General features: G+C 41.1%; 7 protein-coding genes across 10 annotated transcripts; 4 read left to right on the forward strand and 3 right to left on the reverse strand.

The window, feature by feature from the left end:
- Positions 1–2,217: 2,217 nt before the first annotated feature.
- Positions 2,218–16,965, forward strand: ap1g2 (adaptor related protein complex 1 subunit gamma 2). 2 transcript variants are annotated; one of them, XM_084912525.1, is made up of 22 exons: positions 2,218–2,359; positions 2,994–3,196; positions 3,662–3,786; positions 4,000–4,141; positions 4,524–4,620; positions 4,718–4,794; positions 4,888–4,983; positions 5,204–5,284; positions 6,082–6,180; positions 6,280–6,335; positions 7,081–7,194; positions 7,953–8,093; positions 9,470–9,524; positions 9,796–9,918; positions 10,491–10,580; positions 11,788–11,915; positions 12,008–12,112; positions 12,269–12,395; positions 12,997–13,159; positions 13,407–13,558; positions 13,925–14,023; positions 15,698–16,965. In XM_084912525.1, exons 2-22 carry the CDS (start codon positions 2,996–2,998, stop codon positions 15,794–15,796), a joined length of 2,370 nt encoding a protein of 789 aa, XP_084768651.1. In that variant the 5' UTR covers positions 2,218–2,359; positions 2,994–2,995; the 3' UTR covers positions 15,797–16,965. The 2 variants fall into 2 exon arrangements, with proteins under 2 accessions (XP_084768651.1, XP_084768652.1); XM_084912526.1 differs by lacking the exon at positions 2,218–2,359 and having other exon boundaries at positions 3,099–3,578.
- A 67-nt stretch (positions 16,966–17,032) lies between these two features.
- nedd8l (NEDD8 ubiquitin like modifier, like) lies at positions 17,033–18,682 on the reverse strand. Its single transcript, XM_084912527.1, has 4 exons — positions 18,527–18,682; positions 17,701–17,748; positions 17,536–17,618; positions 17,033–17,452 (listed from the first exon to the last, which is right to left on the reverse strand). Exons 1-4 carry the CDS (start codon positions 18,542–18,544, stop codon positions 17,329–17,331), a joined length of 273 nt encoding a protein of 90 aa, XP_084768653.1. The 5' UTR covers positions 18,545–18,682; the 3' UTR covers positions 17,033–17,328.
- A 1,710-nt stretch (positions 18,683–20,392) lies between these two features.
- Positions 20,393–22,822, forward strand: LOC146367126 (zona pellucida sperm-binding protein 3-like). Its single transcript, XM_084913634.1, has 9 exons — positions 20,393–20,543; positions 20,662–20,846; positions 20,935–21,038; positions 21,128–21,219; positions 21,291–21,471; positions 21,556–21,658; positions 21,730–21,818; positions 22,129–22,220; positions 22,347–22,822. The coding sequence occupies exons 1-9, from the start codon at positions 20,408–20,410 to the stop codon at positions 22,466–22,468; spliced, it is 1,104 nt and encodes a 367-aa protein (XP_084769760.1). The 5' UTR covers positions 20,393–20,407; the 3' UTR covers positions 22,469–22,822.
- A 1,093-nt stretch (positions 22,823–23,915) lies between these two features.
- zp3f.1 (zona pellucida glycoprotein 3f, tandem duplicate 1) lies at positions 23,916–25,836 on the forward strand. 2 transcript variants are annotated; one of them, XM_084912560.1, is made up of 9 exons: positions 23,916–24,045; positions 24,157–24,323; positions 24,400–24,503; positions 24,593–24,681; positions 24,759–24,939; positions 25,020–25,125; positions 25,208–25,293; positions 25,421–25,512; positions 25,583–25,836. In XM_084912560.1, the coding sequence occupies exons 1-9, from the start codon at positions 23,982–23,984 to the stop codon at positions 25,666–25,668; spliced, it is 975 nt and encodes a 324-aa protein (XP_084768686.1). In that variant the 5' UTR covers positions 23,916–23,981; the 3' UTR covers positions 25,669–25,836. The 2 variants fall into 2 exon arrangements, with proteins under 2 accessions (XP_084768686.1, XP_084768687.1); XM_084912561.1 differs by having other exon boundaries at positions 25,035–25,125.
- A 1,684-nt stretch (positions 25,837–27,520) lies between these two features.
- Positions 27,521–34,982, forward strand: LOC146367128 (E3 ubiquitin-protein ligase RNF212B-like). 2 transcript variants are annotated; one of them, XM_084912690.1, is made up of 13 exons: positions 27,521–27,599; positions 28,591–28,703; positions 28,824–28,873; positions 28,967–29,041; positions 29,691–29,797; positions 29,888–29,990; positions 30,075–30,103; positions 30,184–30,224; positions 30,339–30,363; positions 30,444–30,507; positions 34,400–34,451; positions 34,587–34,617; positions 34,737–34,982. In XM_084912690.1, the coding sequence occupies exons 2-13, from the start codon at positions 28,604–28,606 to the stop codon at positions 34,798–34,800; spliced, it is 741 nt and encodes a 246-aa protein (XP_084768816.1). In that variant the 5' UTR covers positions 27,521–27,599; positions 28,591–28,603; the 3' UTR covers positions 34,801–34,982. The 2 variants fall into 2 exon arrangements, with proteins under 2 accessions (XP_084768816.1, XP_084768817.1); XM_084912691.1 differs by lacking the exon at positions 28,967–29,041.
- Positions 34,983–35,128: 146 nt separating this feature from the next.
- homeza (homeobox and leucine zipper encoding a) lies at positions 35,129–40,086 on the reverse strand. Its single transcript, XM_084912688.1, has 2 exons — positions 39,627–40,086; positions 35,129–38,431 (listed from the first exon to the last, which is right to left on the reverse strand). Exon 2 carries the CDS (start codon positions 38,402–38,404, stop codon positions 36,452–36,454), a length of 1,953 nt encoding a protein of 650 aa, XP_084768814.1. The 5' UTR covers positions 38,405–38,431; positions 39,627–40,086; the 3' UTR covers positions 35,129–36,451.
- Positions 40,087–41,326: 1,240 nt separating this feature from the next.
- Positions 41,327–45,750, reverse strand: dhrs1 (dehydrogenase/reductase (SDR family) member 1). Its single transcript, XM_084912689.1, has 9 exons — positions 45,596–45,750; positions 44,880–45,032; positions 44,534–44,677; positions 44,328–44,407; positions 43,180–43,312; positions 42,944–43,087; positions 42,784–42,853; positions 42,493–42,573; positions 41,327–41,931 (listed from the first exon to the last, which is right to left on the reverse strand). Exons 2-9 carry the CDS (start codon positions 45,021–45,023, stop codon positions 41,795–41,797), a joined length of 933 nt encoding a protein of 310 aa, XP_084768815.1. The 5' UTR covers positions 45,024–45,032; positions 45,596–45,750; the 3' UTR covers positions 41,327–41,794.
- Positions 45,751–56,947: the final 11,197 nt, after the last annotated feature.

Here is a 56,947-nt window from a genome sequence, read left to right on the forward strand (position 1 = left end):
ATGGGAAAGACCTGAAATCTCTGATTATATTTGTTTACAAGAACGTCTTACTCTGGTAGGATGACCTCACTTCAGCCTGTGGTGCTCTGTGATTACTTTCTTTACTTGGTCTTGTTGTACTCCATTTTCTGAACTGTTCCTCCAGTGGTAAGTCCACATGTTAAGCAAACACCATCTGCTCCTGTTCCCAGGATGTTATGTCTTTGGTTCTGCTTTCAGGCTGTGTTTTGCCGGTGCAACAGAAGCCCGTCTACCACGCCTGCTGCCTTTATTTATTGCTTTTGGCCTGCGCTCACCACAACCTTTTCCCATCACCACACACTCAGGTGGTTGCATTTCCTCTAATGTGGCGTATCAGTGACATTTACACCCTCTGTATAAACTGATTCTTACAGTGAATCTTTTCATTTTTGGCATTTCACCTCTGAGATGCCTGAAAGCACAATCAACATGTAAGGCTTGTGTGGTAGAGTATTAAATACAGGGGTCAAGAGGTGAAAACAAATGTTATTATATTAACACTGGTCTGGTTTTTCCTCACAATTTGTTCCAGGAAAATGACTAATCTGTTGTAAAAACTTGGTGGCATACCCACTAATGAAGGAGAACCTGGGGCTACAAAAGAATTAACACCTGATGAAACGTGTTTTTAATCAACTTTGTTCCCCTAAGTTTTTCTTTATTTGCAACGTTTATTTAGCAATGAAATCCTTGTGGTTATTCATCACTAGACTGTAGAAACACGTAAAAAGAGTCACAAACACACATTGTGTCCTAACTTTTTGACACGACTGTAAACACATTGGTGTAAAGAAATCATTCCTCGAAGAAAATTCCTAGAAAGAGGAAACACCTCATAGTGTTCTGCACTGCTGGCGTCAAAAGGCTTAGTCCGGAGCTCTTTTGCTACACTGAATGGCGTGCTAACAGCAGTTTGGAAATTAATATCATCTTTATGCATATTTTTTTTTACCTTAGCATTTTTAAACTTCTCCCTTGTGTCCCTGTGAGGATGTGTGAAACAATGTATTGTTTATATGTGCTCGTACTATTACCTCACTATAGTAACAAAAACGTGTCTTTGCACCTTATAATTATTTTATTACATATATATATATATGTGCCACCTTACAGACCATCGTCCAATTTTTTTCATCTTGTAAATTTGAGGTATGTTAATAAAACTTGAATAATGATCACATTTTGATGGTGCTTGAAAATGGGATGTGCTGATGTCTTCATAAAGTCTCTGTTAAGTCTTTATAGCACACGCTGCACGCCATTTGTATTGCTCTGCCTGCTGCACATTCTCATCAATGTTTCATCCACCTGTTGAAACGCCTGAAGTAGACTAGGTGGAGTCCACCCACAATGACTGATCAAATTGCGGAAGTAGTGGACAGGTACGGTAAGCTGAGGTGGGTCAAATGTCACATCATCGAAGCTAAAGAGGAAAAGTACTTCTGCCTTCACAATAAAAGCTTGATCCCATGCCCCATTCAAATACTGCATGCCTTTTGTTTGTTTGTTTGTTTTTGGTTGATTTTTTTTTTTTTGATGAGCCAGAAGCTGGCGTATGTTATTATTCGCGTGTAATTTTCAGCTTGGCTGTCTTTTATCCAGACCCGTCTACAGCTTTTTGGTGACCTGTGCCTGTATGTAAGTCAGTGGCGTACTTGGTGTATTTGGCAGTCTCACATTTGTGTTATAAACTGGCTGTTTGCTAAAGTTTGCATGTTGTAACCGGATCCTGTGTGTAGTTTGTAACATTGCGAATTCTGGGACTTTCATTAAAAATACAAAAAAAAAAAAAAAAACCCAAAAAAACAACAACCCCAAAAAACAAAACGGTGACTGACCTTTTAAATAGAATTGATGGGTGATGATGAGACTGCATATGTTCTCGAGGTGATTTATACTTTTATGGAGATTTATATAGAGATATACAGAGATATATAGAGGTAAAAATCTCTATTGTATGTCACGTATGCGTGTGAGTTTGTGCTAGAAAATAGTTTTATATATTTTTTTAATTGATTAAAAGTTCAAATATACAATAGCTTTAAGAAATCCTTCTCACTTCATTACTGATAGGATTATTAAATATGTATTTATTTAACTGTGTTTCAAGTGCTATTTAATTTTGTTTCACTGTTTTTGTTAAAAATAAAACGACTATCAAATTGACCTTTAATTTGAAAGTTCTGACAGGAAATACAGTGTTAACTTCTGCTATTTTCACGCTAACTGTATGGATGCAGTAATTGGGTTTCCAACCAACTGACTGCCGACGTGTATTGGAGGGGCGTCGGTTGAAAGCTTTACTTTTCAAAACCTGGCAACTCTGTAAACTGTAGAGGTATGTTGTTATTTTGGAGCTTTAAAACACACACACACACAAGCAGACTGTTATGCTAACGTGGCTAGCTCAGTAGCTCGACTCTTTCCTCCATGCCAGGCTTGACAGCATCTGCAAGGTTAGCTCGGATCGGTCAGTGCGCTAGCCTCTGGCTCGTTTCTCTGACATGCATTACCGACCACGGAAGAGTCATGCTAATTTTGTTAGTTAGCCTGTTCATTTAAGTATATTTCCCCAAGTCTAATTCATAAAAGTATTGGTAGATGACAGTAACTTTCTGTTTATTTGTGCTCCATCAGCCTGTCACCAAAGAAAAAAAGAAAAGAAAACACTGCCTGTTGTTTAAGTTGTTTTTGAATTAGCCCACCTGAAATTCTGAGTGTTTCTAGAAACAGGAGAGTGTTTTTTACTACGTCCTGCGGTGTAGTGACAGCTTTAATAAACGCCTGGAGATGTTGTTACAGGAAATGAAAACCTATGTAGTGTTGTGACACTCTTGTTTTCTGTTAATAACATGTCATGCTGTTTCCTTCAAAAAACAACGCATACTAACACATCTCACCATTCACCCCACCAACCCACCCACCTACCCACACACACACACACACACACACACACACACACACGCACACAGCCATGTCTCCATCAGTGCCCCTGCAGGAGATGATCCGGGCCATCAGGTCAGCCAGGACGCAGTGTGAGGAGCGGGGGGTCATTCAGAGGGAGTGCGCAGCCATCCGGGCACAGTTCAGACAAGCCGACAACGGAGGGCGATCGCACAACCTGGCCAAGCTGCTCTACGTGCACATGCTGGGCTACCCAGCTCACTTTGGTCAGGTGAGGGGATTTGGCTAATGCCTGTCATGGGGTTTCTTCGGGTTAAATGAGCCAGGGGAGGTGAGAAGCCGTCACAGTAGCTGGAGGGTCTGGGCTCACTTCGTCACACCATATCAGCGGTGAAGTCGTAATGTCCAGCACGTGCATCTTACAAGGAATGAGCACACAGTGAAGTTAGGCATGGAAATGCTCCCTTGTATTGCTAGCGATGTTGCTGGTATGTGCTTTGTTAAGCTTGTACTTTTACCGTTACTAGAGCACTGTGAATTGTTGTTAATGCCCTCAAGCAAAGTCTGCGAAAGCCCGCGTGTCTACGAGGGTGGACACTGGAACTGGGCCACTGAGGCCCTCCCTGCTGCTCTGGAGCTGAGACTGACCTCCAGTTGAGTGGTTAAATGGTAGGGAACTTTCCCGGGGGCATTACTTCACTTTCACTTTTAAAAGAGCTTTTGCTGTTCATACTAGATGGAGTGCGTTCGGATGATTGCTAGCCCGCGCTACAGTGAAAAACGCGTAGGATACCTGGGAGCCATGATGCTGCTGGATGAGAAGCAGGACGCCAGCCTGCTCATCACCAACTCTATTAAGAAGTAAGAATAACCCAAACTCGATGCTGTTGTCATTCATATAAGGTGGTGCAGTTAATGACAGATTCCTTAATGTGTAATTGTACATCTTGGAAAGTTTACTGAAATAATGATGATTTAAATAAAACACTGAATATTTTTATCTTTTTTTTTAGTTAATGCAAATGATGCCTTGTCCTCTATGTGCCTTTCTTTCTATCTATGTGTGTTTTTCAGTGATCTGTCAAACAGTAACCAGTACATACAGTCTCTAGCTCTCTGCACACTAGCCTGCATGGGGTCAGCTGAGATGTGCAGGGATCTGGCACCAGAGATTGACAGGCTGCTCCGAGCTTCCAACTCCTACATTAAAAAGAAGGTGAGGACTTCTGCGAGGAATCAATTATTTATCCAGCAGCTTTTACCAATATTAATATTACTGCCAGTGAGGTGGCAGTTTAAAAGCAAATCTGTATTGTGTTGTGTGTGATTTGGCAAGCTTTATGTTATACTCAAAACACTGACCTAAGCATGTTAATGTCAGGGATAATGTATTATGTATGTAGGATCCATTTGTGCAGTTTGATTGTTAAATATTCATCATAATCTAGTGTGACGTAGTACAACTTTTTAGGATGCGTACTGTTCCCTATAGGACTTCAAATCCTTCATGAGCTGTAAAACTTGTAACATCCCACCGTCATGTGCTTAGTGGACGTGTGATGTAACGCTGCTGATGACTTGTTCTGCTGTTCTTTCAGGCTGCTTTGTGCGCTGTTCACATCGTGAGAAAAGTCCACGATCTGGGAGAGCTCTTTACCAAAGCCGCTCGCTCGCTGCTCACTGAGAAGAACCACGGTTAATATACTTTTATGATGTACACAGTGAACTCGTCATGCTGTGAATACTGTTTTCAATTTATTTCTTATTGTTTTTGGTTTTCATTTGTCTTCAGGCGTCGTACACGGCGCTGTGGTGCTCATTACTGAGCTGTGTGAGCGGAACTCAGAAACACTTGAGCGCTTCAGGAAGGTATGAGACACACACACGCAGATTACTCTTGATCAGATGTTGTCTGTATTCCTACATGTGTGTCGTAATGTGGTTGTGCTGTGTGTATTCCAGACGGTACCAGATCTGGTTCAGATCATGAAAGGTCTCGTCATTTCGGGTTATTCTCCAGACCACGATGTGGCAGGAATCAGCGATCCCTTCCTACAGGTCGGATTTCATTCCACTAACCCCTTTGCTACAGCTACACTTTGTGTAAAGTCAGAGTCGGCTAGCGGGACTTATTTTTACTACTGTGTGCTGCTTCATGGCTCGAAATCTTAAATTAATGTAGTTTAATTCTGTGTCACTAATACAAACACTAGATTATCGTCACCTCCCAAAATCACCTCCCATCCACGTGTTCCTTCTGTCGCGTCTCCAAACACAGGTACGCATCTTAAGGTTGCTGAGAATCCTTGGTCGCAACAATGAAGCAGCGAGCGATGCCATGAACGACCTCCTAGCTCAGGTATAGTGTTCACGTTCACCAAAAAAAGATTTTCTTTGGCTCAGTTCACATCAGTCAGATCTGAAAAAAAGTTTCCACATGTCAGCCATTTCAGAATGAGCAAACATTTCATTTGACCAGTCCCCTGTCTCCTGTTGTTTACATGACCCTGAAAGTTTACCTGAAATGCATTTTTATGATACATGAGAGCCAGCCAGAAAGTTCTTCTCAAAACTGAAACTGTTTCTCATAGAGATAGAGTTGAAGCATGTGTAACTATCTTATTTATTAATATCTATGGTTTCCTGTGGCAAATGGCATTAGTCACTCACTCATGTTGCATGTGTGACTAATTCTTGAGAAAACCTGCAACCCAAAATCTGGCCTTTCTGCAGAGCAATTTTTTTGAAACTCTTTCCTCCATAAAGACAGCGCCAGTTGACGCCTCCCCTCTACCTTTATTAATGAATTTGGTACCCCCGTATATATCAGTAAAGACGTGGTTTGACAAGCATTAGAGTAATTTCTAGTGTTTTTTCAAAGGTAGCTGCGTAGGCACTGACCACCCTCACTAACGTCTGATGCAAACTCAGTCATTTTGTTCTATAAGTCGGTCGGAAACTTGACAGAAACTGCTCAGTTCAGCTTCACAGGGTGAAGAGTTAAAGAGCTACCAGTGCAGACACGTATTCAGATATGTAGCTGTCGTCTTTGTTTATCTGATAATTGTAGTTAAAAATACCCTAGTTTTTAACTATACTCTTCTCTAATTGGCACTGTACTAGCTGTGTGTATGCCTGTTTGTGTTTACCATACAGGTGGCGACCAACACAGACAGTACAAAGACTGTGGGCAATGCTGTGTTGTATGAGACTGTTCTCACTGTGCTGGACATCAAGTCAGAGAGTGGCCTCAGAGTAAGAGACTGTGTTTAGTGATGTGAATACATTGAAAATATTGCTGACTGATCAAATTATTAATTCATAGACATACACTTCCCTTTACTCATGCTGCAGGTTCTGGCCGTGAACATTCTGGGCAGATTTCTTCTGAACAATGACAGAAACATTCGGTTAGTTCTATTTTCCTCACATCTTTCTTCCTCTTCCCTGTCTAATCCTCCCCTGTATGCATTCCTCCTCCCTTTCTTATCTCTCAGGGTCATTTCACCTTTTCAGGCTAACGGAAAACTCACTACAGCCAAAGAGCGAAATCTCCCAACAGGCTCTTATCGTCTGAGCTGACTAATTACTTTCTCTAGAGCCATTACTCTACAGCCATACCAGAAGGTCACGCTGCTCACTGCTCATGCTGAGCTCTCAATTTCAGACCATGTTATTTTCCAGCAGGCGCTGCTGCGGTTTCCTGAGGGTTTTATTGTGTTACAATCTTTTTCTGGGTTCGTCCCCATAAGGGCCCTGTGGGCAGACAGGTCTGTCTAGTTTCTACCCTCAGGTCCTCTGAATCTCTCTGTTGCGGAGTGACAGGTTTATTCCTGCAAGACCTGCCTGACTAGGTAGCGTCTCTCCTGCGTCCACATAAATACTTGATCAGTCCATGAGTTATTTGAAGTGGAGTGATGAATTATTCATGCTTGCAAGCTGAGAAAATTAAGATTTTCATTTGTTGTTGATCTTTATTGTCAGGTTGAACAGTTTTTCAAATCAGATTTTAATAATTTATCCACTGGATGTGTTTCCACACACAGTCACTTTAGATGACCTTGGTGTAGCGAATTCTGCTTCATTATAATAGAGAATGATACTTAAAACTTTCAAAACATTCATTATTTTTGGCTTTCGTGTATGTCTGTTTAGCTATATCGCCATGACCTCTCTTCAGAAGATTGTTGGGACAGACCACAATGCAGTGCAGCGCCACCGAGGGACTATAGTAGACTGCCTGAAAGACCAGGATGCTTCTGTTAAGCGGTGATTTTCTTTTTATCTTTTTTTTTTTTGCCTAGCACAGCTGTTCAACATCTGTAGATGTTCTGTTAAAATGATTCTAGAAGTATTTGATTTCCTGTTATGTTTTTGATACTTTTTAATTGGCTCACATTAAGTAGTGATTGATTTTTATAGATGAAATAACAATAAAACGACGTAACAGTGTCACTGACCTGGCAACATTAACATTCTGTATTTTTGGCAGGTGTAGCTTCCCACTGTGCTACTCACTAACAGTCTGAACCTCACACTAAAGCTTGATGCTAACTACCATCTCTAGTTTCATCATGTAGCCAAACAGATTTTATTGTGCTGTAAGAAAAACAAAATGATTAATATATATGTTAATATACAATTAATATTAATATATTGCAAGCTAGTATATAGTAGTTAAAAAAAAAAAGCATATTTTGCTGACTAATATCAGAAAAGTTTACACATCCAGTCTGTATACTCAAAACTGTAATGCTGCTCTGGGACTATTCCTCCTTGGTGATATGTTTTCTAGTTGAAGAGTTCCTCCATGTATTTTGATCCAACCAGTGAGTTGTGTTACAGACAGATCAGAGTGTTGCTAAAGGGATTTTCAGCAAACTTGTAAATGTTGATGGACACGGAGAGTTTGAGCAAGCAAACATCTTATCAGCTCAGAACGTTTTGACCTGAGCTGTAACAGCACAGAAGGATCAGCTTGCATATCCAGCATTATCAGCATTGTTTCTCTTTTCCGATCCATCCAGCCGTGCTTTGGAGCTTTCTTTGGCTCTGGTGTCAGCCTCCAACATCCGCTCTATGATGAAGGAACTGCTCAGCTTCCTCTCCTCCTGCCCCCCCGAGCTCAGGTCTCAAACTGCCAGCGGTATATTCAATGCTGCTGAAAGGTAGGTGAAATGCTGCAGAGAAGACAGTGTAATATACTTCATACACAAAGTGTATCTGCAGCGCTGCTTCAAGGTTTGTGAACCCTTTAGAAGTTTCTATGTTTCAAATGAGACAACAATATAATATCTGGTCACTCTGGGGTCTGAAAAATTGTTATTAAAAGTCCGTGAGTGACAAAAGTAAGCAAACATCTCCTTTCAGTATCTGGTGTAACCTCCGTTTATAGCAGTGGTTCCAACTATACATCAGTTGATCAGTCCTGCACACATAATTCCTCCAGCTTGGATGAATTTTAGCTGCTTCCTTTATACAAAACAGCTTCAACTCTGGATTGTTGATGGTTTACTTATGAACTGGTCACTTCAGCTCCAGCTTTTCTTTTAGATTGTGTTCAGGACTTTGACTTGGCTGTTTAAAAAACATTAACAATATTATTTAACCATTCTATGGTTGAACTACTTGTGTGCTGAGGGTTATTGTGCTGCTGCATGACCTAATAGCATTTTACAAACAAAAGTTCTGACAGTTTTTCTTTGCAAACCACCCACAATTAAAGGTTAGTCCTACCAAGACAAGCCCAAACCATGATGCTACCACCACCATAGCATACCTGCAGCCTTCTCATTTGTCTGTGTGATCTGTAGTACACTGCAGATGTGCAGCAGGGACTTTTTTTTTTGTCCTTGCTGCCTTGCGTCCTGACTATTACAGGCCTTATTTTGATTTTGATTTTTAATTTCCTCTGTTTGTCTGTCTGTTGATTGGTGGAGTTAGAAGTCATCCCAGAGTCCTTTGTTTGTGCTTTGAGTGTGAACATCAGAGTGTGAGGGATCTCCAATCTTTAAATATAAACAGAACGCCCACTCACAAGTCACTGTACTCCCACTAAATGAAAGCTTCTTATTCACCTTCATTTCATCTCAATAAGTTCATAACCAGATATGATAATTTCTTACCCGTGTCATGCGTTTTCTTCATCCTTTTAAAAACCTGATGATTTTTTAGCCAGAGTTATATAAAAAAATCTGATGGATTCACAGGCTTTTGATCACCACTGCATGCATGTGAGCACATACACTGTATATTCATGCATATGACAAAATGCGGTGATGCAGCTGTGTAAGCCTTGAAGCTGTAACAAGAAAAGTGCCTGTGTCTACGCTGTATGCACCCATCTCTCTCTCAGTGTCCGTCTCCACACACACACTGATATTCTTGTCTAAGTGGCACCGCGACTGTGAATAGCCTGCAGCGTTTCTACTGTGTATCATTCAACAACTTGAGGCACTTCTCTTTTTCAATGTGTGCTAGATGCAGTAGCGTGTGTGTGTGTGTGTACCACTGAGTTAGCTGTGTGTGTCTCTGTCTCTGTCAGGTATGCTCCCTCCCAGCGCTGGCACATTGACACCATCCTGCATGTCCTCACCACGGTAAATGCTGCCTCTTTTACAGGGTCCTCTTTCATAACTCTTTGTGAATGCATTATGATTGTGTTAAAATATGTTTTTAATACATTAGACTTCTAGATTGTGTGTACCTCATCTCTTAAGCTTTTAGATAACAAAGCTTTAAATGTTACACCTATCTAAGAAAATAGTTAAGTGTAAACTAGTCCTGTGCAGACAATGTAGGTTACCCCCAAATTAGCTGTTTTGTTTATTTTCTAGTATGGTGTTTTGTGTTTGATACCCATTCTGCCAGGCAGGGGGCGACGTGAGAGACGAAACGGTGCCCAACCTGATTCAGCTCATTACCAACACTTCAGAGCTACACTGTTACACCGTTCACAAGCTCTACCGGGCTCTGCTCAGTGACATCTCGCAGGTCTGTGAGTCTGGATGGTTTCTGTTCTCAGAAGATCATTTCAGAATTCTGAGAATTCAAACACGGAAATTGGTCTCCTGTTTGATATATAATATAAAATCGTTACGGTCTGAGCGTATCAAACAATAAACTCGTGTAAAAAAAGCATCTCTGACTGCAGATGTGGTGTCGTTAAACATGAGGATAATGATCAGACTTGAGTCAGTGAAAGTGGGTCCACAGCCTCACTGATGAGAGATAGTCATAATTTTGTGTGTTCATAGAGTTTAAAGTTAATTAGAATTTTTTGATAAATTTCCCTCCTAAGAGAAAGGGCTGTAATAGTCCTGAGTCAGACAGAGCTGCTTTGGTTTTACTGCTTTGCTTTCAGTGTGAAATTGGCTGATGCAGACGGCTTTATTTTCAGATCCAAGCTGGATGAGTATTTACGTATCTGCAGCCCAGCACTGTTTCCTATTTTTCCAGCATCTGGGGAAAATGGCTTTGATATTTCAAACCGCAATGCAGGCCAGTCTGGCAACATCACATATTTTATGTGCTCTGTAATATTTATGTAATATTTGTATGTGCAGCAACCTCTGGTCCAGGTGGCGTGCTGGTGTATCGGAGAGTATGGAGACCTGCTGCTGAGAGGAGAATGTCAGGAGACCGAACCTGTGCAGGTACACAGAGCACAGCAAACACTGGTTTAGGTTTTTATTTAATTCATGCTTGTTGCTCTCTACTGCTCACTGCTGCAATAAATTAGCAATCCAAATTTTTTGTCAGATGATGTAATTTTAAATACACGTTATCTTTTAGGTTTTTTCATGTAAAACTTCTCCGGCACAAAGATAACAGTGTCATTTGCAGTCACAGCTACAGCTGTGAGCTGGGAATAAATAGGTAGTCGGCACGAGCAGGGAAGAAGGAAGGAACAGCATTAGCAGAAATTCAAATTTGAAATTCTTCTGAAAATTAGCGATGGTGATAATGACAGGAGCCAGTTTTTTGTTCAAATCTCGTTAAATATTCATCCCCTGAATATTTTAGTAGTTCATGTCATTGGATTGTCTTCAAAATAGATCTCCTTGATTATTATTATTATTATTATTGATTATTGCTTCATAAACCTATAATTACACACATTCCTACATGCAGAAAAAAAGCTGATAAAGTCCATTGATTTTTTAATGAAGCACTTTTCACTGTAAAACTGCATTGTTGTGCATTGTTGCTTGGACGTAGCCACAGTGACATCAAGTGGCTTGTGAATTTTCAATTTAAAGCCTGAATATCGGCATTTTCAGTGCTTTAAAACCAGACGTGACGAGTTAAGGATGGATCTGACTGAAAAGTCTCACGCTCACTGGACAACTTGTCAATTGCACATTATTAGCCAATGAGCACAACCTTTTTTTACTCAAAGGATACTTTGAATGAACAAAATTTACAAAATGGGCGTCATATTTCATTCATTTTGTCCCAAAATAAGTGATTTCCCTCATAAACTCATCAGTAAAGTGGTTACAGAGGTCAACCTATCAGGTGACATTTGACTCTGGCTAATGCTTGAGTCAGTCAGCCAGTACGGGGACACACATGCCGACATGTGTCTCTCTGATGATCTGTTTTGTAACACGTCTCTATTGTATAGCAATAAAACAAGTGACCACAACTTTTTCAGTAGCAAGTGTAACATCGCTGATCTAAAAAGACTGAAAAAAGTGTTAGTACAACATTACGTAGTTACTGTCTGTGTCTTCTGATAATCTTCTCTGTTTGCTAAATAAATAAATTCAGCTGAAATTACAAGCACTGCGTTTCTTTTTTAGATTAAAAAATGTGCTGCCAGCTGTCAAACCTTGCACTTACATGTCTGTTGTTCAGGTCACAGAGGACGACGTCCTGGACGTCTTGGAAACAGTGCTACAGTCCCACATGTCGTCCCCGTCAACAAGGGGCTTTGCTCTGACCGCTACAATGAAACTCAGCACGCGCATCACTGAGAATGTGGAGTAAGAAACTCTTGTGTAGCAGCAAACAGTGACTGTGACCCTGTGAATCCCCTAACTGCGCCTCTTTCTCTTCATAACTCTACTCCCGACAGTCGAATCAGAAGCATCGTCAGCATCTACGGCAGCTGTATAGACGTGGAGCTCCAGCAGAGGGCAGTTGAATACAACGCTCTTTTCAAAAAATATGACCACATGAGGTACTGAAGGGAGTGGTTAGGTCAACATTTTCTAGAAAATGAGATGTGGAGCTGTTTTAGGCCTTTTATATATTGTCATTATAACCACTGAGGAATTTACTGAATAAAAATGTTTTTTTCTGACCAAAAGTGCTGAAATAGTCCTTCTTTTCACAGGGCAGCAGTGCTTGAGAGGATGCCCGTGATTGAAAAGAATTCACAGGGTCACACCAACGGGGAGACCATCAAGGAGAGTCAAACAGTCAAAGTCAAGCCAGGAGAGCCACAGCAGCCTGCTAACCAGGTACAAGGTGATGGGAAAAATTCAGTTAGGGTCACACTTTAGCCTGTTGAATAGATCAATCCCAGTGTCTGGGTCTGACCTCCTTTTTAAAGAGATCGCCCCTCTGGAGAATTTATTGTTTTAGTTTAGATTTCAAACTTAAGTTAATACTTGACCAAAGCAATAAGCTAACATAAAATTGCACATGTGATAGGGTAGGCTTTACTTCATTTTAGCTTGTCATTCTGTAATGGGCTGTGCATTAAAAATATTGGTTTCACATTAACTCCGCGACGCTTTATGAACATTAGTGGTTGTGTTCTCAGATCCTTTGTTATAGTGGTATGTTTGCGGGCTTTTCTCTTGTCTGTTTTATTATGCAAATCAAATTCCAGTAAAGCTAAGTTTATCAGCTGTGGTCGGGTGTTAAGAATAAGGATTGAAACAAAATGGGTGGGTCTTATTCATTCAGCCAGTTTCATGTTTATCGTAGAATTTTGGACATTTTTCCAGAGCTGTTTTTAGATAAAGTTTATTCTGTTAAGCTGCCATTTGCATATGGATGCATCTGAATAATGTGCAGTCAGCTGGATTATCTCCTCCCCTCTGTGGTGTCTCTCAGGTGTGTGATCTGTTGGACCTGCTGGGTGGCTCTGAGCAGCCTCTGCAGCCCAGCCCGGCATTAGGCAGCGCAGCTCCTCCCATTCCTGTCAGCACACCCAACACTGTTGGAGGAGACCTCCTGGATCTGCTTGGAGGGCTAGAGCCCACTCCCATCACGCCAGGTCTGACCTTCACATATACACACAACGAACTACAGAAACAGGAAACAGGGCGTGATTTTTAGACACACAGCTAGAGAATTGGTTGAATCGGGTCACTGGATAATCTCTGGAATGTCACGATAATTAGAAGAAACCAGGTGGATAGGGTTGAATTGAAGTTTGCTCTTTAAGGGACTGATGCACTCTCCGTGGCTCAATACTGATTTTAAGCTAATGCAGCCTTCTACACTGTCTGTATTTTCCATAGTTGCCACAGTGACTGTGTATGAGAAGGACGGTGTGTCTGTAACACTGAGTTGTGAGAAACAGTCCGATTCAGGCCTGACCGTCACACTCACCGCCTCCAACTCCACTGAGTCAGACATCAGAGGCTTCACCCTGCAGGCTGCAGTGCCCAAGGTTTGTATCAGTACCAGCAATAAAATCCTGCTAATCATTCACTGATAGATGATTAAACTGCTGTTCAAGAGCCACCGTCTGCCACACATTTAACCAGTATGTGCGGATTATAGCAGGAGCGCAGTAACTGCTGTGAGATTACTGTTTCTGAGGCTCTGAGATTTTTTATGTGCAGCTTGTTTAGTAAAACCTTTAGAAGCAGGACCTCTGCATTTCTAATATCCTGCCCTACAGCCCTACTGATAGGTGTCACTTTTAGCTCCTGTCACGTCTCATTGGTAAACACCAGTGCAGCAAATGGATTTGAACAACTTGTGTGGGTTTGGGTGCTTTCAACTTCAAAGCTTCATTTGATCCTCCTTCCAGAGTGTCCAGTTACACATGAAGGCCCCCAGCGGGGACTCTCTTCCTGCAAGAGGCACAGCTAAAGTGACCCAGATGGTGGTCCTCAACAACCCCAATAAGGTGGCGTAAACACACACACAAATAAAGCTGGTATTCACACACGCTTTTGAAATCACATGAAAAAGTAAGTACAAAGAAATTGTTGGCTTTTTTTTGGATAAATGTATTCCTCTTTGAAGCCTGTTTACATGGTCGAAGGTTTCTGATCAGTTATTCAGCAGAATGTCAAGATATAATATTCATTTGTGTAAAAAGTAAATACACCATTGGCATCAGAAGTTAGTACTGCACTTTTTAGCAGAAATAAAGTAAGCAATTGGCATATTTGCAACTAGTCTCTGAAGTTTTTGATCTCTCTCTCTCCTTCAGCTCCCAAAATATCTGAGGGTTTGTACTGCTTGCTTCAAATCACCTGTAACATTTCAACATGATTCAAATGTGGAATTTCTATCTTGCCTAAGCTGCTACAATTCTTCTTCCTGAGGCAGTCCTTAGTGACTTTGCCAGTGTGCTTGGGCTCATCATGTTAAAAACGTTCACGGCTTTTAGACAGAGGCTCAGATTTGCTTTAATCAAACATCAAAGTACTAAACAGGCCCGGCCTTGCTTAGCTTCCAATCAGTTTAGATCAAGTGTGCTTGGTGCGAACCTTTTTGATTCTCATTGGACAGCACCTGTAATGTCACGTGACAACACAGCCATCTTGGGTTTGAATCCACTGGCCAGCTAGGATGTGTGGGGTTTGCATGTTCTCCCTGTGTTTGTGTGGATTTTATCCGGGTTCCTCCCACAGGCCAAAGACATGCAGTTGGTGAGTGTAAATTGGCCGGTATGAGTGTGAATGCTAGTGTGATTGGTTGTTTGTTCCTTTGTATTAACCCTGAAACAGACTGGCAACCAGTCCAGGGTGCACCTTACTTCTCAGTCTTTGACAGCAGGTATAGTTCCAACCCCCTCTGACCTTGAATTGGATAATCTGAAGAGAATGGATGGATGGTGTGTGCAAGAAGACAGGAACCAGAAGCAAAAACTCCAAACCATAACATTTCCAGCACCCGGTTTCAACTTCCTCTCCAGAGCAAGTTGTTGCAAAAGGCCTGATTTTTGTCCTTATATTCATTGGACTTCAAATTGGGGTTTACTCGCATCTATGCCATTTGTACATGAGTTTCCTTATAGTCATGTGATTTATTTCAAAGAATCTCCTATACTCTTATACTCATGCTCACTTTCAAGGACAAAGAGAAAACCAGAGCCGACATGTCAGAGGTTTACAAAACAAAGGTTTCACCTCTGACTTCCTAAAGAGAAACCAATTACTGGCAACTCATCTGAAAATACTGGGTCATATTCTTTTTTTCACGTTTTAGGTGTGATTAATGCAGAGGTGTATTTACTGAAGGTGTTTTTCATTTAAATCATGAGCATAACAACAAAATCGTGTTTTTATATTAGGCACTTTTTAAAGAGATCCAAATTTTTTCTTCCTAAATTCTGTCAAAAAGCCAACAGGTTCAGTGGTTGCACTTACTTTTTGCATGACTGTATCTGCAATCTGCAATTTTTCTGTGTGTTAATGCTAAAATACGAGGTGTTTTCTCATCTTGAACAAATATCTTGTATTTGACATGATCATTGCAATATGTGCCCCATGTCAGGCTTATTGTATTCTAATCACAGGAGACGTAGTGCTCAGTGTAGTAGTGTGTATCTAAGTCCTGCTTCTCCTTTCAGGTCAATCTAAAAATGAGGCTCCGCATCTCTTACACCAGCCAAGGATCAGTTGTTCAGGATACGGTCCAGATCGACTCCTTCCCTGGACTCGGTCAGTGATCTCAGCCAATCAATGCAACAGGACTGAGACACCAGTCTGTGGGTGAATCAGCGGGCGTCGTTTCTCTCTGACGCAGCCTTTCTACTGACGCACCCTACACACTGCTGGTCCTCGGTTACCCTGATCTCTTGTTTCTATGTGTAAGAAACAGGGTTCTCTCAGAAGCCTCGTGTATGGAGTTGCATCTGTCCATTCCTCAGGAATAGATCAAGGAGATTATTGGAGTGGACACTGGAATATGCAGGTACAAAATGGAAAAACATAAAATACTTTTTTTTAAAAGAGTGTTGCATCGACAACTGTCTATTAGATATCATTCAGGGTTTTTGTTTACAAGCTGCTACAGCTGATTGTATTCAGTGTTTCACTCCACAGTAATATAAACTTTGAGGGGCTTCTGTCTATCATCCACCAGATCAACACACACACACACACACACAGCAGTTTATGCATGCTTTTAATAAATTTGTCTTTACACTGATTGAGAGGAGGCAAACACTAATTAATGAGCTACTACAACTAATTTATTATATCAGATACACATCATTTTATTAGGAAACACAAATATATGAAATTTGGATGAAAGGAAGCTTTTAAACACAACCTTGAGTCCTTCATCTTTTTTCCCCCCTTTATTCACCTGATCAGCAATATCCATGTCCTGAACCATTCCTGTGCCTTTCATCCTCTCTTAAAATGTAATATTTAGCTTTTGAGGCCAAGATTATTTAACTCTGAGTTGTGTTTTGTTTTTTTTAATCACTCCCATACAAGGATTTTCCTTAATGCTATTCTTTGTCTGTTGTTTACCAAAATGAGTTATTTTCTGATGTAAGTGTATGGTGACGCAAGAGGAAAAACACGCATGATGCTGTCTGGAAAATGTATATTTTAGATATTCAAAGTATAAGCACAAGAGTTTTATGACTGTAAACAAAGCCAGCATATGACTTTATTTGATAACTCATCTTAACCCATTTTAAAACCACTCCGCGTACTGGATGTCAGCAACGGTGCTCTACATGGATTTCACTGGAGTCTTTACCAGACTGTTTGTTTCACTATCTTAACTAAATTATAGACACAGAAGGAATCATTTGACAGCAGTTTGGATTGTCTTTCAATCTTCAATTTCATGTCATTTTCTAATTAAAAACTGTTTCCAGAATCCTCAGCTGTGACTTGATTTCAGTGTGTGTGTATATGTGTATATATATCAGAGGACAACACTTGGATCAACTTCATCATTTATTCACAAGCAAAAAGACCACAGTGTTGTCAAACTGTCTCTTCATGGGTGCCTGCATTAACTGGTCAAACTCAGAAAGCCAGTGTGGGATTTCAAAAACAAGTACAAAGGAATTAGAACGTCCTTTTTTCTTTTTAATGTTTCCGGTTGATTTTTGTTTTGTTTTCTCGTTTCCGTCGGCCTGGAAACGGAGGATTTCAGATTTCTGTGTTGTAACATGGTTAGACGATGACAGACACCTAAAGCGTTGGCACTCGGCCGGCTTCCCATGATGACAGCGACTCATGACGTGGAGGACAGGGGTAAGCAGCAACTGTGGTTTGTTGATCCTCCTCTTAGCGCCAACACAAGATGGAGCACTGAGCCTCCCTGGATCTTGTAGTCTGCTGCCGTCTTCTCATCATTCCTGAGGTTCACAAGACAACACAGGAGATGATTAGAGAACACCTGGAGATCATATGCAGATAGCTGCAGAGCAAAATGCCTCACATCTGTTTTCCACTGTAGATGAGTCTCTGTTGCTGCGGTGGGATCCCTTCCTTCTCTTCCACTCTTTCTTTAATCCGCTCCACCTTGATTTGAGCAAAAACAAGAGATTAAGCAACAAAATCTCGCAGCTGCATTTAACAAGGACTATTTATCACAAGATGTTACCTTATCTGTGGGCTCTATGTCAATCTCTATTTCTTTTCCAGTGAGAGTCTGAAACATAACAAAACGATTATAGAAACACTGAACTTTAACAATCCTAAATGGTTAAGAAGGAGGAATTCACCAAGGATTTTCTCTGGGCTCGAGCCAAGCTGCCAGGGAATTTCAGCTACTATACTATTGTACATAAACACTGTCACACAGCTAATTACGGTTAAAATAAATGTCTTGGGACCTTTTTGGAAATTTTTGATCCAAAATTTGATGTAATTTTGCCAGATGATTTGAACTCTGGATTTGCATACAGCTGTTTCGAAAAGGATGCCCGTGTTGGTTAATGGAAAAACTGATTATTTTCACTACTAGCCAAGTCGCCATGTCTCTGTTTATAGACTCTGTTAAACTTTAGAAACACGTCAACATTTCGGTCGCAAGTACACAATGAAGTCTCGTGTCATCGGTAGTGTAAACCCTAAACATTTTTTGCCCTTTTTGCTTTGTCACAACTATAAACTATTCACTGGTTGTAGTACAGCACGGGCTAACCTGTTTTCAGTCACCAAAACTAGATGTTAGCAACGACGAGTGTTAGCAAACGTCAAACAATAGCAACTCAGTGAAGAAAGAGCAGTTTCGCTTGAATGATCGGGTGCTTAACACTGATCTGTTTCACAGCATGTCGGGTGTAAGTTGGGTTTTCTGTTGCCCCAGGCCCTGAAATAAATGAGCGAACCGGCTCTGTGATATTAGCGGGATATCGAGAAACAGTGACCGGACTGAACACCACCCATGGAGCCCGAGCTAGAATCAAAGAAAGTAATGTTCTTACCTTGACTTTGATCAACATGCTGAATGAAGAAAATAATACTAACAAATTTTATGAACAGCTTGGTTAACTAAACAGCAAATTGCCGAATAACAATCTACTTCTTCTGCTAACCGGACTTTACTTCCTGTGTCACGGGCTAAAATTCCGGACATGACGCCGTCACAACACACCAGCATTTTTGTTCCTCTCTGACATATTAACTTCTAAATACAAGATCATCTCCGGCAATCCGGCAAGTTATTTCAATATATCTGTTATTTCAATACATCTATTTCTAAAGTCGCAGGCAGATTTCATGTGAACAAAAGAATGTACTTTTGTACGGCTTTGAATTATACCCCATATGTACAAAAGTTTTGGTAAGTAAAATCATGGCAGCTAAATAAAAGCAAACTTCCAAAAAGCTATACCATTATAGATTTATGTAATCGATTTTCAGTAGTGATACAACATCATATAAAAATATTGCCTCCGACAGCTGAATTGTACTCATCTATACTTTATTTTGAACCTCAAAAAGAACAAATATAAACAGTAGTCCTTATGTGCAAAAGTCTTGAATCACCCGTCATTTCCGCATAATTTCCCAGGAAAATGTGATTTATTGAAGCACACAAAATACACATAAATGCAGAATATAAGGCAAAACAGTTTGTACAATTCTAATGAGCTTGAAAGTTAATATTTGGTATGACCATCTTTATTCTTTATCACAGTCTGAACTCTCTTAGGCGGCTTTCTTGTCATTTCTTCAGGTAGCCTTTAAGTTGAAGAACAGTCAAAGCTCTTCTCTGGATGTCCCCTGCCTTTTGTTCCATTCTCTGTCATGGTGATCCCACACTGCTTCAATTTTGTTGAGGTCCAGGCTCTGGCTCCACTGATGATAGTGTTTTTCTCTCCACGTATGGTCTTACTGCAATGTCAGCGTGTGTGTTGAAAAATAAAACTGTTGCCATTCAGATGTTTTCCCATGGTGGATTAAAGTCTGATGGCACTTTTCTGCATTAATGTTTTTGTCAGGATCCCCAACAGCAGTGGCTGAAATACAGACCCAAACAATGACAGAGCCTCCACCATATAGACACTCACTATTTCACCTCTCTCCTAACCTCCTCCATACATACAGACCATAATTCCAGTCACAAGGACTCATCACTCCAAGACCTGTTTCATTGATTTTCAGTCCAGTTGTTGAGCAATTTGGTATACCTCACCCCTTTCTTCCTTCCTTAAGAATGGCTTCTTGACGGCCACCCTTCCTAAGGAAATGACTTTCAGATACTGAATACCAGCTGTAGATAATCTTTTAGTCCTCCCTCTTCTTCTCTTGTGCTCTAGCTGTTCATTTTAAGGACACACTGCCCACTGTGCTAAAACTTTTCAGCTTTCTTTGGGAATTATGTTGTTGGTGCAAAAATACAATTTTAGACAACTGCCAACTAAACGTGCACATGTAAGTTTACCTGATTTATGCTTTCTAGGATACTTCTTCCAAGTCTTGCATGCATGTCAACAAAAGTAAACTCAAATGAGCTTGTCAAGTTACTGATCCACATAGAGTTTGTAAGCTTTATGGAAAGTAATACTCTAAGTTTCAGTGGCCTATGATATGACACGTTTCGCTTTCTTCTGTAAGACTGGGCATTTCCAAAGATAACTAGAAAAAACAAGTCTAACATTAATCTTTTCTGATGATGAAGAAAGATGCTGATAAGAGGAAGGAAATGCATTAAACTTAAATTCTGTCAAGCAAATGTAGTAAGAAAAAGAAATGTGAAAATAAAGATACCACTCATTCAAGGTCCACCCAATCACACAGTGATGAGCTCATAGAGCACTCTGAGTCTGTGATTCGTGGGCTCTGCTTTCACACAGGTGTTGATGGTTGAGGTCATTAAGCAAGAAGTTCATAAAGCATGTTGGTCCCAATGTGTACAGGACTGTTTAGTCATGGGAACTCATCTCTACCTAGATTTGCTTGTCCTGGCTGTTTTTGCAACAACTGTTGCCAATGCAGGTATATATATATATATATTCTTTTGGGGGGGCATTTCAGGCATATATGCACAAATACATATTTTTAAGTGTTTCTGTCCACATAAAAGATGACCGTGAGTTTTGTTTTATTTTTCCAGACATCAACGTGGTCTGTGCAAACAACTCTGTGAGGGTGACATGGAGGGTGAATGCGGAGCTGGTGCCGTATGCAGCTCGACTCTTTCTTGGAAACTGCATGGCATCTCAGTGGAAGGTTCTGCCCTCTGGAGAGGGGGAAGCACAGTTCAACTATACGTTTTCCGAGTGCAAGTTTACTAAAATGGTACTGTACCCTGAGAGATGCAACTTCAGTAGCTTCCACTCACTTGTGAGCTCTAATTTAATCACTTGTTTGCTTTCCCCTCTTGCAGGTAAAGGGAAAACGCATATTCTATCAGAATGAAATGAGCTACAGGCCACAGGCAAAGCCAAATCCTCCAGATTTTGTGCATCCCATTGAATGTGTTTACAGAAGGTTTGTGACACTTGTGTTTTTTTTTCTCAAACTGAAATTGTATGAAATGTAGAATCTTGCCATTCTAAAAAAATAAATTTTTATTTCAGACCCAAGGATTGGATTCCCCGATTCGTGAACCCTGGATATGGGGTTTCCGAGGGTCACAGCAGGCTGGTCTTCCACATGGCGCTTCTCAATGGTAACTTCTCACCATGCCAAATTACAAGCACATGTTAAAACGCACACTACCTAGCATATACTTTTCCTCAGAGGAGCTATCAAGCATAGCAAAGACGAACATCATTCCTCTGGGCTCCCCCATGCCAATATGGGCAGCTGTGGAGCAGAAGTCTCATCAGCCACTGCTGTTGCTCATGGAGGAATGTGTCGCATCCCCCACAGCTGAGCTGCGGCCCGGCAGCCAGGTTTACCCAATCATTGGCAACAAGGGGTAGGGTTCCAGTACTGTTCAGACTTTGTACTCAGTGTAGTGGAAGCGATGCGTATTGGTAATCTGACTTACCAATTTCTCCAGGTGTCTTTTAGAAAGCAAAAAAGGAAACTCAATGTTCCTGCCTCGGTACCACTCATCTTCCATCATCCTCTACCTCCAGTCCTTCAACTTTGGTTTTGGAGAGGTGAGAACAGGTTAAATTATTTCAAGAATAAATATTTAAAGGAACTTTAATTCGAGCCCTGTGTTCATCAGGTGTACATCCACTGTAAACTGGCTGTGTGGGATCCTCAAAATTTTGCCGAAAGCAAGAAGGCCTGTCATTATATAAAGGGAACTAACAGGTGATTATGAGTTCAACAACTTGTACTTCACAAGTTTTGACCTTTTTCCTCGGTCTCTGGATAAATGGAAATGACATTACTGTTAGACTCATTTAATAAGCTTTTTAGCATCTGAACTCTTAAAAAAGAGATTTACTTAAAGTGTTCAAGTGTTCTTCTTGAGCAAAATTGTACTTCACTAAGCTGTATTTCATACTGCTGAACTACAGAGTTTTGTGTTTTAATTCCTCATTTAACAGGCTGAACACTGCTTGCTGAATATGGAAGTTATGCGCCACATGACTGCTTTTCTTTTTGTCCCCATCTCCAGATGGGAGCTGCTTGATGACCCATCCCGAAGCTCCCTCTGTAACTGCTGTGACTTGAGCTGCAAGTCTCGGTCCAGGAGGGGTGTTGAATGGGGTAACCTCATGTGTCTTTAATGTGACTGCATGCTATCAGACCTGTACTTTCAAAGGGATTCAAATGACATCTGATTTAAAGAAGCAGGCTGTGCTTCTCCACTCATGAATTCAACTCTCCTTGCAGCATCAGACGGCCCGAGTCACAATTCTGTGTTGGGACCCCTAATCATTGTGGACCAGTCTGACTTGAGGGACAGTGACACAATGATGGAGTCTGCCACTACAGCTGACCCACAGCTCAAATAAGCTGTGCGATGAAGCTTGGTCAAAACGGATATCGACTGCAGTATGACTGAAGGATCTGATGGCAGATAACCTCTGAGGACGTCACGATTATGTGATTTTTGGTTTGCGTATTCATTATTCTGGGGTTTTTGTTTGTTTTAAAATTATACTTGTTCTTGATATAACTAAAACATTGTAAACGCTTACTTGTGACTTTGTTCTGTCAAACACCAGCCATTGGTATGTGATACTGCTGCTTTTCAGAGATGCTGTGCATCAGTAGGAAGGTGGGCACTACTCAAATGCCTTCTAAATGTAAAAGTCACATTTCTGGAATTGCATTTGAATCCAATAAATGACTGTTCTGTATAAACTGACAGTGTGTGCTCTTCAGATACTTGTATTTTCAAAACCTCATTTGGTGTACCACAATTGCCTCAGAGCAAGAAGGTCCTTGGGTCAAAACAATAAGCTGGGGCTTTACTGAAGTTGACTTGCATGTGTTCAATTTCCTTGTGGATATTCTTGCTTCGTCCCACACTTCAAATGTGTGAGTTAACAGGTGTGAATAGTTGTCTTTCTCTATTAGCTCTGACTGGCTCAGCCCCTCTAGAACCATGAATTAAACTGGATGGATGGTTTTTTTTTTTTTTTTGGTTTTTTTTTTCTGAGCTTGGTGATCAGTCTTGGTATAATATTTGACTTTGGTTTTATATATACTCACACTCACTCACTCACTTCCATCTCTGCTCCATATTGGAAAATTAAGGCTTTTCCATCTGAGAGGCATCCCTCTTGTTTGGATTACACTGGAATTCACTTTACTGTCTCTTGCTTGTGCAGCTTTTCCTCGGGTCCTCACAGCCACCCAAAAAGGTCACATTCCACCTGTTTTAGCTTCTCTGAGATTCAGAATTGATTTCAAAATGCTCCTGTTTGTTTAGTCATTCATGGTTTAACTCCTTCCTACATCTCTGACCTCTTAGAGCCCTGTGATGCTTCAGGTCCCTCCAATCAGCCAGTCAGATGTTTAAGACTGTCCCTCAATCTAGAGTTAAACTCAGACATTTTTTTGCCCCCAAACTGTGGAACAGCATTCCAACATTAAAACTAGACTTAAAACTTATTTTTATTCCCTGGCATTTGACTCTGTCTGTTTGAGTTTAATACTAAAGCTCTCTGTGAGATGATGTGAAACAAGCCGGCTGTAAATTTTCCGGTTTTGTTTTCTGAATTTGACTGTCTAGATCTGAAATTGCCACATACTGATATAACATCTCGTTACCTTCTCAGACTACAGTACTACTGCTTTCATGATCGTAATGTGATGTAAAACTGACTAAACTGGACAAATATTAAGATTTGCATCATGTGACTCACATCAAAATCAACTGAACTCTTTATTGCAAACACCTTGTTGCTGCTGCACCTGTAGCTGCTAACACACAGCAGGTGAACCTGGTTTTGTTGAGTAGCCTGTCCCCAGTAAGAGAATAAAAACACCAGTGGCGCCAGCACCAAGTGTTCAGTCATCATGGCCTCCCTTTGGTATTGTGTCGCTGTTTTGGGCCTGGTGGCAGGAGTTTCAGTAAATGCAGGTAATGTCTAAATGAGAAATGGCTTCTTTTTTAAAAAAAAAATTTAAGGGTAAGAAATTATTATTATTATTATTTTTAATTATCCCCTTCACTCTCTCCCTCTCTACTTAGACATGAAACTGGATTGTAAAGGTGGTTTTGTGACACTGGTGTGGACAGACGGTAGATCTCAGATGGACACTTCACTGCTCCGTCTGGGCAGCTGCTTTCCCACAAGCCTCACAGACAGGGAAGCTGTTTTCACTGTGGACTTCAATGACTGTAACTTCAGGAGGCTTGTGAGTAGCCCAGAACTACGTGCATGAACGAACCGTCTATCCCTACAGGTTGGTGACTCATCGTTCCTCCCCACAGGTTACTGGCAAACGACTAATCTACTCCAATGACCTGACGTACATTACCCCACCTAATTCTGTCATCCCTTCGTACATTGACTTGATTGTCTGTGAATATGAGAGGCAAGTGGACATGTTGTAACATGGAATGCTGAACAAAAAGCAAATGGATATTTAAAAAAAATGCAACCTTTTTAACCTGTTTCATGCAGGCCCAGAGACTGGTACCCCCTGGTTTATGAGCCAGTGTTTAGTACCTATGGTTTAGAAGAACTAGTATTTCATATTGGACTCATGAATGGTGGGTATCCGAAAGTGCCTGAAAATAGAAGCAGTCCTAAACATTCCTGCGACTCACCTTGTTCTATGTAAATCTAGCTGACTTCTCAGGCCCTGCTGAATCTACAAGATTCCCTCTGGGCTCAATCATCGCCATCATGGCTAGCGTGGAGCAGCAGACCCATCAGCCATTGCTGCTACTCATTGATGAATGTGTAGCTGCCACCACACCTGAGCTGCAGCCTAAAAGTGCTCTATACCCATTAATCACCAACAAGGGGTAAACTTGTGCTATCAAGAAGCACTGACTTGGGTGTTTTTGTTGACTAGACCTTGAAATCTGTTTCTCTTGAACCTCAGATGTCTTGTCGACAGTAAGAAATCGCGCTCGAAATTTGAACCCAGGCGAAAGACTTCAGAGATCCGGCTATCCCTTCAAGCCTTCAAGTTTGCTGTGGGAGGAGAGGTAAATATCTTTAACTGCAAGAATTGAATGTAGGAAACGAAGCAGATTGTTGGTTAATCGTGGAATACGATACATCCTGCAGGTGTTTATTCATTGCAGCCTTGTGGCTTGGGATCCCAACGGTCTTGGCAATACTAAGAAGGCCTGCCACTACATCAAAGATTATGGGTAAAACGCATACTTGACTCTGTAGTTTGTAGTACTGGATATGTTGTAGTTCAGCTTGAATGCTGAGCTATGACTAAATTGTCCTGGAATTGGCAGAAGCTCAGTGATTTCTTTCTGCCTACTTCAGTTGGGAGTTGCTTGATGACCCTACACACAGCAGTCTATGTGACTGCTGTGAGTCCAGCTGCAAGGCCAGAAAGACGAGGGATCTAGTGACAGGTATACATTTCTACACTTTTATAACTGTGGTCTTGCTGTACAGGACTCAAAGCTGTTTTTTTTTCCACAGGGAAGCATGGTGCAGTACAAAACGTAGTCCTTGGTCCACTCACGATCACAGATTGGAATGAGTCACTAAGGCAAGCCTCTCCTTGAAATGGTGGTACAGACATCCTGTTCTCGGACGGCTCAAGAATGGCTCCATCCTCGGGACTTCAGGCTCAACTGAGGTTTTTAACTTCCAGGCTGTCGGTGCTTTTCTTTGCATTTTGGATCTGTGCAACTGTATCAGAGCTGCATAAATAAATGACTTGCCATTAAGTATTCATGGGTGTCTTAATTCAGTTATTCAAAAATGTACTGAGCGATCAATGTTCAAATACATACTAGCAAAATCCAAAGGCGTGCAATTCTAAGAAAGCTGTAGGTGTGAGTTGACTAAACTCCAGTACATGGAATAAAAGTCACTATAAACGAGGCTTGTCAAATTTTTATTTTTTTTCTTTTTCTTAAATATGCTATATGAATTCTAGGCAATGCCACCAGCATACTTGAACTGCTGTCCACTTAAGAAGCAACACTGACAGTCAAGTTCACATGCTGTTGTGCAAATGGAGTAGACAACAGGTGGGAAATTAGAGGCAATTAGCAAGACCTCAAAGGAGTGGTTCTGCAGGTGGTGACAACAGACCACTTCTCAGTACCTATGCTTTTTGGCTGATGTTTTGGTCACTTTTGAATGCTGGAGGTGATTTCACTCTAGTGGTAGCATGAGATGGCGTCTACAACCCACACAAGTGGCTCAGGTAGTGCAGCTCATCCAGGATGGCACATCGGTGTGAGCTGTGGCAAGGAGGTTTGCTGTGTCTGTCAGTGTAGTATCCAGAGCATGGAGGCGCTACCAGGAGATGTGCAGGAGGGCAACAACCCAGCAGCAGGACCGCTACCGCCACCTTTGTGCAAGGAGGGACAGGAGGAGCCCTGCAAAATAACTTCCAGCAGGCCACAAATGTACATGAATCTGCTCAAACAATCAGAAACAGACTCCATGAGGGCCGCACAGCCCTCTATGTGCTCGCCAGAGGTAGCCTGACTGCCATTAGGTACAGAGATGAGATCCTCAGACCCCTTGGGAGACCATATGCTGGTGCAGTTGGCCCTGGGTTCCTCCTAATGTGAGACAATGCTAGACCTCATGTGGCTGGAGTGTGTCAGCAGTTCCTGCAAGAAAAAGGCATTGGTGCTATGGACTGGCCTGCCCGTTCCCAGACCTGAATCCAATTGAGCACTCTTGGACATGTCTTGCTCTATCCACCAATGCAACGTTGCACCACAGACTGTCCATGAGTTGGCGGGAACTTTAGCCCAGGTTTGGGGAATTCCTCAGGAGACCATCTGCCAGCTCATCAGGAGCATGCCTAGGCGATGTAGGGAGGTCATACACACTATTGAGCCTCATTTTGACTTGTTTTAAGGACATTACATTAAAGTTGCATCAGCCTGTAGTGTGTTTTTCCACTTTCATACTGAGTGTGACTCCAAATCCAGACCTCCATGGGTTGCTAAATATGATTTCCATTGAAAATTTTTGTGTGATTTTGTTGTCAGCATATTCAACTGTGTAAAGAACAAAGTATTTAATAAGAATATTTATTCATTCAGATCTAGGATGTCTTATTTTTGTGTCCCCGTTATTTTTTTTGAGCAGTGTATTTTTTAGAGAGATTCCTGGGAACAGAGGGCACTTACAAGCTTCACAACGTCCCCGTTTTCCTCACGTCTTATGTTAATCGGACAGGAAATTCTTCCGAATATTTATAGCCAAACACTGATTAAACTGGAGATGGTAGGCATGATATCCTTGACTGCTGTTTGAGACGCAGAACTTGTGTATAGTAAATCCTAGCACGGTCTTATTCTAAACGTTTCCACTTTAATATCGGATCTTGGTTTTAAGAGAAAGTGTACATAATACAGACTTCACGTACGTCATCATTCATTAGCCAATCACAACACAGACCGGGTTCCCGAGGCGGGGACTGCTGAGCTAACTGCTCCTGTGTCAAAGCAGCGGCTCCGTGTAGCAGGTAAGGTTAGAAAGACACCTAAAAAAGGAAGCCAATATGAGGGTCCTTTCTTTTAGTGTTTTGCCAGTGTCCAGTGTTTCCAGTTGTTTGGGTGATTGAGCGCCGTTTTCTACAACTTAAGCTAATTAGCTAGCAAGCTAATACTTTGTGACAGTTTGAGTTTAACTTTTCAGTGAGTAAAGCGATTTTTTTTAGCTTAATGTCAGAGTCACCTTTGTAGTGAGTAATTGAGGAAACTGGGAGGGACTCATTGAGAATATATTTTTAAATTACTTCTGTTCTCTAGTTTTTTTTTTTAATGAAGGGATACATATCGATAAGTTAATATAAAGACTGAAATATGCATTGTTAAGCTCGAATAAAATCCTGACGTCTCTTGTGAAATCATCTGCAGACTGAGTATTTTGAGTTAATAAATTAAAAAGAAAAATTCCACTGTACACGCAGGAATGACGTTAAAGCTGACACAGAAGGAAATAAAAAATCCCCTCAAAATGTTTTGTTAACCAACCACTCCCAGAAGAAAAACATGCTCTACCACAGTTGGACATGTTTCATCTGAAATTACTATTCTTGGGCTTCCTCTTCTCATGCTACTCCTTTTCCATCACCTTTTATCCTTCCTACCTTTGAACTCTGGTTTGGCTTTTATGTAATTATTTCATGTGAGTAATTTTGAGTTGTGTGCAAGACAACACATAAGTTCTGTTTCTAAGTTGGACTACCTGCAGCTACCAGTGTGTAATATGAGAAAAAAAAAATCTGTACAAAAAGAGTGTGGTATAAAATTTTGCACTGACGGGGGTCTTGCAGATAATAAGATCACAGCTGTTTTTTAAGAGTCCCATGAAACTATTAAAGACAGGTGCGTGTGCAACAGTTTATTCTGGCTCAAAAAGAAGGGGAGGTAAATAAGGGGCAGTTCTTCTGCAGTAAACTGGGCAATAACCTTGTGTCTGTTTGATTGTTTTGTGTGTGTGTGTGTGTGTAGGAAACACACAAAAATGGTCTGGTTCCACTGTAACCAGTGCTTCAAAAGAAGAGGATCCACGTTTGCCGCGTCCAGCTGTGGCCACATTTTCTGTGAAGCATGCGTTAAATCAAGTGAGAGAGTTCATTTGCTTCTGAGCTGTAACTAGAATTCCTCATGTATGTCTCCACTGTGATGCAGTGCAACTCAAAGTTTGAGGCTGCTAAAAACCCCCCCCTCCCCATCTGCTTTAGATCCGTGCACTGTATGTGGGGCCAGCTGCAGCTATCTGGCTATCACTGAGGTTGGTGAGTCTGATGTAATCAGAGCAGCTTACTGTTTGACTTTAATTCAGACATCCAACATTCTTTGTCATGTGGATGTATTTCTGCTTCAGATGAAGCCGCAGGAAAAAATGTTTTTCAACGACCCAGTGAAGCTCATCCAATCACGGCTAGAGCACATGTGTCAGGTCTGTCCCTGCCAGGCAGCATGCACTTCAAGGGATGATCTGATATTGTCGTGTTGGTGTTGTTCCCACATCATCATAATAAATGTTGTTTCAGGTTCAACATTGCAAGTGACCAATCACATTGTTGTGACGTAATACTTTTGCAAGCCAAGCCATTCATTCATTTATGAAATTCCAATGTTGCAAGGACAATATGTATAATGCTTACCGTTCATTAAAGAATAGTATCCTGAAATGCAAAGAATTCAAATTGCTGGATCGGCAGACAGAGGCGGTTTCTCGCAAGTTACGTAGATTTTTATTTACAGTGTTTTTTTCCAAACTCGCAAAAGTATTACGTCACAACAATGTGATTGGAACAACATTTATTATGATGATGTGGGAACAACACCAACACGACGATATCAGATAGTGCCACTTCAAGCCCCATTGCCTCTGTGCCTTTTAATTGTTATAGCGGCTTGTTAAATGCCAGTGTATGCAGTCAGTTACTATTATTTTGGTATGTCATTAGCTACAGATTGAAAAATGAAATGCATCTCTCTGCTATGATTATTTGGGAATCTCTGAGCTATTACCCACTAGTCAAACTTGATTTGTTCATTTTTCACAGAATTATCATTTAGTAACAATGTCTTCATGTTCCCAGATTGTCATCTTTCAGCAGATGCAGATGGAGAGAGTCATGGCACAATTCAAGCACAAGTCTGCTGAATTGGAAAGACGCCTTAAAGAAGTCACCGAGCAGAGTTACAGGTGATTCTAATGTCTGCTATTATTTCCTCTGTGGCAGTGTAAATAAAACCATCCAACGCAGTGCTTTTCTTCTTCTTCTGTTATTCCAAGGCAACTCTCAGACCTGCAAAGAGAGAATGCTGACTTAAAAAAGCAGCTTTTAGAGGTGAAGAAAGAAACTATGGAATTGAAAAAGCCACTTTCACAATGGAGGGTAAGTCTTCAAAAGCCTAATTTTTAAAACAAGAGTACCAAAAAGATTCATCTGAATGAATTAGTGTCTTCTTCTGCTCTGCAGCTCTCTCCAGGACAATTTCAAACTGAAGGGTAAAAGTTCTTTTTCATTTTAACATGTTCACTTCATTTGTAGTTTTTAAATGAAGCAGTAATAACCCATTCATTTACAGAACTCAGAGGATGTCCCTCCCTGTGGCTGTCACCTCCCCAGGTAACCCCAGTGATTTGTGTTGATTGAAATGTTACAGTTTGACTGCTGATGCTTAGTTTAATCGTTTCTGGTTCACGTTGATGTTGAGCTTGTGTTTTTCTTTTTTTTTTCTAGTTACGCCTCGTTCAAGAACCATGAGGTAAGCATTTGATTGTCATGTTGTAGTTGATTTCTTTCTTGGTATCATGTGACTGTTCAAATATGATATATGTGTGTCAGTCATATAGGCACAGCAGAGTCCCAGAGGTGGAACATGCACAGAGGTCCTAGTCTCTCCCTCAATGTAAGTCTCCAGTTTTACCCAGTGTATTATTTTATTGAACCTAAATTTAATGACCAAATATATCCGACTAAAATTTCATATAAATGTGTGCTTGCAGTGCACTTATGAAGGAAATACAGATCAAAAGTGAAAATATATCAAGACATGTTTTTCTTAAAAAATAACTGTAAGGTAAAAAGTATTAGATTGAGTTTGACAACTATGATTATATTATAATAATAATAAACCTATATAATACAACTATTATTATATTATATTTATTATTTTATAATTATTTGCTCTCCTATGAAAATTTACAATTGTTTAAAAAGAATTTCCCAAGTGCTGTTAAACAAAGAAATGCATTTCTATCACAGCTTATTCAAACTTTCTAATTTTATTTAGGATCCCTACATTATTTTACTTTGCACACAGAAACACAATTACATCACAGAAACCAAAAACTACCAGATCAGCATTATTACCTCTCCTTATAATAGCTAATAGTCAGTTACTCAGATAAATAGAATTTTATTTATATGGTACCAAATCACAAAAGTCACCTTGAGGCACTTTATATTGTAATGCAAGACCCTAGAATAATACACAGCAAACCCCAACAGTCAAACAACCTCTATGCAAACAACCTCTAAGGACTTGTGATAGTGGGAAGGAAAAGCTCCCCTTTAACAGGGAGAAACTCAGGGACAGGCAGGTACCTGCCGCGACTGATTGGAAATAAGGGGAGAAGGATGGGACAAAAATTGCGCTGTGGAAGAGAGCCAGAGAGGAATAATGACTAATAATTAAATGCAGAGTGGTGTGCAAACACATAGTGAGGGGGAAAGTTGAGTGACGAAGAAACACTCAGCCCATCATGGGAAGCCCACCAGTGCAGCATAACAAAGGGAGGATTCTGGTCACCTAGTCCAGCCCTTACTATAAACTATCAAAAAGGAAAGTTTCAAGCCTTTAAAAAGGATTCTCAGAAAAAGTTACTGTAAGCTCCTAAGACCCAAACTCTTTCATGGCATGCATTTTTAATTTCTCTTTGCGATTTGGGCTGATTGGGACCTGATGAATGTAAAAATAAAGAATTATCTTTTAACCTGATGTAGTTTCTGAGAAAAATGATATGAGGACGTTTGTTTTAAATTTCAATAGAACAGTGGCAGTATAATGTCCTTGTAAGTGGATATCAGGCCCTTGTAGAGCAAAATTTAGTATTGTGGTCTAGACCAGTGGTTCTCAAACTGTGGTACGCGTACCACTAGTGGCACTTGGGCTCTCTCTGGTGGTATGTGGGAAATCTCCCAGTTTTTTAAAGATTAAATAATATACCATTGTAGAGGTATGCAAAGACGACACGAAAGTTCCCGAGGCTCTTCTGGGAGCCGGAGTCAACCAGAAAATGTCTCCCAGAGCGTGAGTCCTCTATGAAGAGCAGCCATTCCTTATCGCCAGCGGTTGCGGCCACTACAGAGCGCTGGCGGGCTTGTTTCCCTGAGACTTAAAACTGCAAAGGTAGCACGGCACCGTCATGCTGATAGTAAAAACACAGCCCTTTTCCGCCATGCCACAATCCCAGCCACCATCGATGAGTCGGCGGCCCCCGGGAAAATCTGTGGGGGTGTAGGAGATGCTGTTGGAACTATCGCCTGGATGCCGAAGCTCCTAGTATCCAGGAGAATGCGATCTGCTTCTTCTGCGAGTGAGCGGTAATCCTTCGCGGCAAGCAGCAGGGGGGTTGGTGAGGCCAGCTCGCACCTGCAACTGTCGGAGGAAGACATGAGTTAATCCGCCGTCATCCGTTCCTAGCAAGGACAGCGTGCTCTCCATGAGCTCGAGAGTGGTACCATCACCCAGGCCCGAGAGAGAGAGGAGTTTGTCAGTCACTCTGCATCGGAGAGGGAGTAGCGCCGTAGCAACAGCGCCTTGAGAGCGGTGTATTTCCCTTGGGTGGGGGGATCCTGGAGGAGGGTCATCACACAGCGGGTGGACAGCGAGGCCACCACATGATGGTATTTCGTGTCGTCGGCTGAAACGCAACGAAGAGCAAAGTGAGCTTCGACGTGCACGAACCACGAAGGAGGGTTGTGAAGCCAAAAATTCAGCAGCTTAACCGCCACAGCAAAAATTAAGACATACAGCTCTGCTATCACTTCCGACATAAATGAAGACAGAAAACTAAACAGCAGTGGTGTTTGTAGGGTTACTGAAGTTGGGCTAGCTGGTATATAATGATGTGCTGCGTGGTGGCGGGCTACACAGCTATGGTTAGCATAATATAAACACAGTAAAACTGGAGGATGAACTCCAGTAAATGGACTAAACTTCAGACAGGAGAACAACTGAGATATAAGGTTAGTCATTAATATACTGCTGCATGGGCTGGGCTGTAGTTACATCGTAAGGTTTTAAAAACTGAGCTTTAAAATGAATAGTGATGATAAAAACTGAGAGAGGCCAACAGTGATAACTTTTTTTATGGGCTTGTTCAGATTAAATAGAACAAGATACAAAGCATTAAAACATGTTAAAAACACAGCAGACATAATAAATGCAGAGTAGTTTGGACCCGGAAGCAGGGTTCATCAGGTCTTCACTTAAAGATTGGATGTCCCACCTGCTGTGAATGTTTTAATACAGTACAGTTGTTATTATTATCACTCGTCACATCCTGTTTATGACAGTTAAAATAAATAACATTCATATAAGAAATAAAATTGTCCTGTGTAAACAGTATACTACTGTACTTCAATTTCGGCCGTAAGGGTGGTACTTCAAGAGCCATATATTTTATGAAGTGGTACTCACTGTGAAAAGTTTGAGAACCACTGGTCTAGACAACCCAAAATGTGATGTCTATATATGTGGATGCTAGGTCCTAGTAGGTTAAATTTCATAGGAGAGCTAATAATTTGTTCTCATCTGTTTCGTAAATAATGTTGAATGCAGTCAGCTTTGTGAGCATTTTCAGGCACCAGCTTTAACTGCCAAGCAGCAGTTTCTGTTCTCAAGGTATAAACTTACCATCTTCATCAACGTCATCTTTAGGGTTTACACAAGTGTATTTCAAGCCCAGCTGGGCTTAAATTAACCCCCTTCCTTGGTTTAAACATCACGAATTTGAGCTACAACTGTTAATAAACCTAATGTGTCATCTCATCTACTGTCACCACACAAATAAGAGCTGCCTGGAAGGGTTAGTTGAACTATGAAGCTAAAAGGCACAGCTTAAAAGCGGGTTTTCTACTTTCTGTGTCGCTGAGTCCAGGGACGCTTAGGTGTCTGTGACATACAGTAAGCACGAGGGTCCACATGCCTGTCTGTTTTTTGAGGGGGGTTTCTGCGTCTGTGGAGACTCATCTGTGGAGAATTTACATTACAATGCACCAGGCACACATGTGCCCAGATGTAAAGCAGGAATGTCTAATCAGCTGTCGTTTCTCCAGCTGTCTTGTGCCCACAGCCGAGTATAAATCAGGCAGTCACACTTAATGATCTACATGTTTTTGCTTGTTTGTTGTTGAATTGTTTTGGGGTTTGTTTGTTTTGTTTTGTTTGTTTGTTTTTTGGGGGGGGGGGGGATTATGTGTTTGAAATTACTAAAAATTTGACTAAACCTGTAAACATATAAGTCTGTCTATGGACCTGTACGCAATTGTTGAAGTGGCTGAGTTGCTGATAAAATAAGGGAATGGTGTTTTCCTTCATGGTACCTCCATGATAAAAAGGAGCTTCCTTGAGATATAAAACCTGAAAGTTTTTTTTCATTCGTTACCAAAAATCAGCTTTAACAAGTACATCAAGTATTTTGCTATTAAAACTACTGAAGGTTCCATTTAGAATGTTGAAGTTACAAAATTAAAAACCGAAGGAAGGAAACTTTCTTGTGCTTGTGTTTTGTCAGACTCCTGGATCAGCTGCTTCAGTTTCCAGCCATAGTTCTCTTCATGAATACAGTAAGTGTGGCTGCAAACACACTCTTTTAGCTCTGCCATGGATGCTGTGATCAAACTGGAAAATGTGCTGTATCAAATTGGATACTGTGTGCCTCCAATCCCCAATCAAAATCTTTCTCTCTTTGTTTTAAAAAGGAACACCTACATCGTTAAGCACACCTACCAGGTGAGAGAAGTTACCTGGCAGCTACTTACAAATTCTAACTTCTATCAAACATTGTAGCAGATTTATAAAAGCTCTTGATATTTTCACATGTAACTGAGTCAGTTCATTTTCATCCCCAGAACCCAGACTCCTGGTCTTTTACAGTTCATAAGTGGATTATCAGTTCAGTCACCTAGGCACTGATTATATGTCTATTTACACCCCTGGACGCGTTCATTAGTTGAGATTTGTGCATTAGGACTATGAAATTGTTGTGCGGTTTTGCCCTGATAACAAAAAAGGCGTGTATACATTGTTTTACTTTTAATGGAAGTTGATATTACCATGTTGTTCTGTTAAGGAATTAAACTGACAACTTAGTTGGAGTCATCGTAATCTTTCTGCAAGTACACTGCTGATGCATTAATTTCACGTGGTTCACACTCACACAACAAAACTTAACATGGATTAAAAATAAATAGTCAGATATATTCATAGCGTACATTGAACAACAACAACAAAAAACTTTGCACACAGTTATAAAGGTCAATGCTTTACTGGTTTCCAGTGACACAAATGTGCAAATAAGAAGTTTTCCAACAAGGGGGAAAAAAAAAAAAGAGAACATCAACCAAGGAGGACACTACATGTTATGAACATTTCCCCAAAGTATGACACATTAGCTTTTTCCTGACTAACAGGATGACAAAACAAAGTGATGCACACTGCTTCGTAACATTTCCAGCCTTTGTCCAGGCATTTCTAAGAAACTAAACGGACTCTGTTTAAAGCCCACTTCATTCTTGGTATGTCAACTAAAACATTTTTCATCTCTCAAACACAGCCATGAAGGAAATAACTAATAAATACATAAACTGATAAGACAAATTGATAATGCTTGGGTTATGAATCATAATGTTATCTGAAAAACAAAACTTCTTTGGATTACACAGTACTGTTTTTGTCTATATTATAAACCTGAAAGTTAACTACTAAGACAGAATAGGGGGGGTGGAACCAAAGAAAAAACCCCAAAACTGAGTCAATGAGTGGGTTGGTGTTTGTATGCCATTGATGTGTCTGCTGCTTCTTAGTACTGTTGACTGTTACTGTCACAAAGGTGCACTTGTATGCAAGCTATTTATTTACTAAGAATGACAGCAGAGACACTAAAAGGATATTGAGGAATGTGTTTCAAAAAATACGCTGTAGCCATTAAATTTAGCTGTATTTTCTGTAACTTAAAAAGAAAAGTGAGGAGTTTAAAAGTATCAAGAACAACACTGTACAATTAGGAATTTATGTTCTGTGAAATAATTGGATTTAATTAACATAACGGCAGCAGGATCATAAACCAAAGTGCAAGACGTCAATTTAAAGTGTGCATGTCCAGTGTGCTTTTCATGATGAGGACTTGTTGGCTGTAAAGGAATGGTTACACACAGTGATCAGTCAACAAATTTGTCAATGTAGACATTTTATGGAGCAGTAGGTTGTCTGCTACAGTCAGGTACCAAATGTACAACCAATTTAAATTATAAAACTACATAATATACTAGAAATTCTGTAGTGATATCTAAACAAAAATAATAAGCTCAAAAAAAATAAAGCAAACCAGTGTACAAGTTGCTGCGCTATTTACAGTAATGTAGGCAGCACAATGGTATTTCAAGTCCAAATATATTAGGGAAAGCAGGGAATGCAGCACATATATAAAACACAAACCTCACTTTGGGCTTGTAGTGGGAAGACTGAATGTTACAAACCTGCTCAGTTAAAGCAATATTAACCAAAGTAATATTTATGCTTCATGGTGCAAATTATTTGAAGAGCACCTCAACTTGTAGAAATGTTATTAAGTAACAACAATAGATTCCTGCTCAGTTTCCCCAACGTCCTGAGCTGCAAACCAGTCCCGCACCTGCTGGTAGCTCATTCTCGATTTCTTGCATAGAGAATCAAGGTCTTTTTCATGTAGTGTGCCATTTGAAAGGTAATAGTTAACCAACGGCTGGATATCTGGGGAATCTGCACTCCTTCCATTTGCTTGAGATTTTCGTTTACGGCTACCCCCGGGCCGAGAGGATGTTCCACTTCCGTTTGTTAAACCGCAGCTGCTTTGCTGGGAAGCCAGCTCTGCCAAGAACTGATCACGGACCCCCTTCACCCAGCGCAGCTGGCCATTTTTGACAGCATAGCGTGTGTCCCCAAACCACTGAATAACATCTGCCCGCGGCAAACCAGTAAGCTTAACAAGTTCAGTGTAGTCTTCACTCTTAGGCCATTGGCAACGCAAGAAATGCTGCTTTAACACATCCAACTGCTCCTTGGTCTTTCTTGGTCGCCCAGCAGGAGTGAGGGCAGGGGATGTAGATGTGGAGGGACTGGTTTTGGCTGACTGGCCTAGCTTCTTTGATGTGGTGATTTTGTTTGAAAATGGTTTGTTAGGTGAGACAGACAATGGTGGGCTGTCTGAGGGGGAAGAATAAGGAGAGTATTTAGATATACTTAATGGTTCCAGGGGAACATCTGGCTCAATCTTGCAAGTCTTTGTCAACTGTAAGGGTCGTTCATCACACTGTTCCTCATCTTTGAAAGTGTCTCCTTCCCCTGAAAGATCCTCAATAACATCGTGCCCTTGTGCCTCAAGAACCCGTTCCCCAAATGCCTCCAGGCTATTTGACAAAAAGGTCTGGAAGAAGTGTGAATTTCTAATCCCATTGCTACGTGCTGACTCATGGCTTTTCGCCCCATTCAGCTGACGAGACTTTTGAGTAATAAGTGGAAGAGGCTGAGACTGTTGATCATGTTTACTTCCCACAGCAGCTTGCTGAGAAAAGTTCTGGGCTGCTGCCAGGCTTCCTCGACCGACGCGCAGCTGGTAACGACTGTCACTGAACCATTTACGAATGTCGTTACGGCTCAGCCCCGTTTCTTCCTGCAAGCGTCTAAGCTCTGCCTCTGCAGGCCAGTTCTCTCTTAGAAAACTTTTGCGAAGGGCAGCAAGCTGAGCTTTAGACTTTTTGTAGCGTCCATGGCGGTGCTGTCGTGGAGAAGAGTCTGAAAGGTCAAAGGAAACATCAGCTGCTGGCGTGTCTGCTGGTGGGTGGTAGAAGTACGAATCCTGAGGCGGTGGGAGGGTTGAGCTGAAACACGGTGTGCTGGATTTGGCTGGCTTGTATGAATCTAGTAACTCACACTTTGGGCCGTTTGTCTGAGGTGGGTAGCTAGAAAGAGCACTCTCCTCTTCTTCACTATCCTTGTCTTCAATTACCAATTCCTCATAACTTGTGTTGTTTTTTATTTTGTCTTCCTCATTTGTTTCAATTGAGTCATCACAAAGCTCAGGCACTGCCAGCTTTCGCCGTGTCTCCTCAATTTCTTCCGAGGACCAGCTAATTCCATATTTAATTCTCTGCACCATAAACCACACTTTAACTTTGTCCAGTGGCAAGGCACAGACCCGGGCTAGAGCACTAACCTCCCGAGACGACGGGTAGGGAAATAAGTTGAAGGCTTTGACCAGCTCTGGGATGGTGTCGAGTTCACGGGTCTGATCAGACTGTGTCCATACCAGTTTCAGTCCCTCTGACACTAGAGGCAGGCACACAACTGAGTTGTGGTTGGTGGTGAAACTAGCCACCCCACTTGTGTTGCTTTCAGCTGAGCAGGGAGAGTCACGCAAATCCTTGGATGAGCATTTGGATTCAAGGTTTTCTTCACATTCTGTCTTTACTTTTTCTTCTAGCATCTCCTTCATGTCCAAAGGTAGTCCATGTCTGCCGTTATGTTCAGTGTAGGTAGCCATCTGGGCTATCAAAATGTGTGCTTTCACCTAGAAAAGAATCAGAAACCATAATTTAGTATTGCGCTTTTCCCAGCTGCCAAACTGTTTAAACTAAAGATAAGATCATCGCAAAAGGAAGGCCTACGTCCTCTCAAGAGTACAGACTCAGATGTTTTAAGATCGCCATGTTCTCATTCATTCTCAAAGTCAATTATGGGACAGCTGCCACCCCCACCCTGCTCTCCTTATTCTGAACTCTCAATGAAACTAGTGGTACACTCTATCCAGACTGGGTCTCCCCTCCCCCAGAGTGTGATGGCTGACTTTTGTTTTGTATGAGTGGGGGGACTGGCCGCAAAGGGTGGGGGCAGAATGAGCAATCCATCACAGTCTGCTTTCTCGCCCCTTCCCACTCAGGCTTTGTTCCACTTCCAAGTTCTCAGTTCGAAGAGATAAGTGTAGCCTCTTCACAAAGGCAGCCACCAAAACATTTGCATTGTCGTACTCGAGTCTAAGTCCAGGCACACTATTAACAATCAAATATTCCTAGTTAAAGTAGTTCTAAGGTGATTAATACCATTATTAGCAAATTGCTTTTAAGCAACAGGTGTTGCTTCCAACTATCCACAAAAGCTTCTATTACATACATGAAACTGATTCAGTATAAGTGCTAGACCACTGTTTGACAATTTGTCCCACTGCAGTCTTTATTCAATTATATCAATCAGGGGTAGAGACACCTCACAACGTACAGTTTCATAATATGAAGGCTACTCTTAATTTGGAAGGCTCTAATCTTCATTTGGAAGAGCAATAGTTGCGCATTTAGTTGCGAGGTTACGCCACTGCCGGCGATTAGGTCGCCTGGACCACAAAAGAAATGCTAAAGTGTAACACAAACATTAGCTAACAATTATGAAATCACTGGATTACTCATTGGTGGTAGACTAAACCCACAGGGATGAGATCATGTGGCGACCCCCACAATCTTTTTTTTTTACATATATATATATTTTATGTCTTACTCGTCCCCCCACCCGCTAAACCGTTGGGAGTTTATACACCATGTTTTTGTTTTCGCGGAACAAAAAGCTCCAAAAGTTCAAAAATGTTGACCGTGTCAGCTACAATAGCAGTCCAGCGTCTCCCCCCCTCTTTATGGCGTACTAACTAAAACGCTTCACACTGCACAGGCGCACTTCGTCGTCAGACACGCTTCAGTGAAACATAAAAATAAACTTACCAAAAAATGCCAAACAAGCCTTTTTTTTATTCCCGAGGTCCGTTTGAGCGAAAGGAAAAGCGAAGAAAATCAGGTTTCCCCCTGGCACCTCGCTTTATATGGCCGAAGTTTAAAGGCAGAGCTGGGAAACGATACCGTCCGTCCGTTTGTTTGACCCTTGTCTTATTTATCAAGCACCTCGACGGATTACGGTCAGGATACAAAGATCCGAGGCGACCAAGTTTGTCGCGTTTTCTAGGAGTTCAGTCGTCGGCTAATTCCTGCCGAAGACGGCACAAAGCTCCAATCCGCGAGACTCTCAATCCGAGCCGCCGTTATTTCGTGCCACTCGGTCCTCCCGTTGTTGCTTTTGTTCTTTAACTGTGAAGTGGTTCCCCTGTCCGGCCAGATCGAGGCGAGGCGGAGCTGAGGACCAGGAAGACCAGAAGGCCCAACTGACTCTCCAACAGTGACGGCGGGGTGTGGGTGTGCCAGTCCATGAAAAGCAGGCCTTGGATTGGAGGGAGGAAGCGCCTGTATAATATATCACTAACAGTAGGCTAAACAGTTTCACGTCAACCACCCATCAGAGCTCCCCTCCGCCCTCCCGCTGTCCTAAGCGGCCGACAAAAATTTGATGTGATTTCCGACTACAGTCATCTTGGTAAATTTGATCATTTGGTCATCCATCAACTCTCCCCGCCTGACTTGGACTACTTCTCGTCAGCATCTTTTTTTGTTTGTTTTCTCTTCCAGGAACTCCCGTTAGAAACCGGCTCTTTGATCCTGGTTTTACAAACTATTTAGGATCCTTACCTTTGGCCATCTGTGAGTTTACAAGTTAACGAAACACAGAGAAATGAAGTAGAACAGTTCACTGAATATTTAATATTTAGTAAACACAACAACTCGCATTGCACAGACTTGATTTCGGGTTTTTTTTTTAAGTGGCTCTGTGTGAACTCCCAAACTAACAACAGAAGTAAGGGTTTATCTTACTGATGTACACGTGTTTGAAGTTCTTGAGTTCATGGTCTACACTTATCTCTGAACATCTGTCACGTTTCACACCTCTCATGTTTTGTGACTTCACCTTGTAACACTGTTGTGTTAACAAAGTCTGTCCACAGATGAAATTCACAGAAACACTGTTCAACATTCTCAAAACCATCTTTGTGATACTTGCAACTGCAGACAAGTTGGAAGTACATAGCTCTGTGGTATCAGTCCTTGCTTAGGGAAGTCCTGCTGTGAAATCTCAAGCTGTGCATTTCTAGGTATCATGAGCACAGGATGGATCTGACTGTGAAATTTAGGGAGATTGTTTGTTCTTTGGCTAATGACGAGTCAATCACATTTTAAAAACTAGCTTGTCCTGCTCTGTGATTCTACTGGGGACCATGAGAGTGTTGACATAGGCACAGAGCAAGGGAAATAATGGCTGTATTACCATAGAATATCACAGGAGGTCTTGTTTTTCTACATGTAACAGTTGCCCCCTCTTGGTTATTAGAAAGAAAGGCATTTCCACATTGGCTTCACTTGTCAGACCTGGAAGCATGAATATTATAAAAGATGGGCATAACTTCTAGATCTGACAAGTAAAGCCAAGATAACTTAAGCCTTCATTCTTTTAAATGTCTGCAAAGTAAAAAATCTTCAATTTAGATTTTTTTCAATTTTGATATTTTGAAAAAACAAAACAAAACAAATAAACAGCAACAGGTTAACACTCATTTATTTAACTGGTTGTTATTTAGCCAGCCAGGTGCAGTATTAGCAGTACTGTGTGTCCAGAATACGTAATACAGTTTTTATAAAATGCAAAAATAAGTGCAAAATACACTTTTGTGTTTCTGAAATATCATTCGTAGCTTCGTAATATATAAGAAAACCATAATATGTAGTTATAATAATACATTCAGGTTTTCACATTGTGTCTTCATCTGAGGAAAATTATACAGGGACATCCTTTGTATTTACTTCATTTACCTCCACCACCACAGAATCACAGTCATTAAGTACTTACACAGGGGTGTGTGTTTGTGTGTGCGCACATATGTAAAATGATAAACATTCCTTTAAAAAAAAAAGTGCTCATCTTAAGTCTTTCGTCACCCTTCAACTGTTAGTAAACAAAACGGCGACTGTAGACAACACTGCCATTAGAGAGTTTATGTAGGAAATCTTTAGAACCGGCTGAATGCCAGGGTCATCACAAAGCGTGGCACACGTACGAATGAGGGCACGACAACCGACAGCCAGGACAGGTACGGGACCTGGGACAGGAGGTATTTAATCGAAGTGTAATCAGCTACACTTCGACCTGTGGGTAAGCAGACAATAAGTTCAGAGTACGGTTCTTAATAAACGTTATTAGACCACCAATATTTAAAAGTCTGTCTAAAACTTGCTTAAAACAAATAAATTATAGTATCTATTAAGAAAATAACAAAATAATTCACGTGTTTATTCCCAAATTTGAGCCGCTACACTGGGTTTCTCTGAGAAGTCGGAAATGAATCAAGCATAACATTCAACCACTAAAACTAATTTTCCCGTTTAAGGATGTTAGTAAATAACTGTAATTTGGCCTGTTAATCAAAAAATAATAATGTGCTTTACATTTTTTTCTGATTTTTGTAAAACAGTACACTTGAAAGTTAATGGACAACAACAATAATTATATTTTAGCATTACAAATATAATTTCGATTAAAGAGCTTGTGCACACTGGTGGATTAACCATACATTCAAAATTATTTTGCTTATTACCAGTACAGATATGTTAGAGCAACTGGGACATAAAGCTTGCGTAATAGATTTGTTAAGCGCCAAGTAGTGAAGTTTAAGATATTCAAATCTTAAAAAAGAAATCACAAATTTACCATCGACATCTTTTATTCCATAGCGTCTTGCCAGATCAGAAGTCATGAGTATTTTCCCAGTCAGTGACATCAGATTTTTATCTGTCGGGCAAAAAGGAAATCAAAATATGGTTTCTTTGCATGCACTTAAAAAAGCATTTTCAAAATACTCTTGAGAATTCCTCAGCATTTAAGGTATCTGTTTCTTAGAAACAATAACTCCCAGAAAGACATTTTAATGTCCATCAGGGGGGTGTTGGTGTCTATTTAACAGTCTCACTGTGAGGTGAGCACCAATTTCGGAAGTTGTACCTTTTGCCATGTTAACAATGCACTTCCCGCTCAGTTCTGTGGTTTCTCCATCAGCAAAAACGTTTTTAAACTGTTGGGGAGAAAAAAAGCAAAAAACACAAGTTTAGCTTACAATTGAAGCAGCAACCAGAAAAAGGAGTTTTCATTACAGGGAATCTACCTTAGACTGGTCACCTGACGGTGACTCTTTCGCCAGTATCAACTGAGACACCAGTTCTGTTTTTACCGCTCCTGGCCACAGGCTGACAGAAGCTACACCTCTGCGGCGTAGCTCGATAGCCATGTCTGATGCCAGTCTGTCGCACTGGAAACAAACCACAAAAAATAAAGGCCTTTAAAACAATCAGAAAGTAATATCAGTAACACATGTTATACTTGATCAAGAAGACAACTTACAGCAGCTTTACCAACACCATATGGCACATTGAAGAGGTACCGCATCCCTCCAAAAGAAGAAATGGTCACTATCAAACCCCGACCTTGAGCCACCATCAACCGGGCTGCGTAAACTGAGAAAAAATAGTGCCCCCTGCCAGATGTAGAAAAACTTAAGTAAGTCATATAATATTTCTACCATTTACTTTATTTCAAAACATTTTCTAGGTTGGATTGTGTGCATCATGTGATCTCCTGCTGAATTTGTAAGTTTGCTCACTTCCAAAGAGTTGAACAGTATGGTAGTTTTGTTTTAATGGAAAGTGACAGAATGTTAAAAATCCAGAAAAAAAACACAAAAGACACCAAGAACACCAATGGTAACACACTATGCTGTAATGAATTGAAATCTTCCCTTCTCAAGAATGCACATGTACAGGCCCTTAATGAGTCGGATAAAGCTTGGAGGAAGTACTGTGGTCAGATGAAACCAAAACTTAAGGTCTCGTTGTGTTTGGAGGAAGAAATATAATGAATATGACCCAAAGAGATGGTGACCAATGGTCAAAAACACAGAGGAGAAAACATTATGTTTTGAGGCTGTTTTTCTGCTAAACATGCAACACAATTTCACTGCAATGAGGGGCCAATGGACAAGACCGTGGACTGTAAAATCCTGAATGAGAACCTCCTTCCCTCAGACAGAACACTGGAGATGGGTCGTGAAGGGTCTTCCAGCATGACAATGATCCAAATACCACCAAGCCAACAAAGGAGTGGCTAAATAAGAAGCTCATTAAGGTCATGTAGTGGCTTAGCTAGTCGCCAGATCGCTGAGCTGAAGCTCTGAGTTGCCAAACAGAAGTCATTTGTGTAAAGAGAAGTGGGCCACAATCCCTCCTGAGATGCATGTATACCTGGTGATTGCCTACAAGAAACATCCTACTGCTGTGCTTGCCAACGAGGATATCTCCACCAAGTACTCAAGTTTTGTTTGACGATCAAATACTTATTTCACTTAATGACCTGCAAATATTATTAATAATATTAATATATAACTTTTTTTCTAGCATCTGTGTATTGGCCAGTTGTTACTAGACACATGATAGGATGCCGTTTGCTCACAATGAGTGAGTTATCTCATGATTAAACACCCAAGCATACAGTACCTGAGGCCTGCGTTGTTGATGGAATCCCAAATAGAAGGCTCAGTTTCCCAGAACTTCTTACCCATGTTCTCAAAGATATCCTGAAACAATACCACATGTTTTGTTAAAGTAAAGCACACATTTCATTTCATACACGCAGATTTACTCCATATTAGGTGCTTCTGAAATGATTCTACCAGGAAATGATAAAGCATTAGTGATCCAACCTGTACTCCAGAATAGGCATTATTAACCAGTATATCCAGTCTGCCATTCTGTTCCTGTTTAATTCGCTCAAACAGTTCTTGAATGTCGGTCTCCTTTGAGGAATCGCAGATAACTGGTACACAGTTCCCACCCCTTTCTGTCACCTGTGTCAACAGTGAAGAAATAATAACATAGCAGAACGAGCCAACACTTTAGCTGCAACACTGATATGGGACATGAGGGGAGGATCTGCTTTACTTCGGAACTTACTCCACTAATCACAAATGAAAGCCACGATGCAATAAGCTGCATTTAAAAATGCCTCCCTGTCTAATTATTAGAAGACTCCAAGTGTTAAAAGCCCACCTGTGCAGCAGTTTGCTTCAGAGTCTTCTCCTGGCGTCCTGTGATGTAGACTGTGGCTCCTGCTTCAGACAGCTGGAGAGCTATTCCTCTGCCAATGCCCCGGGAGGCACCAGTTACTACGCATACCCAGCCAGACAGGGACATCTTCAGTGTCTGGAGGAGCAGTAATAACACCATATACAATCAGCAGTGAGATCCATTACACCATGTGAGCAAAATACCCAACATGAAGGGTTACATGCGATCAAAAGTCAGCTGGAACTTTAAAAGGCGTTGCAACATGATTGCATAATAGAACCATTGTCCAGAGTTTATCTGGAAGTAAGAGCAGTGACATCATTCCTTACATGAGTGTTTTAGGTCCAGTCACTGTTACACAGCATTTTGCATAAGAAGTTTACAACCAACACTGATGATCATAATAGATAATCACTCTGATATATATCTATTTACACAAGGATTACATGAACTTTACCCTGATAACACAATAAAAATCTAACAACGAAGCTGATGTTGATTTTACCAGAGGAAAGTTCAACACGATGTCACGCAATAAGCGCTTCTAACTGAACGTGCATTAACATTATATGTAACGCGCTCGCTGTCACGCTATATCTCAAATCATAATGAGTGTCAGTCCTGTGCAGTTATTTAACAGGGCACATAGTTAAAAACAAAAAAACAAAAATAATAATAAATAAACCGAAGCCGCTCACCTGTACAAAATGATACCGTCCAACACAGCACGCGCAGGATCTGGTTTGTCAGGTCTCAATAGGACAAGAAAATGCATGAGCGATAGTACCGCGGCTCGTCGGCACTGCTTTTTTATGTTACCGTAGAGACTCAACTCTGCAATAGCCAGAGTCAGTCTACTGTAATATCGCGAGAAGACGACAGACGAAAAAACGAATGCAAGAGGATTCACTGGTACTAACTTCCGCCTTCGTTCGAATACCATCGTCGAGGCTCACCGCGCACTACTTTAGTATATTTAGTACATATGACGGGACAGTACGTCTAATATAAAATATTTGTCATATTAGTGTTTTGATATGCCAAGGAGAGTACAATATTAGGTCTGCAATTTTTAAAAACTCCATGAGCCTATCTGATTATTGTGATGAGCAACAACACTCACAAAACACGACTTTTGACGATATACATACAACAAAACACATAATTAGAGTCAAACTCACAGAAACTCATACCCACATAGGAGATGGACTGGCGCTCTCCTGGCTACGATTAATCTCTCTAACATGAAGCACACGGCACAGCACAGGCATAGATGTGTAATCCCTACAGGTTTGCCAAATCTTCATGTTTAAAATACTTCATGTTTGTTTGGTTGTTTCAGACTTCCAAATGAAGGTCTTAATGGAGCTTGATACGATCACTGAAACCATAAGAAAATCATAAAATATAAAAGATGGCTGCCTTCTCCAAAACCCTCCCCGAGGAAAATATAAATCAACAAACACTGATATAGCTTCAAGCTTTTGAGAGGAAGTTGGAGGATGTGTAAAAGAGAGGGGAAATGGATGCATACATTATTGAAATCAAATAACCAAATGTGTATTTTCTCATATATTTTCATCTGATTCATCTGATGATACTTCATTACACTCCTATTTGAACATAGAGCAACAATGGAAAGGATTCCCATGTAATTAAATTGCTTTGTTTTAGCATTATGCAATTCTGTTATTCTGACTTAATGTACTTGAGTTGAACCAACTTAATTAATAATGAATCAACTTATTTACCTCAGTTGAGTCCAACTCTGTTTAACTCTGTTGATCCAGCCCATGCAAATTATGTTAGCGCAACAAAAATGCTTAATGCTAATGGAAAGGCATTTATTAATGTGAAAATCCTTTCTATGATTATTTTAAGTTAATTAATTTTTTGCAGTGTTCAACAAAGTCTAGAGTCTTGGTAACATAAAACTTTAATGGATTTAGTTATCATAGATGGAGTGACTTCACTCCATCCATCCTCTTATCTTTATAGTAAGGAGACAGACAACCATTTACACTTACGGGTAATTTAGAATCATCACCAATTAACCCAACTGCATTAAACCAAATTAAATAGCAATAGCATACACGTGGCGTGTGGATGCTTTTCTGCCTCTTATAACCCCACTTATTTTCCTGTAGTTTAAAATCTCATGTGATCTATAGAATTTCCAGTCCAGGCAACTAACCATTCTTGCTAGATGGCATCATGTCATCTCAAAAAGAATAAATTAAGTTGTTGAATTTTATGCAGATCCCTCACGATTGAATTCTGTTCATGATAGAAACATGAAATTCTTTTGTTCAAATTACAAGTTAGACTCTTGTAAATGTAACAGTCACCCATTTTGGCCTCTGGTCGCTTCTCAGTGAACCACATCAATGGAAGCAATAACCTCAAACAATGTTTGTCTCTTTCACAGATGCAGTTTTGCACATTTCTTATACTTTGGTGTGAATGTTCATATCCGTTTATCTCTGCCGTGCTGTACTGCAGCAAATTCCATTCCATTCATTTTCAGATACTTACAATAATCCTGTAAGTAATCAAAATAATCCGTACTTTGATCCATACTTTGATTTATTTTGTTAGTTTTGAACGTGTTGACTAAGACACAGATTATGTTATCTTCCACCTCACACAGAGACAGTTCACTAGTGGTTTTTTTGGTTTAGCTGGTTTACCACTCTAGATCAGTGTGCAGGAGAAGTCCCTCAGTGGTTAGACCCACAAGAGCTAGAATGATTCATACTAATGTTTCATTTTGTTTTCTCTTGATAATTCAGTTTGCATGTTTGCTGTTAAGTCATCGACAATGAAAGTTTGCCTTTACCTTCCATGCTATGATGGAAGTTCACAAAAGTTAGCTTCAAGACACGTTGCAAGGAAAGGAGTTTTCTGCAGGAAATGCTGCTGGTAGCTGTAAATAACTAAGGTAAAACTTAAAACTGCACATCTGAAACATAAAAAGGCCACGCTGCGGCTCACTCTAGCGCCATCTTGGTCAAATAATAGATTTGTAGATTTCTGGTTTAGCTGGTGACAGTTTACTCGATGATAAACTGTCCTCCAGGACACTGGGGCGTGCAGCTCGGATCTCAGCTGACCCTTCTCACCCTGGACACAGTCTGTTTGACCTGCTCCCCTCAGGCAGGAGGCTCCGGTCCATTCGCACCAGAACCTCTCGCCATAAGAACAGTTTCTTCCCCTCTGCTGTTGGACTCATGAACAATAACCGTATGACTGTTCCCACCACTAACACATGACCCTACGCTGTGTTCACTGCATCATTCCATGTTTGGCACTGATCACCACCTGCACTCATGTATATATCTATCTACTTAGCACTTTTAATTCTTATTTTTATTTTTATGTCTATTTAAGCGTTATATGACAGTATGTTTGCACTAACTACCGCAGCAATTTCCTAATGTTGTAAACCTGCTCAACATTTGGCAATAAAACCCTTTCTGATTCTGATTCTGATTCTGATAGATCAGACAGGGTGAATGTTCTTACTGCACAACACCACACCATGGCGCCCTAGTCTCCTAAAACTTACACCATCCAATTTCTGAGTTAACAAAGCCTATAGATATTCTGAACAGCGGTATTGTTAGCACATATATATTCAAATAGAAACAAGTCCTCATAAATCAAAACTGTGTCATTAAAGGACTTTTGCTATCGAAATTGTTTGTGTCCTTTTAAAAGGAGAAATATTGGTGTCTGTGTACAATTGCTTGTCAGCCTCATTGAGATGATATTCATTTGTTATCAAATCATGGTAATCATCTCTGTAGTTGCTGCTCTTTTCATGAGCCAGCATTTTTCAGCCTTCTTTATGTCTTTTACTTAAACTTTCCTTGGTGTTGATCCCAGTGTACGTATAAACTCACAAGCTTTCAGAGTTCATATACGTTCTCATTTCTGCATCACCAAATAAATTTACAGTAGCTAAACTGTAAAAAGATCTCTCTGGATTGGTTTTTAATTTCAAACTTGTTTTTTGGACTAGATGACACTGTTTGCACTTAGTTTCTGAATGTTTGCTAAGTGTTGTCACTTCACTTAAAATGACCTTGGTTAAAACAGATCTAGTAAATCATTGTCAGAACCTGTCAGTTCCCAGCATATCTTCACCAAGAACCAGTTATTTTCAGTTAATAGTTTGTAGTAAAAAGAGCAACATCGTCACAAACACTATCAATAACACTTTACACTTTGTAGTATTATGGAATATTTTCTCATGTTGAACTGGGTTACTTTTATCAAACTGTTTGCAGCGTTGCCAAAATTCTAATTTGCACACACAGCAGGTAAGTACTTATTGAACATGTCAGCAATTTTTTAAGTAAATATATTTCTAAAAGTCCTCTTGACATAAGATAAGATAAGATAAGATAAGATAAGATAAGATAAGATAAGATAAGATAAAACTGTATTAATCCCTCGGGTGGGTTCCTCTGGGAAATTCTGTTTCCAAAAGCACAGCACCGACAGAAGTTACAGTTACAGAATATTATATATATATACATATACATATACACACACACACACACACACACACACACACACACACACACACATATATATAAATACAGAGACATATATAAATAAAATATACGAAGGGGATAAATAGAATAAATAGGAATAAAAATAAAAATACAAGTGAATTGCACATTTCAAGTATTGAGGTCTATTGCACCATTGACTATTAACAAAAGTATTGCACAAAAGGTATTGCACAGTGAGGTGAAGAGGCACTACAGCTTAGTTGTTCCCCCCTCCTTTGTCCTCCTGTTTCCCCTCCCTCTCCCCTCCAGAGAGGAGTTAAACAGTTTGATGGCGTGTGGGACAAAGGAGTTTTTAAGTCTGTTAGTTCTTGTCTTGGGGAGAAGCAACCTGTCACTGAACAGACTCTTCTGGTTGTTAATGGCCGTGTGCAGAGGATGCCCAGCATTGTTCATAATGTCCAGCAGTTTTTTTACTGTCCTTTTCTCTGCCACTGTCACCAGAGTGTCCAGCTTCATGCCGACCACAGAGCCAGCCTTCCTGATCAGTTTCTCCAGCCTGGATGAGTCCTTCTTTGCTGTGCTGCTCCCCCAGCACACCACAGCATAGAAAAGTACTCCAGCAACCACTGACTGGTAAAACATCCTCAGGAGCTTCCTGCAGATGTTAAAAGACCTCAGCCTCCTGAGGAAGTACAGTCGGCTTTGGGCTTTTTTATACAGGTGCTCTGTGTTGCATGACCAGTCCAGTTTGTTGTCCACCCACAGCCCGAGGTACTTGTACTTGTTGACCACCTCCACCTCCTCCCCCTCTATCTGAACCGGCAGTGGACCTTCTCTGGACCTCCCGAAGTCCACAACCAGTTCCTTAGTCTTTGAGGTGTTGAGTTGCAGGTGGTTTGTGTGACTCCATGCGACAAAGTTCCTCACCAGACTTCTGTACTCCTCTTCCTGATCATCCCAGATACACCCCATGATGGCTGTGTCATCTGCAAACTTCTGAATGTGGCATAATTCAGAGTTGTAGCAGAAGTCAGAGGTGTACAGGGTGAAGAGAAGAGGGGACAGCACAGTTCCCTGTGGTGCTCCTGTGCTGCTGACCACAGTGTCAGACGTGATGTCCTTCAGCCTGACGTACTGTGGTCTGTCGGTGAGGTAGTCGGAGATCCAAGCCACCAGGCAGGGGTCCACCTCCATCCTGTTCAGTTTTTCCTGAAGCATACAGGGCCGGATGGTATTAAAGGCACTGGAAAAGTCAAGAAACAGGATCCTGACCGTGCCTTTTCCCCCATCCAGGTGTGAGTGGGCTCTATGCAGGAGGTACAGGATGGCATCCTCCACTCCGACATCCGCCTTGTATGCAAACTGTAGTGGGTCCTGGGCATGTTGTACCTGTGGTCGGAGGAGGTTGAGGAAGAGCCGCTCTAGAGTCTTCATAAGATGTGACGTCAGTGCCACCGGTCGGAAGTCATTCAGCTCATTGGGCCGGTTCCTTTTGGGGACCGGGACGATGCAGGATGTCTTCCATAGGGCGGGCACTCTCCCCAGTCGCAGACTGAGATTGAAGACTCGTTGTAGCGGCTCCCCAAGTTCAGCGGCACACGCCTTTAGCATCCTAGGACACACCTTGTCTGGGCCTGCTGCCTTTCTGGGGCGAAGCTTCCTCAGTTGTCTCCTGACCTGATCCACTGTGACACTGGGAGATGTTTGGGAGGAGGGGGGGAAGAAGATGTCTTGCTGCTGAGAGAGGGATTGGAGGAGGGGGGTGTCATAGTGTCAGGAAGGGGGGGAAGCGAGGGAGGTAGGAGAGTGGGGAGAGGACTCTGTAGTAAAGGTGAGGGTGAGGGTGGGGGGGTTGTGGGCTGGTCAAACCTGTTGAAGAAGTTGTTGAGTTCGTTTGCCTTTTCCACAGTCCCCCCCACTGTGCTTTTCTTGGTGTTGTGGCCTGTGATGGTTTTCACACCATTCCAGACCTCCCTCATATTGTTCCTCTCCAACTTCTGCTCCACCTTCCTCCTGTAGGTGTCCTTTGCTTCCCTCAGGCAGCGTTTCACCTCCTGCTGTGCTGCTTTCATCTCCTCCTTCACTTTGCTCCTGAAAGCCTTCTTCTTCATGTTGAGGACAGCTTTGACTTCCTGTGCTACCCACGGTTTGTTACAGGGAGTGCAGAATTATTAGGCAAGTTGTATTTTTGAGGAATAATTTTATTATTGAACAACAACCATGTTCTCAATGAACCCAAAAAACTCATTAATATCAAAGCTGAACGTTTTTGGAAGTAGTTTTTAGTTTTAGCTATTTTAGGGGGATATCTGTGTGTGCAGGTGACTATTACTGTGCATAATTATTAGGCAACTTAACAAAAAACAAATATATACCCATTTCAATTATTTATTTTTACCAGTGAAACCAATATAACATCTCCACATTCACAAATATACATTTCTGACATTCAAAAACAAAACAAAAACAAATCAGCGACCAATATAGCCACCTTTCTTTGCAAGGACACTCAAAAGCCTGCCATCCATGGATTCTGTCAGTGTTTTGATCTGTTCATCATCAACATTGCGTGCAGCAGCAACCACAGCCTCCCAGACACTGTTCAGAGAGGTGTACTGTTTTCCCTCCTTGTAAATCTCACATTTGATGATGGACCACAGGTTCTCAATGGGGTTCAGATCAGGTGAACAAGGAGGCCATGTCATTAGTTTTCCTTCTTTTATACCCTTTCTTGCCAGCCACGCTGTGGAGTACTTGGACGCGTGTGATGGAGCATTGTCCTGCATGAAAATCATGTTTTTCTTGAAGGATGCAGACTTCTTCCTGTACCACTGCTTGAAGAAGGTGTCTTCCAGAAACTGGCAGTAGGACTGGGAGTTGAGCTTGACTCCATCCTCAACCCGAAAAGGCCCCACAAGCTCATCTTTGATGATACCAGCCCAAACCAGTGCTCCACCTCCACCTTGCTGGCGTCTGAGTCGGACTGGAGCTCTCTGCCCTTTACCAATCCAGCCACGGGCCCATCCATCTGGCCCATCAAGACTCACTCTCATTTCATCAGTCCATAAAACCTTAGAAAAATCAGTCTTGAGATATTTCTTGGCCCAGTCTTGACGTTTCAGCTTGTGTGTCTTGTTCAGTGGTGGTCGTCTTTCAGCCTTTCTTACCTTGGCCATGTCTCTGAGTATTGCACACCTTGTGCTTTTGGGCACTCCAGTGATGTTGCAGCTCTGAAATATGGCCAAACTGGTGGCAAGTGGCATCTTGGCAGCTGCACGCTTGACTTTTCTCAGTTCATGGGCAGTTATTTTGCGCCTTGGTTTTTCCACACGCTTCTTGCGACCCTGTTGACTATTTTGAATGAAACGCTTGATTGTTCGATGATCACGCTTCAGAAGCTTTGCAATTTTGAGACTGCTGCATCCCTCTGCAAGATATCTCACTATTTTTTGACTTTTCTGAGCCTGTCAAGTCCTTCTTTTGACCCATTTTGCCAAAGGAAAGGACGTTGCCTAATAATTATGCACACCTGATATAGGGTGTTGATGTCATTAGACCACACCCCTTCTCATTACAGAGATGCACATCACCTAATATGCTTAATTGGTAGTAGGCTTTCGAGCCTATACAGCTTGGAGTAAGACAACATGCATGAAGAGGATGAAGTGGACAAAATACTCATTTACCTAATAATTCTGCACTCCCTGTATTAGGATAACACCGTACTGTCTTAGCAGGGGCAACTGTGTCCACACAAAAGTTGAGGTAGTATGTATGAAATTCTCACCAGATGTTGGTAACAGCCCATCCAATCCACACATGCAAATTAATCAAAGAATAGATGTTCATGAATTAAGTTTTGTGTAATAGTGAGAAATGACACAGGAACACAAGTATTGAACGCACTTATTGAAATTAACTTTGTACAAGGTTGTCTTTGTTGGTGACAGCTTGTAGACGCCTCCCACATATAGACTAGTGGCATGTGTTGCTCAGGTGTGATTTTTGTCCATTCTTCCTCACAGTCGTGAAATCCTGAAGGTTGTGTGGGTCCCTCCTACAAACTCTGAGCTTTACTTCTTTTCAAAGATTTTCAGTTGGATTCAGGTCAGGTGATTTGCTGAAGCCAGTTGAGAGTTTCTTTAGCTGTGTGTTTGGGATCATTGTCTTGCTGAAACGTCCACTCTTGTTTCATTTTCATCATCCTGCTGCTGTACATAGCAGCCGTTTTTCTTTTTTCTTTTTTTTTTTTTTTATCAAGAATGTCTTGTACATTTTTCTATAAATCCTTCTTTCAGTTACATGAAACATACCAGTGCCATATTCTAAAAAATAGCTCCACGTCATGATGCTCCTTGTTCCAAACTTTACTGTTGATATGGTATTTTTGGGGTGCCTTTTGACCTCCGAACATGGGGTGTATTATGGCATGAGAACGGTTAAACTTATATTCTCTGATCAGACTATATTCTCCCAGTATTTCACAGACTTGTCTAAATGTTGTTCAGCAATCTTTAAATGTGCTTTAACATACTTTTTCTTCAGCAGTGGAGTCTTTCGTGTGCATACTGCCCATGGCAGCGTTACTTCCTGTTTTCTTTGAAACACTTGTACCTGCTGATTCCTGGTCTTTCTGTAGCTCTCTGCAAGTGCTCCTTGACTCTTGGACAGCTCTGTTGATAATTCTTTTCACTACTCTGTCTAAAATGTTGCTAGGAGTTGATGACTGTCATGATTTACAAATAATTCAAACCCATCTGGCATACCTTTTCATCATGACCTTCAGACTGCCCACTGAAATCATCAGGGGCATCATTAAAAACTTGCCATCCAACAAGAATGGGGGAAACATTCTGTTGAACTCTGTATTTCCCAAATACTCACAGTGTTTCCTACAGAAACACAAGTTTTCTCTTTTTATTGCAAACATGGTTGTACAGCATATCATCCTGAACTCACTCGCACAGGTCGACATGGTCACAAGTTACGTCTACAGTTTGTTGACCTTTGCTCTTTTTGTCACTTGGTAGTGGGGCATGAACCCAGTGATTCTTGATTACTGGCATTATTACAAAAGCTGAGCGGAAGAGATAACCGAACTCAGACTGGAAGTTGTATTTAATCAGCCAAACTATTCTCATCAGTGGGCCGTGCTTTGACAGTGCCTCAGGTCAAATGTCGCAAGCTTCTATTGTCTTGCCATTCCTCATTCTACGTGTGCATTTAGGAGAAAATCCTGATAGATGTCTACATTGCAGAAATTAATCCTAATAAACTGCAAACCTGCTGTTTGAGTTTAATTCTTCCCTCAGTGTTCTTTCTGTTCCCTTGTGCCAAGTCTCCTGTATTAAGTTCATCCATTATTTAGTTGTTGCACCTTCTGCTTTATTTCTAAAAGAGTTAGCCTTCCCTTTGATTTGCTTTTAGTGTTTGCTTCCCTTGTCTCGTCGTCTGTATATATAGTTGCTCTCTCCCCTTGTTCTTTAGGTCAGAGCGTCTGTTCCCTTTTTCCTGGTGTTTTCTAATTTTAGTGTGTCTCCAAGTTTTAGGTTTCCCTTTTTGTGTTGCTCGCCTAAATAAACAGCTTGTTTTCAGTTCAATGCTGTCAGTTTTCATGCTTCTGCTTTTGGATCCTCAGAGTGGTCAGTTGGATCTACTGACCTTAGAAGGTGAACCTTTGGGATTAGTTGTTCCGCTTCCAGGCCTCTCTTATGTGGATCCAGCTCTCACTTTGGATTTGGGAGAGAGACATCCTCTCTACTTTTAAATTTAGCCTTAAAACTTTCCTTTTTGATAAAGGACTGGATCAGGTGACCCTGAATTCTCCCTTAGTTACACTGCGATAGGCCTAGGCTGCTGGGAGATTCCCACATTGCACTGTTTGTTCTTCACTCACCTCTTTCCACTTTCTATGTGTTTATACACCAATCTGCATTTAATTATTAGTCATTATTAATCCCAGACTCTTTTCCATAGTGCGTCTTGTTCTGTCTTCCACCCCTCACCTCATATGATTGTTGGGGTTTTCTGTTTTCTTTGTATTAAATTAAATTAAATATGTTAATATGAAGACGAACTCCCAGTCTAGTGCTTTCAGCGATGACAGTTGTGAGAGTGAGTGTCTTGTTTTTATTTAAAGAAGATTTCTCAGTGTCTGATCTACACAATGCATGTTTGTGAAAGTGAATCATGGCACGAACATAGGTTGTTTCTGAGTTGCTGATCTTCACCATAAAGCAGCGTTCCCCAGCCCCCGGGCCACGGGCCGGTACTGGTCCGTGTGTCGTTTGGTACCGGGCCACGAGAGTTGAAGCTCGGGTGTGAAGTTTAGAGGTTTTAAGGGTTTTTATCGTTAACTCGGTTTCCCTGGGTCTTTTCCTGTGTTTTAGTTGTGTGTCTTATTTTGAAAGAAATATTTATGCGTTACCATAGTGACCAGAGAGCATTAAGGGGCAGGGAGGAGGATGTTGGCACATTTAAGGAGTACGCTGCCAATAAAGTTACACAATTACACAATAAATTCGCGTTTATTATTATATTTACAAAATACACAGTGTTTGTCTTGGTCGTATCATTTTTTTTTTTTGTATTTATCCGCGACACCTTAAAGGCCGGTCTGTCAAAATATTGTCTGACATTAAATTGGTCCGTGGCGCAAAAAAGGTTGGGGACTGCTGCCGTAAAGGGTTATAGAAGCATCTCTTAGGACTTGGGTCACTTAAGACTTACCCAATCCAGAGGAAAGTGAAGTATGTTGATTCCTCTGTGGTCATTTTTTAAAATTTAGGAATTTTACCTTTGAGGGAGGGAAGTATGTTAAACTCTGGGATGAGCAGATTTATCTGGGTTTAATCTTCACAGCACGTTTTGGTGAGAAGTGCATCATGGCACAAAAACACAAGACTCCTGAAAACTTCACACTTCAGCATTTTTGATTCTCATCAGGCTGGAAAAGGTCACAAGATTAACACATTTGGACTACACCAATATACAGTCAGGTTGCATAGATAATAGAGGAAGCTTTTTCAAACTTCCTTGTCAACCACTTCCCAAGAAAGACTAGGGAGTCAACCACTCCTAGGGAGTCAACCACTCCTGGGGAGTCAACCACTCCTGGGGAGTCAACTAATACCCAGGTCACAAACATTCATTACCAATGTCAGGCCATTTGGAAATATAGCAACAATTTCATAACAAAAATGTCAGCACATTTTGTATCTCAATATAATGTGAAGAGGAAGCGAGTCTTGCACCAAGAGAACACCCTACATAACACATGTTGTTTTTCTACCAAGGAAAGGTCAAATAGTCACAGTCAGGTTAATGTTTTGGATTGACCCAGTCATTTGGTTCACCTTAATCCATGAAATGTTGGTGATGAACCTGATGCATAGTTCATATGAAGAATCCCACCAACGTACGCAGGAACAGAGTCAGTTTCTCCAAGAGGTCATCTGCCTGTGCAGTTCAATAAAGATCAAGTCAGAAGACTGTTAGAACAATGTCTTGTGAAGGGATGAGAGCAAA

This window comes from Perissodus microlepis, chromosome 18 (assembly GCF_051167445.1).
Source record: "Perissodus microlepis isolate ML-2025 ecotype Zambia chromosome 18, ASM5116744v1, whole genome shotgun sequence".
In the NCBI taxonomy this organism is placed as follows: Eukaryota; Metazoa; Chordata; class Actinopteri; order Cichliformes; family Cichlidae; genus Perissodus; species Perissodus microlepis.

Coding starts and splice junctions, on each gene's coding strand:
- ap1g2 (XM_084912525.1), top strand. CDS start 2,996: ATGTCTCCATCAGTGCCCCTGCAGGAGATGATCCGGGCCATCAGGTCA. Junction 4,142..4,523: donor ACTCCTACATTAAAAAGAAG/GTGAGGACTTCT, acceptor CTGTTCTTTCAG/GCTGCTTTGTGCGCTGTTCA. Junction 8,094..9,469: donor ATATTCAATGCTGCTGAAAG/GTAGGTGAAATG, acceptor TGTCTCTGTCAG/GTATGCTCCCTCCCAGCGCT.
- nedd8l (XM_084912527.1), bottom strand. Junction 17,619..17,700: donor ACATAGAGCCCACAGATAAG/GTAACATCTTGT, acceptor GCTCAAATCAAG/GTGGAGCGGATTAAAGAAAG. Junction 17,453..17,535: donor ATCTACAGTGGAAAACAGAT/GTGAGGCATTTT, acceptor TGTGAACCTCAG/GAATGATGAGAAGACGGCAG.
- LOC146367126 (XM_084913634.1), top strand. CDS start 20,408: ATGGTTGAGGTCATTAAGCAAGAAGTTCATAAAGCATGTTGGTCCCAA. Junction 20,544..20,661: donor AACAACTGTTGCCAATGCAG/GTATATATATAT, acceptor TTATTTTTCCAG/ACATCAACGTGGTCTGTGCA. Junction 22,221..22,346: donor CAGGAGGGGTGTTGAATGGG/GTAACCTCATGT, acceptor CTCTCCTTGCAG/CATCAGACGGCCCGAGTCAC.
- zp3f.1 (XM_084912560.1), top strand. CDS start 23,982: ATGGCCTCCCTTTGGTATTGTGTCGCTGTTTTGGGCCTGGTGGCAGGA. Junction 24,504..24,592: donor ATTGTCTGTGAATATGAGAG/GCAAGTGGACAT, acceptor TGTTTCATGCAG/GCCCAGAGACTGGTACCCCC. Junction 24,940..25,019: donor CCATTAATCACCAACAAGGG/GTAAACTTGTGC, acceptor CTTGAACCTCAG/ATGTCTTGTCGACAGTAAGA.
- LOC146367128 (XM_084912690.1), top strand. CDS start 28,604: ATGGTCTGGTTCCACTGTAACCAGTGCTTCAAAAGAAGAGGATCCACG. Junction 29,798..29,887: donor GTCACCGAGCAGAGTTACAG/GTGATTCTAATG, acceptor TGTTATTCCAAG/GCAACTCTCAGACCTGCAAA. Junction 30,364..30,443: donor CCTCGTTCAAGAACCATGAG/GTAAGCATTTGA, acceptor TATGTGTGTCAG/TCATATAGGCACAGCAGAGT.
- homeza (XM_084912688.1), bottom strand. CDS start 38,404: ATGGCTACCTACACTGAACATAACGGCAGACATGGACTACCTTTGGAC.
- dhrs1 (XM_084912689.1), bottom strand. CDS start 45,023: ATGTCCCTGTCTGGCTGGGTATGCGTAGTAACTGGTGCCTCCCGGGGC. Junction 43,088..43,179: donor ATGGTGTTGGTAAAGCTGCT/GTAAGTTGTCTT, acceptor GTTTGTTTCCAG/TGCGACAGACTGGCATCAGA. Junction 42,574..42,783: donor CATTGTTAACATGGCAAAAG/GTACAACTTCCG, acceptor TTTGCCCGACAG/ATAAAAATCTGATGTCACTG.